This window comes from Canis lupus, chromosome 9, assembly GCF_011100685.1.
Source record: "Canis lupus familiaris isolate Mischka breed German Shepherd chromosome 9, alternate assembly UU_Cfam_GSD_1.0, whole genome shotgun sequence".
Lineage (NCBI taxonomy): Eukaryota > Metazoa > Chordata > Mammalia > Carnivora > Canidae > Canis > Canis lupus.
This window is the reverse complement of record NC_049230.1, coordinates 54437474-54507657: the sequence shown is the minus strand read 5'-3', so window position 1 is coordinate 54507657 and position 70184 is coordinate 54437474. Positions and strand designations below refer to the sequence as shown.

Below are 70184 nucleotides of genomic sequence, written 5' to 3'. Positions count from 1 at the left end.
ATTCATGAGCAGGTATTAATGTGAATAGAAGTTTCCATTCTCTGGGCTAAATGCCCAGAAGCTCGACCGCTAGGTTGTATAGTATGCGTGTGTTTAGGGTTTTTTTTTTTTTTTGAAACTACCAACTCTTTTGCAGAGTGGTTGTACTATGTTCCATTCCCACCACCCATGTAGGAATGACCCACTTTCTCTGTATCCTCACCAGTTTTTGATGTTGTCACTATGTTGGTGGGTTTTTTTTTTTTTTTTTTTTTTAGATTTAGGCTGTCCTAATAGGTGTGTAGTGATGTCTTATCGTGGCCTAAATTTGTGTTTCCCTACTGACTAATGATGTGGAACATCTTTTTTTATGTGCCTACTTGCCATCCATATATTCTTCAGTGAAAATCGGGTGTTCTGCCCATTTCAACTTGGGTTGTTTGTGGATTTTTTTTTCTGTTGAGTTTTGAGAATCCTTTGTATGCTCTAGATACAAGTTCTTGGTTAGATATCTGATTTGCAAATGTTTTCTCCACGTATGTAGCTTGTCTCTTCATTCTTTTAACTAGGTCTTTGGCAGAACAAGAGTTTTTTTTATTTTTATTAAGTCCAATTAATTAATTTTTTAATTGTGGATTATGCTTTTTCTAATAAGTCTAAGAACTCCTTGTGTAGCCCTAGAGAAAATACTGAAGATTTTCTCCTGTGGTCTCCTTTTTCTAAAAGTTTTATGATTTTACATACAAGCCTACAATCCATTCAAACTTAGTTTTTATATAACATGTGAAGTTCAATTTTTTTTTTTTTTGCCTATGAATATCCAATTGCTCCAGCACCATTTGTTGAAAGGCTATTCTTCCTCATTTGGATTAGTTTGCACCTTTGTAAAAAAAAATCATTTAGCTGTATTTGTGTGAGTCTCTAATTCTCTGTTCTGTTCCATTGATCTATGTGGTCTACTTCTCCACCAACACTACAGCCTAGATCATTGTAGCTGATGTTGTTTTAAAAGTGGAGAGAGTGATTCCTCTCACTTCTTTTTCAAAATGGTTTTAGATATCCTGATTCTTTTGATTTTCCATATAAATTTTATATGATATAGATATTATTATCTATATCTAAAAAATATCTTGCTTGACTTTATGAGACTGACGCGCTGCCCACTGCGCTAAGAAGGCGGTTCTTGCTTGACTTTAGATAGGAATTGTGTTAAATTCACACACCAGTTTGGGGAGGATTGACACTTTTTACTGTGCTGATGCTTCCAATCCATAAACATGAATTCCTCCTCCTATTATTTAGATTTTTAAGGGGTGCCTGAGTGGCTCAGATGGTTAAGTGTCTGACTCTTAACCTCAGCTCAAGTCTTGGTCTCAGGGTCATGGGTTCAAGCCCTGCTTTGGGCTCTAAGCTGGGTGTGCAAGCTACTTAAAAAAAAAAAAAAAAAAAAAAAAAAGGATGCCTGGATGGCTCAGTGGTTGAGCCTTCAGGGTGTGATCCTGGAATACTAGGATCAACTCCCACATCGCACTTCCTGCATGGAGCCTACTTCTCCCTCTGCCTGTGTCCCTGCCTTTCTCTCCGTGTCTTTCATAAATAAATAAATAAAATCTTTAAAAAACCCACCATTTTTAAAAACTTCCTTCATCAGTGTTTTATAGGTTTCAATGTAAAAGTCCTGTATGTGTTGTGTTATGTACAGCTAAGAATTTCGTTTTTTTGAATGATTATAAATGGTGCTATATTTTAAATTTCAGTTTCCATGTGTTCGATGCTAACCTTTAGATACACATTTGATTTTTGTGTCTTGATCTCATAATCTGTGACCTGGAATAACTCATTTATTAGTTCTGGGAAAATTTTTTTGGTAGCCTTTTTGAGATTTTCATCATTGACAGTTATGCCATCTGCAAACAGGGACATTTTTATTTCTTGCCTCCTGATCTATATGCCTCTTATTTTCTTTTCGTACATTATTGCTCTGGCTAGAACTTCTAGCACTAAACACAGATTGTTGGGAGTGGGCATCCTTCCCTTGTTACCAGCCATAGGGGGAAAACATTTACTCTTTCACCATTAAGTAGAATATGAGTAGTAGGATTTTTTTTTTTTCTGTTGAGTTTTGAGAATTCTTTGTATAATCTTTTTTGGGAGATGTTCTTTATCAAGTGGGGAAAGTCCTCCTCTACCCCTAGCTTTCTTTGAGTTTTCTCATGATTGGATGTTGGATTCTGTCAAGTGATTTTTCCTCATTAATCACTATGGTCATGTGATTTTTCTTCTTTAGCTTGTTATACGGTGGATTGCGGTGATTGATTTCAAATATTGAACCAGTCTTACATCTCTGGAATAAGCCCCACTGGATTGTGATACAGAATTCTTTTTATGTACTGCCAAATTCTGTTTGCTAATATTTTGTTAAGGACTTTTGCATCTCTATTCATTACAGATTTTGGTCTGTAGTCTTCTTTTTCTGCTCTGTCTTGGTCTGGCTTTGGTATCAGGATAACACTGCACTCATAAAATGAATTGGAAGTGTTCCCTTCTCTTCTTACGAATTCCATTTCTTTAATAGTTACAGTGTTATTAAATGATTTATTTCAGATTTGGGTGAGTTGTGATAGTTTGTGCTTTACGAGGAATTGGTCCATTTCATATAAGTTGTCAAATTTATATGTATGGAGCTGTCCACAATATTCCTTATTATCCTTTTGATGTCTTCAGGGTCTATAGAGTACTCCCTGGGCCATTCATGATATTGATAACCTGTGTCTTCTGTCTCTTTCTCTCTTTTTGTGGTCAATCTTCCTAGAGGTTTCTTGATTTTACTGATCTTTCCCAAAAGGTGGCTGTTTGTTTCTGTGATTTTTCTCTATTCTTTTTCTGATTTTTATTTTATTTATGTTTGCTTTTATATTTATTGTTTCTTTCCTTCTGTTTGCTTTGGGTTTATTTTGTTCTTTTTCTAGTTTCTTTTTAAAAAAAATCATAATACTATTAGATCAAACTGGATTTAAAGTTCATACTTTGCAGGTGGGATATTTCATTCACATAGAATTGTTCCTAAAGTCTAGTTTCATAAGGTATGAGGTCGGGTGAATGATCTGAGACTTTCTCTCTTTTTAACATGAGCATTTGGTACTACAAATTTCCCTCACTGCACTGCCTTAGCTGCATCCCACAGATTTTGATATGTTGTATTTTTGTTGTCATTCAGAACTGTGTATTTTTTTGGTTTCTTTTGAGACTTCTTTGATGTATAGGTAGCCTTGAGATGCATTGTCTAATATCCAACTGTTTGGAGACTTTTCTGTTCTCTTTCTATTATTGATATCTACTTTGATTCCCTTATGGTCAGAGAACACTCTCTGGTTTCAATTCGTTTAAATTTGTTGAGATTTCCCACATGCTCCCTGCCCCCACACATGCACAGCCTCATCCATTATCAACACCCTCCCCATCACAGTAGTACATGTATTACAATTGATGAACCTACATTGACTCATCATTATCACCCAAAGTCCACGGATTGCATCAGGATTCACTCTTGGTGTTGTATATTCTCTGGGTTTGGACACACGTATGATAAGATGTATCTACCATTGCATTATCATGTAGATTATTTTCACTTCCCTAAAAATCCCCTGTGCTGCACCTATTCATCCTTCCCATTCCTCACCTCTGCCAACCACTGATCTTTTCACTGTCTTCATAGTTTGCCTTTTCCAGAATGCTGTATAGTTTGAATTATACAGTGTGTAGCCTTTTCAGATTGGCTTCTTTCACTTAGTAATAAGTATTTATGTTTCATCCATGTCTTTTCACGGTTTGATGTCTAACTTTTTTTTTTTTGCCACTGAAATAATATTTCATTGTCTGAATGGACCACAGTTTATTTATCCTTTCACCTATTGAAGACATCTAGGTTGCTTCCAAGTTTTGGCAAGTATGAATAAGGCTGCTATAAACATCTATGTGCAGGTGTCTGTATGGACATACATTTTCACCTCCCCTGGATAAATACCAAGGAGCACTATTTGATGTACCACATGATAAAACTGTGTTTATTTTTGTAAGAAACTGCCAGACTGTCTTCCAAAGCGGCTGTACCATTCTGAATTCCCACCAGGGATGGATGAGGGTTCCCACTGCTCCACATCCTCGCCAGCATCTGCTCTGAATGTTCTGGATTTGGGCCGTTCCAATAGGTGTGTAGGGGTAAAAATGAAATATTTACAAATTCCATTTATAATAGCACAAAAAACATAAAATACTTAGTAATAAATTTAACAAAACAATAAAATTAAAGAAGTTCTAAGATAAGTGGAAAGGGACAGTATGCTCATGGATCAGAAAATTCAGTGTGGCGCAGAGGTCAGTTCCCTTCAGTTGACCTGTGGATTTAGCACAATCCCGATTATAATCCCAGCAGCCTTGGGAAGCACATACATTGTCGAACTGATTCTATATAGAAATTTAAAGGATGTAAATAAAGGAGCCAAAAACTTGCTGTAAGCTGGGGATCTCACACTATTCGGTTTCAAGACTAAGGGATCCAGGCAAAACAGATTAACGTAACTGTTAGTGAGTCAGGCAGTAGACCCAAGCTCACACAGCACATTGATTTTTGACAAAGGGGCCAAAGTATTTCAATGGAGATAAGTCTTTTGGACCTCTGGTGCTGGCACAACTGGAGGTCCACGTTGAGAAAATGAGACTTGAGCCTTGCTTCACAGTATACATGTCATTGAACTCAAGTTGGATCATAGACCTAACATGTAAAACCAAAACTCTAAATCTTCTAGAAGAAAACATAGGAAAAAAAGTCTTCATAACCTGTGAGCTGGCCAAAATTTCTTAGGTGGGACACAGAAAGTAATAGCCAGTAAAAATAGTGAAAAGTTGCCTTCTTCACGATTGAAAACTTCTGCTCACTGTTAAGAAAATGAGGGGGAGGGCGGGCAAGCCTGGCTGGCTCAGTGGTAGAGTGTGTATCTCTTGATCTCAGGGTTGTAAGTTCAAGACCCATGTTGGGCGCAGAGCTTACTTATAAAAAGTAATAAATAAATAAATGTTATTTAAAGAAAAGAAACTGAAGAGGGAAACCACACACTTGAATATTACAAAATATATATCTGATAAAGGGCTGGTATCTGGATTACATAGATAAGCCTAATCAAAGGGCACGTGCCCAGTTAAAAATGGTCGAAAGATTTGAACAGACACTTCACAAAAGTATGCACGCAGAAGGCCAGGGAGTGCATTTAAAAGCACTCAACATCCTTGGTTATCCGGGAAATGCAAATTAAAGTCCATGAGATACGACCATGGCATCTCATGATTAAGAGAGTTTATGGTTAAAATTTTAAAAGATTGACAACACTAAATATTAGGAAGGATGCGGAACAACCAGCTCTCATAAATTGCTGATGGGAACACAAAATGTTACAAGCACTTTGGAAGAGTTTCACTGGTTTTCTGAAGAGTAAAACATACACTTACCCCCATAATCTGGCAATTCCAGTTTAAGATATTTTCTCAAAAGAAATAAGTACATATGTTCACAAAAAAGATTTGTATGTGAATGTTTATAGCAGCTTTGTAATACCCACCTCCAACTGGAAACAGCCCAAATGTCCATTAACAGGGGAATGGACATACAAATTGTGGTGTGTCTATACTATGGGATCCTACTCATCAACAAAATGGGAATGAACTATCAGCACTTACAACACAGGGGAATCACACAGACATTATGTTGAATGAAAAAAGCCAGACACAAAAAAGCACAAACTGTATGATTCTATTTATAGGAAGTTCTGGAACAGGCAAAACTATTCAGTGGTGAAAATCAGAATATTGGTTGCCTTTGGGGCTGCAGGATTGTCTGGGAAGACACAAAGGTACTTTGGGGGATGGTGGAAAGATTCTACAGCTTGTGAGCCTGTAGGTTACATAGGTGTCTGCATTCATCAAAATGCGTAGAATTGTACACATGAGATTTATGCATTTCGCCATATGTCAATTTTACCTTAAAAAACCCTGAACTCTAAACAAACGAAGATTTAGAACACCACTAGACAGGTCAGCAGGCATGACAGTGGAATCATGGCCCCCAATCACATACCCCCCACGTCTGCAAAGAACCCACAGTTGGTTAACTCCCTCTTCCGGGCCGCCCTCAAGCACAGTTAGGGCACAGCTTTTTGCTGCGATCACTGTATTTGCTTGGGAAGGCAAAGTTTTCCTACCTGCAGAGGTTGGAGGTGGCCCGTGACCAGAGCACTGCTTTGCCTCTCAGGAGCTGGGATCCTCTGATGAACCATCCTCCACTACCAAAGCCACATGTCACTTCCCAATCACCCTGGGCCAGATTACCTTCAGGCCCCAGCAGGTGAGAAGCCACTGGCCTGCTCCCCCCAAGTCAGAACTGGGCTCCTTGGGTCTAGATCCAGCTTTGTAACGATTTCCTTGCGAAATTTGGAGCATTTCCATTCATGTAATCACGAACCGCCAGATATTCATTGAGCCCCTACCATGGGTCAGGCTCTGTTTTAGGTTCTTGGGACAGCCCAGCCCACACCCCATTTTAGGCCAGTGAGACCCCTTTCAGCTTGCCTCCCAGAATTACAAGAGAATGAATTTGTGTTGTTTTCAGGCCCTGGAGTTCTTGGGAATTTGTTACTGCAGCAACAGGAAACAAATACCTTGACTTGAACAATAAGCTCGATTTATAAGCAGATTATCCATGATGTGTTAGAAGGTGATGGGCCAGTAATTCTGGAATCTTCTTTGCCTTAGAGGAAGGTGGCTCTTGGGATGAATGTCTGTTTGCACACATAATAATTGGGCAACCAGTCAGTGTCTGACAATTCTGTGAGCTACTCTAAAGGAGAAGCCTTTGTTTATTGCGAGCACAGTGATAAAATTCTGTTGCGCTATTAAGTAAAAATAAAATCCAGAGGGCAAAGTGTAATTCCAGGTGGACCACTTTGTATTCATGTAGAGTTTCGTTGTATTAAAATGTGCAAATGATCATCTGTAGAAAACACCCATTTACAAGATGAGGAGACTGAGGCACCAGAGGGAAAGGCAACCCAACCCAGGGCTATGTGGTCAGATGGTGGCATCTTGCCTCCATTGGGCAGGCAGTTGGGTGTGGGTTTCCTCTCCATGTGAGGATCAGAGCTTCTCTCTAGTATACCAAACAAAGGCACTGCGCCTGCTCACACACCTTTCCCCAGAGAAGCCACCCAGCCTGAGTGCACTGTTGGCGTCAGGCTGTCCAAGCTGGCAAGGTGGGCGAGCGCACAGGAACCTAGTCTGGCTGCCCCCATGACTTGTGATGCATCTCCGCTTCTTGGCTTTCCCCTCCTACGAATGCTTTTTCCTTGTTTAGCTAACCCATGTGTCTTTTCAGGAAGCACCCATCCCCGTTCCTTTCCTTGGAAACCCTGTAGCTCTCAATGTCCCCAGGAAACACGATGGGCTCCCTGGGGTGGCTGTACACCTACTGTTTCTCCTCAGCTGTACTGGACACCCCTGAGAGTAGCAGCCCTGCCTCCCATTCTGAGAAGCCAAGGGGGCCAGATGTGTGGACAATGCTCGTCTTTGTCACTTGAAGGCACAACTGGAATCAAGCTTGTGTCAGCATGATGACTGCATTAAACAGGTCTAGCTGCTAAACAAAACCCCAAACAGCAGTCACTTAGACAAGGTAACTACTCCCCAGTATACATAGCCCAGGGTCGGTATGTTGGTTCTGCAGTGTCAGGGAGCCAGACCCTGCCAGCTTGCAGCTCTGCTGTCCTCAACACACAGCACCTTATGATTTTTTTAAAAAGATTTTATTTATTTATTTAGAGAGAGAGAGAGTGTGCACAAGCTGGGGGAGGGGCAGAGGAAGAAGCAGACTCTCCACCCAGCAGGGAGCCCAACATGGGGCTCAATGTGGGGCTCAATGCGGAGCTTGATCCCAGGACCCCAGGATCATGACCCAAGCCGAAGGCAGGCAACTTAACTGACTGAGCCATCCAGGTGCCCCAGCCACCTCACAATTTGGAATGGCTGCTCTGGTTCCTGCCACTGCGTCTGCATTCCAGCCAGCAAGAAGGAGAGATGAGAAAGAGAGCCCCTCTTCCTTCTAAAGGCAGGACGAGATGTCTCGGACATCACTTCCATTCATGTGCCACTGACCAGACCTGTTCACACGGGCACCTAGAGCTGTAAAGGAAGTGGGGAAATGGCCCAGCAGGAATTCTTATCACTATAGAAGAGCTGCTATTATTTCTGCTATGATGATTTCCTCAGTGGCAAGTGGAGGCTCCTGAGAATGTCCCACAGAAACCCCAAGCATCCTCGGAGGCTGGGGAGACAGGTGGGAGGCAGGTGTCACCTGGGAAAACAGAGGGAGTGCAGCTGGTACTGGGGCCCAGAGTGCCTGTCCTGCAACAGGAGGGAGAGGCTGGTGCCAGTGTCCGGCTGGAGAAGCCAGCTTGGTGGCGAAAGGTCCAGATCTGCTCGGATGTGGGCACAGTTCCCAGGTCTCATTGGTCTGCAAGCAGCTCACAGCCTCTGTCCTCTCGCAGGCCCCCTGGTGCAGGACCGGCTCAGCTTCAGGTCGCTCCTCCCCAGCACCAGCCGGGCGCAGCCTGTGCCGCACAAACATGCAGGATGTAGGAAGAGGGCTGGTACTTCTTTTTCAAAACACTTGCCACCAGCACATAATCATATCACTTCTGCTTGCTCAGAATCCCAGTCTCGTTTGACAACACTGAGGCCAGCCCCAGGGGGTCAGTCGAGGTCAGTCCAAACCACTCATGGCATCCCTGCTTCCCATTTATAGAGATGGGGACAGGGTGAGCATGCCACCCAGTTCTGGTCAATGGGGTAGAGAGGGAAGTCTGCTGGGCCCTTTGGGGAAGCTTCCCTCCCCCCACCTCACTCATAGAGAGCTGTTCTGGATGCTGGTGGGTGAGGATGCGCCACCTGGAATCGTGGCAGCTTCCTTGCAATACTGAGGTGACAACTGTGAGGTTAAAAAAACCCTCAAGGGGCAGCCTGGGTGGCGCAGCGGTTTAGCGCTGCCTTCGGCCCAGGGCATGACCCTGGAGACCCGAGATCAAGTCCCACATCAGGCTCCCTGCGTGGAGCCTGGTTCACCCTCAGCCTGTGTCTCTGCCTCTCTCTCTCTCTCTCTGTGTGTCTCTCATGAGTAAATAAATAAAATCTTAAAAAAAAAAAGAAAAAGAAAATAAAAACTTCAAGGGCAATAGAGTTTGAAAGGGCAGAAGGCACCAGTTAATATGTCACTTTAAGTGGCAAAGGGATTTTGAATATGTGATTAAGTTAAAATTTGTAATCTTGGGCAGCCCTGGTGGCTCAGAGGTTTAGCACCGCCTGGATCGAATCCCGCATGGGCTCCCTGCATGGAGCCTGCTTCTCCCTCTGCCTGTGTCTCTGCCTCTCTCTCTCTCTCTCTGTGTGTGTGTCTCTGATGAGTAAATAAAATCTTTTTTAAAAAATTTTAAACTTGACTTTTGGGGCACCTGGGTGGCTCAGTCTGCTAAGCATCAACTCTTGATTTCAGCTCAGGTCATGATCTCAGGGTTGTCAGATCGAGCCCCATGTCAGACTCTGCACTGAGCATGGAGCCTGCTTAAGATTCTCTCTCTTTCCCTCTACCTCTGCCGTTCCCCTTCTCTAAAATAAATATAGTAATCTTGACTTTTAAGCTACTGGACTGACCCGGTACGAACTACTTCTTATACCCGTATTTTTTTTTAAAAATGATTTATTTATTTGAGAAGGCAGGGCAGGGAGAGAATCCTCAAGCAGACTCCCTGCTGAGTGCAGAGCCTGACGTGGGGCTCAGGCCCAAGAGCCATGAGATCATGACCTGAGCCAAAATCAAGAGTCCGATGCTTAACAGACTGAGCCACCCAGGTGCCCTTTATCCCAGTAATTCTTGAATAAACTTTATGACTCAAACCACTCAGAGTCAGGTGTTCTGTTACAGGTAGCAACGTAAGTGTTCAAATGCACATCTGTTCCTCTACCACAACCATCAATACCTCTCCATCCCGCTTAGCTCAAGGACTGCAAGCCTTAGCCCGAGGCACAAAGCCTGTGCCTAGCTTTTCCAGCCCTGCCTCACATCCCTCTCCTTTTGCTCACTCTGTTCCCACAACACTGATCTTGGGTTTTTTCCTTCTGACTCACCGGGCTCGTCACCCCCTGGGGACCTGGTCACATGCGGTCTCCCTGCAGCTCCCAGCATCACAGCCAGCTACTATATATCCTTTGGATCTCAGTTCATGTTGCTCCAAGTGAAGCCTGCCCTGTCTTTTCTCTTATGGCCCCCATCTCCTTCGGGATTCTCTGTTTATTTATGACCTCACCTGATATGTGTCCCCGACCAGAACAGGAACTTTATCACAGCTGGCATTAGGTCTGCTTTTTTCCCCACTGTAGCCCTGGCATTGGTACTCTTCAGCGTAGCACAAGCGCACAGTTGTGTTTTTTGAATGAATGAACAGTTTGTGAATCACGATCTTACTGTCTGTCTCCTCTGCTGGACTTCCAAGTATACCACCGGGAATACCTCCTCCAGCTAGCAGGCATCCTTCCTTCCCTGGCCAGCCCTCTGCATTCTGTTAGCACTTGATTCATTTGCTTACAAGTCTCTCTCTCTCTCTCTCTCTCTCTCACACACACACACACACCACTGTATTCATCTGTTGCTACATAAAAACCCCCAAACACACAGTAGCTGAAAACAACAACAAACATTTATTATCTCACTGTTTTTTGTGGGTCAGAAATTTGGAAGCAGCTAAACTGGGTGGTTTTGGCTCACACTCTCTTTGAAGATTGCAGTCAGGTGTCAGCAGGGACAGTGGTCTCGGAAGGCTCTATGAGCCTGGAAAGGCCCATCCAACGAGGAAAGTGCAGGCCTGGCAAGCTCTTGGCCTTGCACACAGCTGCTTCAGTGGCCTCCCAGCATGGCGTCTGCCTTCCTGCTAAGTGAGCAATCCCAGGGAGCAAGGTGGAAGCCACAGTACCCTCGGTGACTTAGCCTTAGAAATTACATATTGTCACAGACAGTCAGCTCCGTTCTACTTTATTGGTCATGAAACAAAGGCATGAACATCTGGAGGGGCCATCTTGGAAGCTGGCTGCCCTGCCTTCCAGCTCCTTGAGAGCAAGGCCGGCCTTATTCATCTTGGGTTTCCCCAGGACCCTCTGGGGCAACGGGTGAGGGTCAGAGTCCAAGCTCAATAAGAATTTGTTGGAAGAATTAATGAATGGATACAGTATCTTGTAATAATGAATAGAGTGTCTTATAATAATAGCACCTACGTCTTAGAGCCGTTGTAAATGGAATAATATATGACGTCCTGAGACCATGGTAAGGAGCTCTGTGCCAGCTCCTCTTACTATTACAGAAGAAGTGGTCTAATCGAATCTGGTGCCCAGAGAGCATGTTGTGTAGGCATGTGACTCATTTCATCCTATCAGCCCAGCGCCAGTGAATGGGGGGTAGGGAAGGTCGGTGATGACTGGGGGGATCTGGGGAAAGAGAGATGACTGCTCCCAACCAAGGTGCTAATGAGAACGGACCTAATGATTAAGAGTTTTCTGGTGAATACATGGAATGAATGAATCGATGGATGAACGGATGAATTAACTGAATCGGGATTCCTCGCTTGACAATGACATTCTGTCTCCTTGGTGTCTTCTGGTCCTGGACAGGACTTGAGGAACAAGGTGCTGGGTAAAGCTGCTGCAGCCAAGCCTGGGGAGGACAGGGGCCAGAGTCCTGGGGAAAAAAAACACGTTCTCCAGGGCAGAGGGAGGTGTCAGAAAATGTGGACCGTGTCCACTGGCCCCCGTGTCACTTGCTCAGATTGTCCATGGACCCAGTCATCTTCCTGTTGATGTTGGTGGCCAGCAGTGGGGTGATCTTCCAGGTGTCTTCTCAGGGGACTGAGTGACTCCCTCTCCAGCCCGTGGTCCCCACACCCCAGGAAAGGCTAAATGTCTTTTTGCACCATCTGGGCTCCATGGAAACCGCCCAGATTCAGTTAATCCCTGCTTCCCTTGCTTTAAGCAAACCAGGTTTACCAGAATCTCTGGGATCACGACGACGACGACGACAATGACGGTAAAAATGCTTCTCTGCCTCAGCCCCGTGCATTAGGCTGGCAGGGCACTCACTGTTTTATGTGGTGAGTGGACATCGCTCAAGGCAGCCTCTTGTTTCTGCCTTAGCTTTGTGAGGTCTTGGGCAGAACATCTGCGCTAAGCCTGGTGATAGGTGACTAACAGGGCCCTGGAAATGCCTCTCGGTGGGAGGCAGGGGCTGCTGCAAAGCTCCACAGACCCAGACCCTGGACAAATGGTCCAGCCTATCTGAGCCTCAGTTTCTGCATCAGAAAACTAGGGGTGCTGACCACAGCATGGCAGAGGCTGGGAGGATGGAGGGTGGCAGCCACTCAGCCTGGCGCGGCACACAGCAGGCGCCCCAGATGACAACCATGATAGATGTCACCAAGCACCGGTTTAACAAACCAACCCCAGGGATCCCTGGGTGGCTCAGAGGTTTAGCGTCTGCCTTTGGCAGGGGGCGTGATCCTGGAGTCCTGGGATCGAGTCCCGCGTCGGGCTCCCTGCATGGAGCCTGCTTCTCCCCCTCCGCCTGTGTCTCTGCCTCTCTCTCTCTCTCTCTATGTCTATCATGAATAAATAAAAAAAAACAAAACAAAAAAAAACCAAACCAACCCCAGATTTGCAAAGCCCTGGTGGGAGGCAGAGACACTCCCAGCCCTTGCTGTGGGCAGGGCCCCTATCCCCCAGGAGCAGCAGGAATATGACACAGGCTCCCCATGTATGTCTGGAGGGGACCTGCGGATGAGGGACAGATCAATTACACCACGGTGTGAGGCCTCCATGCTTCCTAAGCTTTCCATTCGAGTGTTTATTGCTTTGATAATGGGGGGCTGGAGCCCCAAAGATCAAACAAACGTCGTGATGCAAAAGAAGGGGTGCAGAGCTGTGGCACGTGCTCTAATGGAAGTCAGACAGAGTCCTCTTGATGGGGTGTTTTTAGAAGGTGCCAGGGGTGGGAAGGCCTCCTGGAGGAGGCTTGTTTGGAGGTCTGTAGACAAAGGAGAGTGGGGCTGGACTTGCTGTGGGAACTCGGGTAAGAAGTTAACCTCCCCGTGTCTCAGTTTCCTCCCCTGTAAAATGGGTGTGATGGAGATATCGGCTCCTCCACCTCTCAGGGACTTCCTGAGGATAAAAGGAACAAGCACGGGGGCTTGGAGCAGAGGCTGGAGTGGTGGGCTCGATACTCATGTTTCATCAACAAATGAATGTCCTGCCCACCCTTGGGTGTGCCTCGAATGCCTGCAGGCTCGGCTGCTTGTCTGAGCAGGCCTGTGGTTCAAGTCAGGGGCGTCTCCCCTTCTGTACCTGTCCCTGCACCCCCTGCCTTGTCTGAGGGAGGATACGCCAAACAGAGCATTAACCCAGGGGACCACCTGAGCCGCCAGACAAGTGATCTGGGCCCTGTTCCTCATTTGTCCTGGGGCCAGTGCTTCCTCCCTGCCCTCCAGGCTTGGAAAGTCCGAGAAATCAGGTTCTATAGCCCAGAGCTCAGTGATATGTCCGCTACACAAGGGGACAGGGGACAGGGGGACGGGGCGACAGGTCAGCACCGGAACTCTGAGCCACCTTCCTGAACACTGACTCCCAGGGGCTGTGTGGCCCCTACAGGGAGCATTGTCCTTGCTCCCCAGCTACTTTAGAGACATGACCCCATTGTGCTTGTCTGCAGGGGTGTAAGTACCCTCCGTTCCATCTAGAGATTGGCCTGGGAACCTCCCCTCCCACCCCCACACCCTGTCCTTGCCCTCTGCCTTGGCTTCAGCTGGAGAAATAGAACCAGCAGATCTGTGTGAAGAGACTGATTGCAAGGCACTCACTGGCTATGTAGCCATGGGGGTGGCCGGACACGTGGGGGGACCCAAATAGCAAGGGTGCAGGGGGCGCTGGGGGCACCAGCAGAATTCCTTCCCCAACAGCAAAGCCTCAGCTTGGCACTTAGGTCTTTCAAGTGATGGAGTCTGGCCCACTCAGAAAATCTGGAACAACCTTCCTGACTTCACGGCAATCAATTATGGGCTGTAATCACATCTACATGGGACCTTCCCAGCCACACAGAGATGGGTGTTTGATTGGAACTGGAGCCTCACTGTGTTGATGCTGACATCACACCGTCCCTCTTCTGTCTATAGTTTCTAGCTCCTTCTGCCAGGGTGGAGTGAGGTTGGCAGCTTTCCTGGCTCTCCTGCAGTGAATTCTCACCTGGACCCTCACCCTGGGCCCCGGGTCCTCCTCCAGCCTCACGTCCCATGCTTGTGACATTTCCCTTCACTAAACCCCATGTGAGCCCAGCCTGGTATGGAGCAACCAGCCTCCTCCTGGGGAGCGAGCAGAGTCCGGAACACCAGTCTTCTGGGTGCTTCTGTTTTGCTGGCCTCGCAGCCCTGCTCTGGGCTGGATTCTCTGCTTAGGTCAAGGCTCTGGACTGCAGGAAACCAGCCCCGTGGTTGTTTTGTTTCGATTGCACAATCCTGGCTCAGGAGGCTGGAGCGGACATCTGTTGTTCTGGCCAGCCCAGCACCCACGCCCCTCTTTCTGGCAAAAGCCCCCCAGTCGCCTGATGGGGAATTCCCCTCATGTGCATGGCCTGGGGAGTGGGCTCTTGTCCCAGATGCGCCTGTCTGGTCTTGCCAAGGAGCGGGCCTGTAGCCCTGGTGAGGTCATTAGCCCTCCTTCCCTGAGGACAGGGGGCTCCTTCCTCATCCTGATGGCCAGTCTCTGAGGGTGGTCACTGAGTCTCCCCAAGATGCCCAGTACTGTGTGTCCTCCCTGGGTCCTGCTTGCCTCTCCTGTGTCTCTTTCTGTTCTGACCTTCTCCTGGGTCTGGCAATGGAGCCTTTCTCTGCTCAAAATAAACAGCCCATTTCTGTTGCTTACAATCACAGAAACCTGACTGCAGTGGAATGGCTCTGCACCAGAGCACTGTGTGACCCTGAGCCCAATGGCCCCTCCCTGAGCCTCAGCCCCTCCACCTGCCTATCCAAGCTGACCTCCGGTGCTGACATCCCATGACCCCATGGCTGCTCTCACCACTATGCTGTCTGGGACCACCATGTCCACCGTCATGGATCAGCTGGGGCCTTCTCCAGCATGACCCGGGGGTCTCCGGGGCATGCCTCAGCGAGGAGAGATGCTGGCTGGAGAATCTTTGTTCTACCTCCTGTGATGTGGAGTGGGGCCAGAAGGATCAACATACCTGGTACCAAGGCCCGGCTAAGTCCCAAACAAAGTCAGCTTTGCACAGCTAAGCTGCTGCTTTAATACCAGAGTGGTCTGTCTCTCTTTAAACCACTATGCCTCACATTTTTGAGCACCTAGTGAAAGCTCTGGATGCTCCCCTAGATCAGAAAAAAATCTCTCCATCCATGGCTCTTCTCTCTCAATCTCTCTCTCTCTCTTTTTCCCTCTGTGTCCATTTCTGTCTCTGTCTTTCTGACACACACACACACACACACACACACACACACACACACACACTTTAATGTACCGTTTCCGGAGGAACAGCCTTCAAATGCCTATCCTGACCCTCAGAAGAGCAACCTCTGGATTTATAGGACAAATAAATTTATAGGACAAAAAAACAGCTTTAGCATACAGGTAAGTGGCTGGGACCTACAACTAGGTGCTTTGTGAGCACCCGTTCATCCACCTAAACAGGATAGCATTTGGTAGAGACTGCTATGTTTTCACCAAACCGCGGTTCATTCTTTTCCTCTTGGGCATGCAGCCGGACTACATTTCCCAGCCTCCTTTGCAGGTAGTTGTGGTCACATGACCAAGCTCTGGCCAATAGCTCATCAGCTGAAGTGATGTGCCCCACCACCCTGGTCCATAAAATTCCTCCCATGCCATCCCCACCACTCTCTCCTTCCCTGCCCTTGAGATTATGGCAGAGGAAGCTAAGGCCCTAGAAAGTGATGAGACACGAGATGAAAGAGCCTGGGCCTCTGAGTAAGCAGAACCTCCACTAGCTCACAGCCCATGTATGTAAGGAAGAAAACATTTTTATTATTTGGGGGCTGTTTGTTACAGCTGTTAGCCCATCCTGACTGATACAACATTTTTATCATCCTCATCCAGAGGATCTTCTCTTCATTTTAAAGGCATCCATTAAGTTTCCTTGAAATTAGCAAGCTTCTCCACTACTTTCAGCATAGAATCCCCGGGGTTGGAGAGTATGTACCTGGTCCTGTGCCTGGTGCCCCCCTAAACCCAGGGTCCCACCCCTATGGGCTTCACCCCTTGCCCTCGGGCCCTCCACCCTACCCTGGCTCATTTCATCATGTCTGTAGTCTGTGGTCTTGTCCCACCTGTGGCCTCCCATTACTTTGGCCATTGGTCTGGGGTCCAAAGACCAGGGTTCAGAGTCCGCTGAACTCTATCTGCTTTTGTCCTTAACAAATTACTCGTTATAGGCAAGTCCCCAATGCTTCACTGCTGAATTTCCTCATGCCCGCAGCAGAAGACAGCATGCAGGGGGTGCTTCTGAAATGCTGTGCTCTTTGCAATTCCACAGCGTGGAGAGCCTGAGCCGCTGTTCCCGGAATCCCATTTTCCTGGAGCACCTGGATTCCAGAGGGGTTGGCTGGACTCCAGTTAGGGCTCATTTCTTAAATGGACCACAAGTGAGGATCCAGGGAGGTGGAGGCTGGGAACCTGGGCCCATTTCCCAAGCATGAAGTGCATCCCAGCCCCCACCCTTAGCTCCCACCTGCTGGGAGACTGAGAGACAGATCAAGGTCTACCACATCCCCACTGTGGGCAACCCTTTCCACCCCATTCCTCAGAGGGATGACCCGCCCCACCTTTCCAATACCTCGATGGGCCTCCCAACAACCTAAGCCCTTGGTTATCGTTCCAATAATAACAGCAGCATTAACTCCACTTGCTGTGTGCGTGCCAGGTCCCAGGCTAAGCCGCCGACATTCTAGGCTGCCCTTACTCCTCACTCTCAGGGGCAGGACAAATGCCACACTGCCCCCATTGTACAGATGGGGAAGTTGAAATTCAGCAGTCCAGGACGAGCAGTGAAAGCAGCGTTAGGAGGCTGGCCAGGCAGGTGTGTTGTGGTAGCCAGGGCTGCCCAGCGAGGGGAGAGGAAGCTGCTGGGAAGAGCTGAAGAAGGTGACCCCCCTCCCAAGAGGACCCCCACCCCCCACCCCAGGCAGCTCCCATGCTAGCTCAGTGCTCTGGTACCCTGGTGACCGTCCCCTCCTTTGCTCCTCTCCTTGGGTCCTTGTCCTCTGGCCACGCCACCAACCAGGTGGACTCCACCCTGGAGCTCATCTCCTCTCCCTCTCTGGCTCCCACCTTCAAATGCATCTGCTGTGGGCTTGGCTGTTCGGTTTCTTGTGAGCAGACCCAGCGAGCGATGCTTCTCCGAGGTTGTGTGCTCACTTTGCAAAACAGCAGAAATTTATAGCCCAAGTAATTGATCACGGTGCTGCTGCCTCCCCTCCATCTCTCCCGGGCTCCTAATTCCCTTCTCCCGCTCTCCTTTCTCTTTTTTCTCAGCGCGCCATCTGTGGTGTCAGAGGAAGGGAAGCCAAAAGGGGGGGGGGGATTCTAGTCCCAGTTCTGCCAATTATGAGTCACATGAACCTCAGTTTCCCCATTCGCATAACAGAGATGCTAATAATCCCCATTCATAAGGGCACCGGACCGGTGCTAGGGCTGTGAGTACCAGCACGGTGTGACTTCACTCCCCAGAGCAGTCCTATAAAGTGGGGGGGGGGGGGGGTGGCACTGGGGGCCCCCTTTCCCGATGGGGATGCTGGGACCTGGAGAGCTTGGAGGTATTCACTCGGACTCAGGGAGCTGGTACACTGGAGCCCTGGGGCTTAAACTTGTGATTGTGCCCCAAAGCCCAAACCATTAGGCAACTCGGCCTCCCCTCCCCACAGGCCAATCAGAGCAGAGGTGATCCTGGCCAGGCCCCCTGACCCCTGCATCCCTGCAGCCAGAGGCCAGATATGGGGAAGTAAAGGAGACCCCTGGGGCATGGGAAGTGCTCTGCAAAGTGTAGGACAAGGAAGAAACATCACAGTCCCTCTGCAGCACTGGCCCCTCTCCTGGATCAAGGCCCTTGACCCTCTGGGAGACTCTGGGACCTAAGAGCTTGCCTGGCCCTCAGATTCCTTCTCTCCTTCCAGAGACCCCATGTGAACAGGGGCCTCCTGCTGGCTGGCCTACACCTGCCAGCTTCCTGGTGCCTCCAGGGAGATCCACAGAACCTTCTAGAATGACCCACAAATAGACTCTGCAGAGCACTTCTTCACTTGCCCTTCAAGTGGCAGATGAGGCACCCAGGCCTGGGAGAGCATACTCTCCACCCCCTGCCTGAGCCCTGCAGGCCTGGCTGGAAAGCCCCCTCCTGACTCCCATTCCAGTGCTCACGGGCTGGCAGCCATTCCTGCCCCCTTCTGTTCAGTTGGGGGCGCGGGGGGCTTGTCTTTTCCCTTCCTCTTTTTCCTCTTCTCTGCCTAGCTTTGTCTCTGCCTCTGTGCTAGGCCCCCGCCTGCAGGTACGGACTCGCCTTCCTCCCATGCAAGGCCACAGGCCAAGTGCAGCGCCTCTGCCGCTCCCGAGGCCTCCGAGGGCGCCTCTGCGCGCAGCGCCTGGCCTCTCCCTTCCCATCGCAGCCCGGGGTCCACAGCTGGGGGGCAGCCGGTCTGTTTGGTTCCCCCATTTCTTGGAAGGGCAGGAGGCTCCAGCCCCTGCGGCTTTCTGCTCCCGCCCGGCTGGCGGAGATGAGAGCCGGCTGCAAAGCTAAGAGCCAGGCAGCAGCACACAGAACAAACAGAATTTTTTTTTGCAACTAGAGGGGGAAGCACAGAGCTAAAAATAAAACGAAAAGATCAGTATCTGTCAGTCTGACAGCTGATTGGCTGCTCGGAGATGCATATAATTACCAGCAACTGGCGCTGGGTAGGCAAAGCCGGGAGAAACTGCTCAGATGAGGTTAGGATTTAACCTTTATATTCTGGAGCCACCGGAAGCCGAGGGGAGGACGACGGGCGTCGGTGCTAATGAGGCTGGGGGTGGGGGTGGGGGTGGGGGTGGGTGGACTGGGGGCGCGCCAAGTCCGGGGAGGTCCCGGGAGCCCTCCGCCGGGGCTGCCTCCTCCATCAGACTGGAAGTGCATCTGATTGGGCGGCCTGGAGGCCGCGGTCCTTCTCCCCGCCCATCTGGGGGTGGTGTCTTTCGGGAAGCCGGGGTCTCACTCGGGACTGAGCGAGGGGGCTGCCAAGAGTCCCGGGCCCTTCCCAGACTGGCCCCCTGCAGAGGCCCACCCCATCCCCACCCACATTCCTCGGCCTTTCCTGGCTTGATGCTGGCTTCTGCAACCCATCGGGGCTCCCTCCGTCCTCACTCCGGGGGTCACCTGCTCCTGGCTGTTTCCTGCCCCACCTGGGGAGGGCATCTGGGCACCTTGGGCTTGTCCTAGATCCCAGGAGATAGACGAACTCCGCGGGACTGGTGTCCTTCGGCCTCGGTTTCTCCATCAGTAGAATGGGGGTGACGATAGCAGGCCCAATGACGGCAAAGCAGATTCAGGGGTGCGTGGGGCCCAGGCTAGCATCTTGATTCTCACCTGCGTGGGGAGTCAGGAGGCTCAGGCTCTAGTCCCAGCCGGGGTTGGTTCCCTGTCTCTCTTAGAACTGGTCTCCCCATCTGTGATTGAGAGTTACAGAGCTCTGGTCCTCTGACCTCCGAAGGGGGCATGTCCCCTGCAGGTGGGATGGTGGAGGTGATGGTAGGAGAGATCTTCTTTCTGTTGCTGGAACCTACCACTTTCTCCCTCCCAGGCCTCTGCCTGCAACTCCCTTCCTTCTTCCCCGGCCCTTCCCTTTTGTGCCTTTCCTCTGGGAAGCTCTCCCTGACATCCCAGCGGGTCCTCTTGTGCCACGCCTGGGGCTCTCACCTTCTGCTCAGGCCCTGATGGCGGGTAAACCCTGTGAGGGCCTGGCCCAAGGCCCCTCAGAAATGGAAACATGCAGGTCCCTGATGTGGGTCCACCTTGGGCCACGCTGCCAGGCTTAGGGCAGTCAGTGGCCTCGGTCAGAGGTGTGGAGCCATCTCCCCTACATATCAGCAGACCCCAGGGGAACACCTGGCCCTGCCCTGTGCACACTGACATTTTGTGGTGACACCTGGGGGACACTGCCTCTGTACAGGAAAGAGTGGAGGGAGAATCCTGTCTTCATAGCATGGCCCTGCCCCTTGCTACCCCCTCCTTAAAAAGTTCCAGAGTTTGCTGTCCAGCACTGGTCCTTTTCCTGTGCTCCGTGGGGCAGGACGTGGAGCTGCCTGGGTGCTAGGATTTGGCAAGCCCAGACTAACTAACAGAAAACCTGTCCAGAGCTCCTAACTGGGGTGGGATGCAAAGGGCGGGTAGAAGGCAGAAGAAGGAAATCCTCCCGGTTTGCACTCATACTTCCCAGCCTGGCTGTGTCTGCCCATGTGAAATGCTCCAAGCCATTATCTCACGGAGCCCCCACGACGACTCCTTGCAGGCAGGACTACTGTTTACATTTTGCAGATGAGAAAACTGAGGTTATTGAAGCAGTTGAGGCATGCGGCCAGTGAGGGCAGAGCCGGCATCCCGGCCAGGCCCAGCAGCCCCTGCCTCTCTAAGAATGAGAGGGAAAGAGGGGCGGCCAAATGGGATGATGTTGCTAGAGCAACTGCTGTCAGAGCTCCCAGGCAGACACATTGGCAGAGAGTCTTGATGCTCTTGTGGGTGGTGTGCCTAGGAATTCCCCTTTGGTGTCTCTGTGAGAGATCGGGAGGATTTAAACTGCTTTCCAGGGCTTTGGGGATGTCAGAGGGGTGTTTCTTTTGAACGGCCCCATGGTGATGATCCTGGTCCCCTGGGCTGCCCAGTTTTATTCAGTTTACAGTGATAATAATAACAACACCCCCAGAGACCAGAGGAGCTTTTGCCGACTGAGCACTCGGCGCATGATCGGCAGACATGGGGTTAAGCCTCACCTCCAAAGCACACTCTGAGCCCTCACCACCAGCCGCAGATAAACATTATTCTCAGCCCTGGGTTATTTCCATACTGATCTCCGAATCTGTTGGTCTCTACATTCACCATTTCTCCCATCAGGAAAGGTGGGGGGGTCCCATGTATTACCGGGACCTCAGCATCCAGCTCCACAAGATGCAGTGGGACAGCAAAGCTTTGCTGGACTCATTTCAGTGAAGAGACCGAAGGTCAGGGAGGTCCCACAGCTTGCCAGGAGGGACCCCTGTTTCTGAGGCTTGAGAGCCCAGATTCTCATCCCACCTCACATAGCTGCTTGAGAGACCCTGTCTGAGACTCCCTTCAGGAAAGCTACAGAGCTCCGGTCCTCCCACCCCCGCCCCCATCCCCACCCCCACCCTCACCCTCACCCTCACCCTCCACCAACTCTTCTCAGGTCTTACTGAAACCCGGGAGTCTTCTAAACTGAACCTGCCCCTTCCCCACCTCTTCCACGCTTACAAGGGAATGAGATGAAAGTTGGCCAGAGTTAGCTCAGTCTCAGGGAATTTGCACTCTTCCAGAGGTGCTGTTTGTGTGTGTGTGACCTGATTCAAATTTCCCTTCTTTGTTGTATTAGTTTCCACTCAGAGAAATCTTTGAAGGGGATGTGACCTTACTATAGGATTACTGGCCAGGTTAATTCATATGTGCCGGTGGTCACTGTTGCTTTTCTCTGTGATGGGGCTCCTGGTTCTGGGGGGTTTAAGCAAGCATCTCAGACAGGCCAGGGTTAGGAACCCAAGATGCTAATATTTAAGAGTTTGACTCTACCTCTGAGTGACCTTGGGAGCCTATCTGACCTCTCTGAGCCTTGGCTTCCTCATCCATAAAATGGGGACGTGCATGTATCTATCTTTTTTTTTTTTTTTTTTGCCTGTATCTATCTTAATACCTGGCTGTAGATGGGGAGAAAGAGGTCAAGCTCTCTTTTTTAAAAGAATACATTTTTAGGGTTCCTGTGTGGCTCAATCGGGTAAGCGTCTGACTCTTAATTTCGGCTCAGGTCATGATCTTGGGGTTGTAGGATTGAGCCCTGTGTCAGGCTCCTTACTGGGCATGGAGCCTGCTTAGGAGTCTCTCTTTCCCTCACCCTCTGTGCCCCCCCCCCAATTTCCACAAATAACATAAGATTTTTATCCCTATACTTTAAGAAATGTGGGTTTAAAGAAATCTGCCTGAACACATCTGAGCACCTGCTGTGTGCCCAGCAACACACGGGACCCTTGGAAGACTGGACGGTGATATCCTACCCCAGGGTATGTCCTACACACTAGGTGTGAGTGAAACTCTTTACCTGCTCGGGCTGCCCTAATGCAATCCCACAAGACTCGAGTGACTGGGATCACCTTTTCCTGAGTGAAGAGAAGTAGGCGCAGAGAGGGGAAGTGACTGGCTTAAGATCCCACTGGGAGAAACTGAGAGGCCAGGCTTCGGAGGTGGACACTTTGTTCTCAGCGAACAGAATGGAGCCCTGCTGCCAAAGGGAGCTCAGCTTGGTGGCCGAGACACACCACTGGGACTTTGAGTGCTGACTATAGGGCACCAGGTGGGCTTTTAGGGCACAAAGATGAACCAGAGGTGGTCCCTGCCCTGGAGGAGCCACATCTCCTATGACAGGCCAATGAAAACACCTGGTGGACCAGCAGCCACCCAAGGCTGTGAAACTGACCCGTCATGTAAGTAAAGAACCACCGAGAGACTCCCTCCCGCAGGACCTTGCTATGAAAAGTGCCCTTATTAGTGCATTGACGTCAGAGTTCTAAGACGTTTGCTGTGGCTGAGATGGATGGTGCATTTTTCATATCTCAAATCGGACTCCTCTTGAGTTGGACTTGAAGCCTAGTGTGCTTGGCCCTTCACTGTGGTGTTCTAGTCCCTGCTCTTGAACTTAGGTCTCCAGGTCCCGTTACTCAGATATGTGAGAATTGTTTTTAAGAAATCACCATGCCCCTCCCCCACTCCAGTCCTGTGCCCAAGGTCCCAGCTGGAAGGACATATTTCAGTGGCCCCGGGTCCTTCTGGTGGGGACCCACCACCAATGAAACATCTTGAGATGGGGGAAGCATGTCTTGCAAACGGGCTGCAAGGTGAGCCTGTCAGTTGATTTCAAGTCCTCTGCATCCATCAGACCTCAGAGGCCTGGTCTGCAACCTCTGAGGGCTCCTGGCCAGTACCTCCAAGGCTGCAAACCTCCTGTGGGTTTGGGGTGGCGGTGGGAGGGGTAGAGGAGTGGAGGCCAGGGTCTGCCTAGAAGGAGCAGGAGAAGCACCAGCCCAGACCCACCTGCGCCCTCAGACATGCCCATGACGGGAAGGAAGGTGCTGCACGGAGAGGCCCAAGCCACATCTTGCAGGTTTCTGCAAGAAATTCAAGTTCCACTGTGGCTGATTTCCACCATGCTCCTCTGAAAACCTGCAAACAAGAGCCCGCACGTCATCCTCGAGGACAGCTTTCGTTGAGAATGTGGCCTGAAGGGCATCCAGCGAGGAGCTGGGCTGTGTGCACGGTCGGCCCCGCCCATCCCTTGCTTCCCAGGGCAGCCTGTGGAGGCCCAGCGCTGCTGCTGCCGCCGGCGGGGCTGTCTCTGCACCCCAGCACCTCAGCACCCGCAAGGCTGGGAGGGGACAGGGAAGCACTTGCTTCATTTTAAAGAAGATCTGGGAAAGCAGGTGCCGCTGCTGAAAAAAAAAAAAAAAAAAATGGAGACAAATGCCCTCCCTTCAGTAACTGAGAGTTCTAGACCATTCCTCTCTACGCTCCCACCAGAAAAGCCCTTCCTGCTGGTACTTGCCCCAAGGCCCATGTTTGTCCAACAAGAAACCTGCATTTGTTAAGTAATATAAGCTTTCACATTTTAGGTTAATCATGGGCAACCAGGATGCCTGTTCAAATCCCATCATCCCCAGAGAGTCTGAATGAGCTCGGTGGGTTGATAGAATCTCACCCGAAGCCGAGCAACATGACAGTGTGTGTAGCTCGAGGTGGCCTGGCCATCAGTAAAGATACAATAACCACGGGAAATTGCAGGAGGCTGTAAACAGCATGGAGTCCCCTTAGACGGCTTTTGAGGCACCCCCCCACTGTCCCAGGGAACCCAGCTTGGGAACCGTGGGGTGAGCCAGCTGGGATGGAGGTGTAAGTCTTCCACAACTCCACAGCCACTCCCACTTCCCCCATCCAGGGAGTCCTCACACGTGAGCAAGGGGTTCTGGAGAGCTCAGTGGCTGATGAGACATAGGCTTCTGCCTTTCTTTGGCTGTGTGACCTTGGGTAGATGGCCTCCCCTCTCTGAGTTTCTGGCTCTCACCATGTCCCTGCTGGGTTGTGAGCACTCTGTAAGGCCCGGGTGTCTTTACTGCTGGCATTACCTCTTGTTTGGGTCTCTTGACTTCCCACCCCTCTTGTCCTGACCATGTCACTGGATGTCTGTGATGAAAGGGGGTGCAGAGGTATAGAAGGCACCTGGCGCCCCTATGAGAAGCCATCTGTGATGGGGTAGAGAGCCCGGAAGGGGAGTGAGGAGGCCAGGCATGGCAGCCCGGAGGCGAGCAGGCTGGGGGCACCTGGGGATGATAGTTTGGGGGGCATCTGAGCACTCCCCAACTTCAGTGTGGCCCAGATCACCTGGGGATCTTGTCCAAATGTGTATTTGGGTGCAGCAGGCCTGAGCAGGGGCTCTGGGGTGAGGCAACTGCTGGGATCACACTCCGGCCCCAGGAGGAAGGCAGGCCACTGGAAGGCTCCAGAAAGGCCTGAGAGCCCCTGAATGTCCATGCCGGGGAAAAATGAAGTGACATGAGGGTAAAATTATGTTTTCAACAAAAGAAAAGCCCTCTGCCTCCTAGCATGTAGAAAGCTCTCTGTTCCCACCCCCACGCAGCCCCAGGGGCCTGAAAGAATGCGGGTTTTCTCAGCACAGCTTCTCTCGCTGAAGGGGGTGGATTCGCTCTTAGAAAAGTTGCCTGTAAAATGAATTTTTCTATATCAAATGCTATTTTCCAGTGGTTCGTGTTTTAAGACCATGGTAGCACGCCCACTGAGAAATATTCAACTCAGAGGCATTGGCACTGAGGATTCGGCCCTCGCCAACGAGAGGGGTGGGGAGTTCACGGGCGCAGCATGGCCCACGTGCTGGGGCTACAGAGCTCAGGAAAGCTGGAGCTGCAGAGGTAGAAACCAAAATCTGAGTCCTCAGGGGTCCCTTAATGGTCTGAGGTCCACAGCCAGACACTGGTCTGGGACCCTGACCAATACCGCCGAGTGTGAGACTGGTGGGACTGGCAGGATACAGGGCAAATCAGCCCCTTCCCTGGAAAAGGAGCCCAGACAGGCTGTCTGCCCTGGCAGGCCAGCCACTGTGGCTTTGTATCTAATGCCAGAGGCCGGGACGCCTGGTGGCTCAGTGGCTGAACATCTGCCTCTGGCTCAGGTCATGATCCCAGGGTCCTGGGATAGAGTCCCGCATCGGGCTCCCCACAGGGAGCCTGCTTCTCCTTCTGCCATATATCTCTGTCTCTGTCTCTCTCTCTGTGTGTCTCTCATGAATAAAAAAATAAAATCTTAAAACAAAACAAAACAAAAAAAAAAAGAATACCGGAGGCCACACTCCTCTGAATATCAGGCTGGAGGTGTTTTTGTTTTTGTACCGGGCACAATAATTCAATGTGCTCAAGGAGCTTGCTGCCATGACAGTTGGGCTGTGTTTCCCAAAGAGTGCTCTGAAGCTCTGGTGTCAGAGCTCCACAAAGACTCCTGAGAAATGCAGGGTTAGGAGAAAGTTAGGTGTCCTTGCCCAGAGGGGTGTGCTTGGATGGCATGCCAAGGAGCACTGGGAATCTGGCATGAGAGACTCAAGTCACGGTCTGCCCACACAAGACAGACTGTGCTTTTCCATAGCCTCTTCTGGAATCAGTACTCCACAGAGCACAGTTCAGGAACCAAGTTAGTGAAAGACCCTCATAATAAAAAGTCTCTCTGTTCCCGTGTTAGTTACCTATAGCTGTGTAACAAATCACCCCAAACTTAGTGGCTTAAAATCATCGGCATTTATTCTCCAAGTTTCTGTGGGTAAGGAATTGAGAAGTGGGTTAGCTGGATGGTTCCAGCTTGTGGTCTCTTTTGGGATTGCCGCTAAGGTGTTGTGGGGGCTGCGTCATCTGACAGCTTGACTGGGGTTGGACCATGGGCTCCTTAGATGGTGCACTTGCAAGGCTGGCAAGGCAGAGACCTCGGTTCCTCACCACAGGGTCTTCTCTGTAGGATTGCTTGAGTGTCCTTACAACATGGAGGCTGGCTTCCCCCAGGGGAGTGACTCCAGGGAGCAAGACTGAAGCCATGGTGCCTTTTATGACCTAACCTTGGGTCATTCCTACAGCATCCTGTTGGTCACACAGGGAGCCCTATTCACCGTGGGAGGGGCCTACAGAGATGTGAACAGGAGGAAGGAACCATCTGGAGACCATCTCGAAGGCTGACTGGCCAGTCGCCATCACTTCAGCACAAGAAGGCCAGGAAGCGGGTCTCATTCATGCAGTTGGGTCTTAACATCTGGTGCCAGTTAGCAACTCTGACAAGTGAACCTGCTGCCCTGTGATCTAAGGGAGGAGAAAGAACACAGCCAACCACAGCAACCGTATTCATCCTGCCCCGTTTGCCAAGAGCTCTCCCTGCCCCCACCTCCCCACCCCACCCCACCCCCATGTGCCGGGTGCCTCTCGGGCATCAGGGCACTGTGCAATCCTTGTCCCTGACGTTCCACGAGTACCTCCACGTTAGGCCACTCCTTTCTGAAAAGTGCACAAAATGAGATTATTTCGGGATGAGGGCTATGACAACCCAAGCATCTCTGCCTTCTGGAAGTTCAGAGACAAAATCAGTGACCCAGGTGAACCCGTGTGTGGGGAAGATTAGAGAGTAAGCTTTGGAGAAATGCCAAAGATAAACTGATAATAAATAGATGAGTTTAAAATATTGATTTCCGGGATCCCCGGGTGGCTCAGTGGTTGAGCGCCTGCCTTCGGCCCAGGGTGTGATCCTGGAGTTCTGGGATCGAGTCTCATATCGGGCTCCCTGCATGGAGCCTGCTTCTCCATCTGCCTGTGTCTCTGCCTCTCTCTCCCTGTGTGTCTCTCATGGATAAATAAATAAAATTTAAAAAAATAAAAAATAAAATATTGATTTCCTAGGCCTGCCCATCCGCTATGAGCCGTGCAACCCCAGGCAAGTGACCTCATAGTCCTCAGTTTCCCATCTACAAAATGGGGTGATGCTGGCGAGTCCCTCAGGTTGTGTTGATTCAGAGACACGATCCCTGGCCCAGCAAAAGGGCTCTGGGATGCTTTACTGTGACAAAGCTGGTGGCAGGGTTCAAAGAACTGCCTTTGGCTCAGGTCATGATCCTGGGGTCCTGGGATGGATCTCCAAGTCGGGCTCCCTGCTCAGTGGGGAGCCTGCTTCTCCCTCTCTCTCTCTGCAGCTCCCCCTGCTTATGCTTTCTCTCTGTCAAATAAATAAATAACATCTTAAAAAAACAAAACAAAAACCCTTATAGAACCATCACTGCCTGGAAGGAGCCTTGCTCTGTGACCAAGAGTGGACCCGGAGCCACAACACAGACATTAGCTGTTGTTTGGGCCTCCTGCAGGGGTGACCCCAGAGGGCTGGAACTCAGCCGCTCCTTCTGTTTGAGGCAAGTGTAGGCATGGAGTGTGCCCAGCCCCTTCCTGTCCTGTTGGGGCATGATTTTAATAGAGGGAGCATCCTGGGTGTGTTCTCCTTCCAGAAGTCTCAACCTGCTGAGCAGCACTTGGGGAGCTCTGGCTAACTGTGCTATCCCAACAAACAGACCAGTCCTGGACTCTCAGAAAATGGAATGTGGGCACTGGTTCCTGATCTCTCAGCCTAGGCCTGGGCTGATGGAGGGAGTTTGAGTGGTAGGGAGTAATGGCAGGTCTTTGGGACAGGCTGACCTGGGGGCACACTGGCTCCGTTCCTTGAGGCTGTGTGACTCTGGGCAAGAGTTGCCTCTCTGGGCCTCAGTTTCCCCATCCCTAAAATCTGGGGAGGGACTCACCTGCTGATCCTCAGTCCATTCTGAAGAGACTGGGGCTCGTCAGGAAGACACAGCCTGTGTGGGTGTGCATGGGGTAAGTCCAAGGATACCCCCTTCCTCTCCAATCAGAGCAGCTCCATTTTTATCTTCTTGGTATGTCGATGTTGTAATACTTCATTAAAAAAAGAAGAAGAAGAAGAAAAGAAAACATGTCCACAGTGAAATCAATACGGCCTAGAAGTTTCCTACCAGCTTACTTTGTCTTCTGGCTCATTCCCTCGAGCTCTAAGGGAACAGAGGAGTAGACTCCTCCATGAGCCAGGTTTAGTTACTGCCCATTTCCAAATGGTTCTTGGTTTTCTGGGTTGGAGGGTCGCTTCTGTGGATGCCAAGGTCACAGGCAGGCTGGTCTCCTCCCTGGACGCGTGCTGTGGCCATGCATGCCCCTCCGCCCCTGTGCCGGGGGCATACCCACAACGGCCAGCCCAGCTCTGCCACTCCTGCCTCTAGGTCTGTTCCTTCACCTGTGAAGTGAGGAGGCTGAGGACCTGGATGATCCCTCAGCCTGTTAACTTCAGCTCTCTAGCTGCTGCATTTATTGAGCTCCAGCTGTCTGCAGAGTGGTTGTCAGGAGTGTGGAAGGGCCCATGTACCATCCTGGTAGGAGGAACCAACCCGAGCCTGCTGCCTCTAGCTGGGCTGGGGACAGCAAGCCTCGGAGTGGCCACCCAGGCCCCAAGAGAAGCCAGTGCCAGGCCCGGCTGCCAGGCTGCCATTTGAAATGTCTCCTGTTGGTGGCACTTTGGCGTGGTTCAGGTGTTCTGGCCTTAGAGTGTATTTGGTCTGTACTTGAAAACATGCTAGCTCCCCCTTTCTGTTAAGGTTCCGTTTTTCACAGGAATCACGGTGCCTAGAGTTGGATTTGACTGTCATTCCCCACGTAGAACCCACCTGTGGCTCCTCACCACCCACAGAAGACAGTCTACACCTGGGAGTGGCCCCAAGGCCTTCTGGAGCCTGGCACAGGCCAAAGCCTCCCATCTGAGGGCTCTCCACCCCCTGCCCGCTCTCCTTCAGACATACGGACTGGAACACACTGACCTCTCCCTCCTTCTCTCTAGAGCTTCCTGCTTGCTGCATTCTCTGCCTAGAACCCTCCCTCTCTTCTTCTCATGGTTCATGAAATGTCACTTCCTCCAGGAAGCCCTCCCTGCCTAGTTGAGCCACTTTAGTTCACACGCAGGCTCACCCTGTACTTCTCTTTTGTAGCACTCATCATTGTGATGATCTAAAAAAACTCCTCTTTATCTGACAACCTCTCTCCACCACCACCCCCCACCCCGCACACACTAGACCATGAGGACCTCCATGTCTGATCCCCCAGGTCTGGCACCCAAGGAGAGCTCTGGAAATGGCTGCTGAGTGAATCCAGGGCTGGAGAGAGCCTGTTGATTAAGGTTAGTAACCCGGGGCAAGCCAGGGTGGCCGGCCATTCACCTGACCAGGTCACTCAGAGCCTGGACACCCCAGCAGCCACCCAGATCCACCCACCTGCCCCCCGCCAGCCTCTCCCTGGAAGGACAGAAGGGGTTAAGCGTTTCTGGCGGCCTCATGCTGTGTCTGCGGCAGTTCCCTCTTCCGGGGCTGCAGCGACCGAGGTTGGCGAGGAATGTTTGCAATGCAGAGCTGGGAGGGAGGGCGGGCTGGTGGAAGTGGAGGCCTGTGGAGGCCGGCAGGGCCAGGCTCCCCAGTTGAGCAATCGCCTGGGCCCAGCCGGTTCCTGTAACTCCTGCCCCTCCCGCCTTTACCCGCCTGCCCGGCAGTAGGTGGTGGTGGTGGTGGGGGGGTTGTACTTGAGAGCAGGCGGAGGGAGGTGGAGGGATGGAGAGATGGAGGCCCAGAGAGCTTTGGAGCCTGGGGGCGGGCGGGCGGGGGGGGGGGGGGGGGGGCAAGAGGGAGGGGTTTCCCAGGGGAGACAGAGAAGGAATACAGATGGCTCAGCCACCTTGGCCCAGAGAGAGCAGGGCCTTTGCCCAGGGTCACACAGGGAGGCACCCCTGAACTGGACCACACCCTGGATTCAGTCTTTTCTGTTCCCATGGCACCAGGCTACAGCTCCACATGCGTGGAGGTCACCAGGGGCTTAGATGGGAAGTGCTCTCCACTGGAGGCAAACACCCGTGCCCCCCCCCCCCCAACCCAAGCCCTGGCCTGGCTCTTCACTCCAGTCCTCAGGGCTCAGACAGGAAGGTGGCTTTCCCTAGCCTGGGCACACTCCCCCACCCCCATCAGCTCCCTAGCATTGCCCACTGCTTAGCCTGTCCTGGGGATGCTGGTCACCTCCATTCCTCACCTCCAGGCGTGAGAACCAAGGGAAGGCAAACCTTTCCTTCTTCACTCCCACTTCGTCAAGGAAGGACCGTTAGGGGTACCGCCCAGGCACAAGACAGATTTCTTTCTTCACCAGCACACACCTTTTTGGCAGGCGCAGCATCCCTAGGACCCCAGAATGAGCTCAGTCCACCGACAGCATTTACCAGTGACGTCTGGGGAGGCAGCCTATAGTCAGTCAGGCCACCACAGCCCGGCCTTGGCACCTCTTGCTGAGCCTCAGTTTCCTTACCTGTAAAGTGGAATGAAGTTGAGAGGGCAGGTGGCACAGGCAGCAGCAGCCTGTTTGTGCTAAGGTTCTGGGCCATTTGCCTTTCTTGGTCCCACAGATGTTCAATCCATTCGGGGCTTGCACAGGGTATCCCCCAGCACTCAGGCCCTGGGCTTTGCTAAGCTGCCAGAGGATGATGGGCTCAGCAGCCCTCTGAGGGGCTTCCTTGGCTGCATCTGGTGGAAACAGCAGTGGAGGTACTGGGACCCAGGGTGGAGTAGGTGATCCATGTTAGTGAGACATTCGTATGAGACTCAAACACCGTGTTTATAGGTAAGAAGACTGGAGGGAGGAATGACTCACCAGGCCATGCAGACACAGAGAGGGATTTTAACCTGGAAAAACCATACCAGTAACACCAAGAACCCTCCTCCACTCTGCTCTACCATCATTTATGGATTTCCTTACTTCATGCCAGGCAATGGCTGACCTACTTTAATCCAACAACACACCTAAGAGGGAGGTGGATTGAGCCTCATCCCCCCCCCCCCCCCCCCAGGAAACAGAGAGGTTAGCACACTTGCCCAGGGTCAAACAGCTTGGAAAGAGTGGAGCCTGACTTTGAATTCAGGCCACCTGCCTCCAGAGCCTCTGCTCTTGGCCAGTCTCCTTCACACCTGGCTTGGGATCCTGGCTCTGCAGAGAGGGGCTGGGCCACCTCCGCTGAATCCTTTAAGTCCCAGAGTCACAAAGTGAGGGAAGAATCTTCACCATCCCCTGGGGGTGGGGAGCGCAGCCAGAGAAAGGATCACTGCCACCGGGCGAGGGGAGCTCAGAGGGGCCAAGCCTCTTGCTCTAGGGCACACGGCCAGCCCAGCCAGGCCCCAGGGCCCACACCCAGGGTGGACGGACGGTGGCTCGGCGTCCCTCCCTGCTCCCTGTCCGAGGGCCACCGAGGCCGCGGCCGGCAAGGACCCCCACGGCCGGCTGGGCTGCGGCGGACAGATGGACAGATGACGGCCGCCCCCTCCCAGGGCCTGCAGGCTGCGCCGCTTCACCACCTCCTCCCGAGCAGGTTTCCTTTAAGAAACCAGAAGATTGATTTCCTGGCAGGCTCTGCGCCGAGGAGCCCGTCCAAATGGTTTGCATGTCTGCATTTTTTACTGCTCCGTTTAATATGTATGCAAATGCCGGCCGGCTGCGCCCGCCGCGGCCGCACAGTCACACGCGGCGCCCCATTAAAGCGGCCGTCCGGGCGCGCGCCTCCTCGCAGGCGACGGGCTCGGGCCCTGATAGATGGGGTGCGGGGACGGAGACAAATGATGGGCTTTGTAATTCCTCTCTCTCTTTTTCGGGGGCTGGTGGGGGGGTTGCGGCTCAGACTGGCAACAGCAGAGGAGATTTAAATATATGCAAAATTGTTTGGGGGGCTGGGGGCCGGTGGGTAGAGGCCTGAACGCGGGAGGAAATTCAGCGTTTCCTCCGTGGGAGTCGGGCTGGAGGCTGGAGGGGGAGCCGGAGCCCCCACAGTCACCTTCTGGCAGAGAGAGCGGCTTTGCTTCTGATAAGCACAGTCCTACGGGAAGCGCTGCTTCAGCCGCAGTGAAAAGGAAAAAGCTGGTTATTTTCAGGCTGGTTTCCACCGGAGGCGGGAGAAAGGAGGGGGTGTCACTGGCACGAGGTTTGCCCATCCCACCCTCACTTTCTTTTCTGGGGCTTCCAGGGCTTATCACTTCACAGGTGTGATGTCATTTAAGCCTCACACTGGCCCCATGGGGTAGGTCGCACCCACTGTGCAGATAGGGAAACTGAGTCTCTCCAGAGAGACGCCCCTTGGGAAGGATTGCAGCATGAATGGGGTGAGAAGGGGAGATTGGGACTCCCAGACCCGTGGCCTTGACCCCACAGCCCTCAGCCGTCTCTCGCCCAGCAGAGTTTGGTGGGGCTCCCCCACCCATGGGCGCTGCCCCTCCCCCACTCTGTAGCCCGGGGTGCTCAACCGGGGCTCCAGCCTCCAACCAGCCCCCACCTGCCTGGGAACACAAGATCACCTCTGATTGAGCCTGAGAGCTGAGCCCCAAGTTTTCAAAATATTGTTTAAGCCTAAAATCCGAGGTGTGAGTTTTAAAAGAATCTTTCCTGATTTCTCAGGATTTGGGGCGATGTGGCAGCTGGGGGGGCAACCTAGAGGATCATGGGAACGGTGAGCAGAGGAGGCTGTAGCCTCAGGAGAGGGCTGTTCTGAAGCAGACGGCAGACAGAGTTTTACATTTGTGTGTGTGTGTGTGTGTGTGTGTGTGTGAGCACTGGAGCATTGTGTTGGCATGTCATTATGAGTGTGTCAGTGTGTATCTGCAGGGCAGCGTGTGCTAGTGGGAGGGTAGGACTGTATGCGTCCGTGCCCATGTGTGTCAGTGTGCATGTGTGTGTGTGTCCATGTGACAGCAGCTGAGAACTCTTGTCTTCGGGCTGTAAGCAGCTGGGGTGCGAATTTCCCTGAGGGTCTCCATCTCCCTGCGGTTCAGGCCTCCCTTCTCAGGAAATGCAGCTTCTTGCCTCTCCATCCCCACCCCAATTGGCTCCCCTTTCCAGAAGAAGCCTCCGTGGCCCCAGCTGCAGAATGGCAGCCAGGCAGCTGTAAGAAGCCAGAAGGCAGAGGGTCCAGAAAGGCTGGGGCACCCCAGCTTAGCTGAGGACGTTGACCACTGGGGGATGAGTGGAGTCTGCTGCCTGATGGGTAAGCCTGGCAATTCTGGGCAGGAAATGGGGTGCAGGCTCTCCAGAGAAGCCCTCTACGGGTATGTGCATGTGCATACGCATGTGGGAGTGTGCATGTGCGTGTGAATGGGACAGTCCCATTCACACAGGACAATCCACACCCCCAGGCCACACCATGGAGCCCAACCGGGCAGTGACCCCAGATCCCAAGTCGTCCTTCAATTCACCTGTGTCTTGGGACAGTCCACCCTTCTTCCGGGCCTCCTCAGGGTGGAGTGTCACTTCCCCAAGTTGGCTCCAACCTCTATCAGCCCTTAGTGCCCACAGTGGGTGTTACCTATAACTAGTTCGCATCTCAGAGTCAAGAAAGTTTTTTATTGAGGATGTTTTGTTTTATTTTATTTTATTTTATTTTATTTTATTTTATTTTATTTTATTTTATTTTATTTATTAAAGATTTTATTTATTCATGATAGACGCACAGAGAGAGGCAGAGACTTAGGAGAGGGAGAAGCAGTCTCCCTGTGGGAGACTGATGTGGAACTCAACCTCAGGGCCCCAGAATCACCACCCCCTGAGCCAAAGGCAGACGCTCAACCACGGAGCCACACAAGTGCCCCCATTGAGGACATTTCAGAGGGATATCCACACTCTCCCCATCTGGATACCGCCTCCCCCCGGGGGCCTCCTGGAGCATCCTGTAAAGGATCCCCACCACCCATAGGCCCTAAGCCCAGAGAAGCAGGGGTAGCAAGCTTGGAGAAAGGGGTGGAGCCCTGGACGCCCTTAGAAATAATTCCTGTGTTTGTGTAATCACTTTTCGAGGTCCTTGAGGTCCTTCTCCTGCTAGAGGAGGGCAGGACCGGCTCTGCACTGAGTTCCTCCCACAAAGCGCCCAGCACAGGATAGTAGCTGCACCACAGCTATTGAAATAGATGAGCGTGAGGATGGACCAGTTGGTAAACACATGGATTTTGGCAACATGAAGCCTCCTGCCCCGTGGCCCCCTTGGGGTCCACATCCTTACTCCCCAGCTGGTTGGGGGGCTACCATGTGGGCATCAGCTGAGTCAGGCCCTAACCCCAGGCAAGGGGCCACCATGGCTCTTGCTGATCTTGCTGATGGGGCCAAAAATGCATCTGCATCTCCCTCTGCAAACCCCCCATTACTCATAGTTGGCGTTTATCCCCAAGCAAGGGGTGACCCGCGTGGAGCAACCTGGAGCCTCCTGTGCGTTCTGAGCAAGGGGGACAGGAGGCTGGATGGTGAGGAGGCACAGCAGGAATTGTGAACAGCTGCTCTGAGTTCAGTGACCATATTTTTCTGAGCAGAGAAATTAGGACACAGGATCTAGCTGAGGGTTTTCTCAGATTTGTCTCATCAAAGGTATGAAAGTTAAAGCTCATTTAGCTATGTGGGTAATGGATTGTCTTTGTTGAAACAAATCCGAGTTTCCAAAATCAGGGAGATTCTGGAAGTTGATAATTCAATTTGATGGATATTTTGGGGGTACCTGGATCAACCTGTCCTCAGCGCTTGCACTATAGCGAGGAGCAAAACAGGCATGATCCTGGCCTTGTGGAGCTCATGTGGGGTGGCTGACATTCCTCAAGTAATCGCACAATTCAGTACTGTGAGTGCATATGGGAAGTGCTATGGGGGGAGGGGCAAGGTTCCCAAGTGGATGGGTGTGGGAGTGTCCAGGAAGACTTCTCTGAAGAAGTAATATCTGAGGTGAGACAGGGCCTTTTAGCATTAATTGTTGGAGGGATGGGAGTAGAGTGGTGGGGAAAGCATATTTCAGGCAGGAAGAAGAGCATATGCAAAGGGCCTGTGGTAGAAAGGAGTGCTGGGTGTCTGAGCGAAAGGAGGGTGGTCCTGGTGACTTGAATGTGTTGAGTGACAGGAAGAGGATGTTGGAGATGTTGGCAGGGGCCAGTCAGGCAGCATCCACCAGTCTATGAGCGTGGTAGACTTTCTTCTGCCAGCAGTAGGGAGCCATGGACTGTCTGACACAGACGTGAGCTGACTAGTCGTGTGGATATTGTGATAATGAGGCTGATGCTGGTAATTCTAGAAAGTCTTGAGGGAGTGCTTGAATGTGCCAAGCACCATCTCAGCCATTCTCCAGGTGAAAAAATGAGGGCAGGAGGGGAAGAGGGAAGTGATTTATCCAAGGTCACACAGCCGGGGAATGGTAGAGATGGAACTCAGCCTGAGTCCATCTGGCTCCAGAGGCCCTGCTCTTTCCCCACACCTATAGGTGCCCCCATCTGGAAATGAGAGACCCAGAGACCTGCCGATGACACCCGCCCCGCCCCCTCCCTGCCCCATGCCTCGCCGTGTGGTGTTGACTCTGCTCTGCTCCGTGTCCCAGGCCAGGGCAGACACTCTAGGTAACAGAGTCAGCCAGCACTGGAAAGGCCCAGCTCAGTTCCTGTCAGGCCTAGTGGGGCAGGGGCAGGGTGGAGGTTGGACAAGGAGGGGGGGTAGAGATTGCAACATTAGAGACAGTGGTTCTGGAGAAGTCAGGACCCAAGGAGGGCAGGGCCTCCACTCTAGGCCGTTCACGGGGGTGCAGGTCACGCAGAGCCTCGCTCACCTGGTGGGGAGCTAAGGACTTGGAGATGTGGGTGAAGCATCCCCAGGAAGGGGGCAGCACCCCAGACCCTGGCTCCCTCCCATGGAAGCAGGACCTGATGATTACACCATTATAGACTCACCAGCGGCATTTTAAAAACTCTTTTTTTTTTTTTTTTTTTTTGCATTTTAAAGATTCTTATTCCCCGAGTGATCATCAGAGAAATGAAAATGAAAAGCACATGAGTTAATACTTCACAGAAGATCACCAGTGTTGGTGAGGATGTGGAGAAATTGAACCTCGTGCCCCAATGGTGGGAATGGGAAATGGGGCGGCCACGGTGGAAAACAGTATGGCGTTTCTTCAAAAAAATTAAAAATAGAATTACCATATGATCCAGCAATTCCACTTCTGGGCATATACCCAAAAGAACTGAAAGCAGGGGGCTCAAGCAGATATATGTACACCCGTGTTCGCCGCGGCATCATTCACCATAGCCAAAAGGTAGGAACGACGGAAGTGTCTGTCCACAGGCCTGTGGATCAACAGAATGTGGTCTGGACCTGCGATGGAATACCATTCAGCCTTAAAAAGGAAGGCAGTTCCGGCACGTGCTTCAGTGTGGATGGACCTTGGGGACGTTGCGCTAAGTGAAATAAGCCAGACACAGGACAAATACAGCATGATTCCACCTGTATTAGGTCCCTAGAAGGGGCAAGGTCACAGGGTCAGAAATAGAATGGTGGGGGCCAGGGCTGGGGGGGGATGGGGAGCAAGTGTTTCATAGGGAAGATTTGAGCAAGATAACGAGAGTTCTGGAGATTGATGGGGTGACGGCTGCACAAGCTTGGGAGCGTACTTACTGCTACTGAACTGCACGCTTAAAAGATGGGGGCACCTGGGTGGCTCAGTGGTTGAGCATCTGTCTTTGGCTCAGGTCGTGATCCCGGGGACCGGGGATCGAGTCCCACATCGGGCTCCCCACATGGAGCCTGCTTCTCCCTCTGCCTATGTCTCTGTCTCTGTGTGTGTGTGTGTGTATCTAATGAATAAATAAATAAAATATTTTTTTAAGTGGTTACGATGATAAATTTTTTAAAATTTCCAGGGGCAGCTTGGGTGGCTCAGTTGGTTAAGCATCTGGTTTTGGCTCAGGTCATGATCTCAGAGTCATGGGATCCAGCCCCGCATTTGGCTCTGAACTTAGCATGGAGTCTGCTCAAGATTCTCTCCCTTCCTCTCCCCCTGCCCCTCCCACTGGTGTGCTCTCTCTCTCTCTCAAATAAATAGAATCTTAAAAAAAAAATCCTTATTCTAAGTTCTTTCAAATTGCCACTGGTGGACTTTCTTTTCAGTTGCATTTATAAGAAATAAATTAAAATACCAGATAGGAGTTATCATTAGAGCAGTTAAGAGTCACAGATGTTGGTGTGCCTGGGCAAGTGACTTCACTTCTCTGAGCTTCCTTTTTCCTCATGGGGCCTTGGGGATCATGACGTTGTCTCCTTCCTGGGGCCCCAGAGGATCCCATGGTATGGCATGATGTCCCCGAGATGGTCCACTCAGTGGCCGGTGTTCCTTGAGCGCTCAGCATCCAGCAGCCCTCAGTGTGGGCGTATACTTCTCAGGCCTTTGTAGTTTGGGAGTGTGAGCAGCACAGGCCCCGATCAGTGGAGATAACAACCCCTTGCCCCACTCTGCACAGGGAAAAACTGAGGCCTGGAGGAGTCAAGGGACTCGCCTAAGGTCTGTTGGCATCCCTTGAACCAGAACATGGCTTTCCCAATCTGTAAGGGTTAGCCAGGCTAGGTTATGCTGCAGTAACAAACGAGCGCCACAACAAAGTGTCTCAACACAACAGCAGTTTGTTTTGCACACAGCAAGTTCTGCTCCGAGTCCAAGTCGTTCTCCAGGGCAATTGCCCTCCAGGCGAAAGCGCCCAGGGATCAAGGCTGCCTCTGTTTTGTGGTACCTCCATCTACCGGTCACTGAGGCAGGGAAAACCACATCCTATCACTTCCTCCCTCAATTTACTGATCAGCATGGGTCTCGTGGCCTCACCCGACGCAAGGGTGGGAGGTCCCAAGAAAGAGAGAACTGGCTGTGGGTGAGTATCAGAAGTTGCTACTCAGCATCCTCGAGGGATGAAGGCCAGTGGAGAGCACACTCACAGTAAACAGTCAAAGAGCAAAGGGTTTAAAGCTGGGATGATTTCTTCTCCCATCCGACCCCCCCCCCCCTTCCTGGGTCAGAGCCACCCTTTCCCTGTGGATTCTGTGAGCTTGCAAGCAGGGTGTGTGTGCAGGTGACCCTTTTGAAATACAAATGAAGGCTTATTGTTCTTTTTCACTCCTTGAGGAATCAGGTGAGTATTTGTCATGGCCTCTTGCTCTTCCATCAGGCAGCGCCTTCACATTTATATAATCAGGCTCCCGGGATGGGTGTCTAGATGGTTTCTGAAGTTCTGCTATTATCAACAGTGATGCAATGGATTTCCTGTGCATTTTCCCTTGTCACCCGTGTGAGTGTTTCTGTGGTATAAATTCTAAAAATAGAATCGCTAGGTCAAAGGGCAGGTGCATTGAACAATCTGACAGCTCTCTGGCAGCAGGTGCTGCTTCCAGGGTCAGGAAGAGCTTTTAAGAATAGTTGCTAACGGAGCCTGGTGAGTTCCAGGGACAGGGTGAGTTCTCTGTCCTGGGGTGGGGTTGTGGGGCCAGTTTCCAGATGGGCCACAGAGGAAAGGGAGCAGGAAGAGGGGATGCCCTTCCCATCTTGACTCTCCGATCCCAGTTCTAACACTAGTGTTCTGCTGTGCCCATTTTACAGATAGTGAACACTGAGTTCTAGAGAGGTTGAGCACTTGCCTGCAGCTGCCCAGAAAGTAGCATTTGAGCCGAGGTTCCAGTCTGGGCTGAGTTCTCTTGGATCCAAGATCTCACCTCCAAGCTGGAGACCTCCCGGATCCTTTCTTTATCGGCTCCTCTCAAAGACACTCATGTCTCCCAAGAGCTCTCTTTCGGGAAGTTTCTGAAATTCATCTTCACTTCCTCAGGGACTGGCAGGGTCCAGTTCTTTGGCTCCTCCTGGGTGGCCTGCCATGTCAGGGTCTCTCTGGCAAGGTAGAGGGAGGTCACCCCCAGGCTGTTTCGGCCACGCCTCCCTCTTGGGAGGACCTTCACTCTAGGGAAGAAGGGTCCACAGCTCAGGATCAGGGCCTGGCCTTATTTCTCTGGGAGGAGCCATGACTTGGGCAGCACAGTGGTGGTGTTCCTAGAACCCAGTACAATGCAGATGTGACAGGGAGAGAGATTAAGGAAAAGAGGTGCATGGGGACCTAAGTAGCCAGCCATGCATTGGGGCCTCTTAGAGGCACGAGGGCTCTGGAATTTGGGGAACAATGTCTATCCGGGAGTGGCAGATGTGGCTGTCATCCCCAGTGGAGATGGCAGGCGCCCCTGGGCTGAGGGCTGGGTATGTGGGGGACACAGCAGTGCCTACTCAGGGGTACTCTGCCCGGGGCCATGGTTGCCTCATTAGCACCTGTGAGTCCTTCCTGGGGACCAAAGAAACCCTAGGGCACAGCTTGACAATGACCATGAGCAGGACAAGGGCAAGAGCCAATGGCACACAGGGGTGACTCTGCTACCTCTTTAGGGGAGGGTGGTCAGCGTCAGGAGCACGGGTCTTGGAGTCAGACAGAGGAACCCGTACTGGCTGCGCAACTTTGAGCTCCAGTTTCTCATCCACTTAGGTGGGCCCATAGTCGGGACTGAACACAAGGACTTTGACAACTTTCTGGGCCCTGCAAATCCTCAGACAGGCCTCCCGACATTGAAGCTGTAGTTCGGGTTTTGTCTGCTTTTTCCTGGGGTGGTGGATGGGGGAGCACTGAGTTACACAAGTGGGGGGACTTCAGGAAGCCCCAACTCCCTGTCCCAATTATTTTAATTTAATTAGGAGTTCCTGGCTCCTAATTATTTTAAAACAGTGGGTTTCAAACTGGTTTTTTATACCCACTTTCCAGTCTCAATCTTGTTCTTTATTCCTTCTCAAAATAAATCTCACCCAGGTGATCACTCCTAAATGAATCAGGGAGGCCCTCATCACCCCCATTCCCAGTAACACCCTAGAGCTTGAAAATCGCTGCTTTAGGCCAACAGAGGTGTGACTGGCCACAGAAGTAGAGTGGCAGACAGGTACCCAGCAGAGGGTCTTTTTCCCCCCGAAGCATTTCTCACTGTGCTTCTGCAAAAAGACCACAGAAGGCAGGGAAGTCTTCGGATGAGAGATGGATGTTTCAGAGGATCCTAGAGGGCCTGAGGTCACTGGGCTGGGGCATTGGGGCAGGCTGGGCACACCTTCCCTCCAGGCAGCACCAACATGGTGACAGAATGTTCCTGTGGGAAGCACAGGCAGCTGGGTGAGGACAACCCTCTGCTCTGCCAAAGCCAGACCCAAATGAGGGCTGAAAGGAATCTGGAACCCTCACCCCAGAGGACTGGGCTGGGCTGAGGTCAGATAGCAGGGGCAGAACTCAGGCCCCAATGCCCAGGCCTATGTGCCCAGAAGGGAAGGCCAGTTGAGGGGAGGCTGCCTTCAACCTACAGCATCTCAGGGGAGAAAGGATGCAGATCCTTGGCAAAGGCTTGCCTGAGGCTTCTGGGCTGGTCACAGGGGCAGGGGAGCTCTTTGGTGCTGACCACTCCCTGACCCGGGAGAAGTTCCTGCCTCCTCTCTCTGCTGCACTTTATTCTGGGCAACCTGGAGGCTGCCTGGGGTGGAGGCAGGGGTAGTGGGGATGGGAGATGTGGAGCGGGGGGAACAGAGCTGCCCAGACACTGACCTATGCACAGCATGCAGCAGTTAGTACCCCTGTGGAGCCCAGGCTCCTCTCCTCCTTGGTTGAGGGGAGGGGGCATCACTGGCCCAGTTCACAGACCAGGAGCTGGGTGCAGCACACTAGGACTTGGGCCCTGACCCTCCCTCCCTCCCCTGCCCTTTTGCCTGATTTTTAGGAACTGGCCTTATACCTTTACTCATCCTGTGTGCCTCATAAGCTGTGGAGATTCTCAGAAGGGCCTTGAAAGCTTTCAGACTCCCCAACAGACTTGAGAGTGGTTTTGGCTCTTGAGAATAGGAAGTCAGTCCCCAGGCCCATATTACAGAGGAGTAAAGCGAGGCCGGCCAGCCGAGGTTCTCGAGGTTCTCGGGGCAGCGTGTGGCCTCTGGCTCCAGCCTGGGGCCCTCCTGGGACTGCGGACCCTCTCAGCCCAGCTCCCACATCCCCCCACCCCAACTCCAGTGTCCCCAGTCCTCTGGAGGAAGATTTCCGAGATCCCGGTTGGGGGTGCCAGACTGCCAGTGACGAGTGTTTTTTTAATCCCAGCCCCGCTGACTTAGACGATTATTCTTATTTAAGGCAGGGACGAAACGCCAGAGCGTGGCAGCCAGTCACCTCCGGGCGGCGGCCCCTCCTCGCCAGCCTCCGGGGCCCAGCTCCAGCCGGAGCAGGAAAGGGAGGGGGGAGACGGGAAGCAGGGGGGAGAAGAGGGGGGAGGAGAGGGACCGAGGAGGAGGAGAGCGCAGAAGGGGCAGGACACGGAGAGGGGAGGAGGGGGGAGGAGACGGAGGTGGGGAGAGGGGATATAGGACGAGGAGTGGGACGAAGAGGGAGTAGGAGGGCAGAAAGGGGCAGGAAGGAGAGGACGGGGAGGGGGAGGAGAACGAGCAGGGAGGGAGGGGGCGGCGGAGGGAGAGCATAGGAAGGAACACCCCCCTTGGCAGCTCCCCAAGCAGATAGGAGGAGGGAGGGAGATACACAGATGAATAATTTACTACAGAAATGCAAAAAGAATTTAGAAACTCTCAATTTATAAATATTTATTTTCACAAGTTCGCCCCCTCCCGACGCTCTCCCCCTTGCTGGCCCTGGTCTCTGCTTTGCGGGGGGCGGCCTCCACCTCCCCCCTGCCTGCGCTGTCTCGGTCTCTCCCACGATCTCTCCAGCTGTCTCTGTCCCTGGCTGGGACTGTCTCTCCCGGGCTCGCCCTCTCGGCCTCGGAGACTGGGGTGGGGGCGGGGGCGCGCCTTCGCGGCCGCGTCTCTATTTTCTCCACCTGGGTCCGCGACCCAAGTCTCCCCCGGCTTGCGCGCGTCTCCAGCCCTGCCAGTCTCTGTGTCTCTCTCCGGGTCTCCGCCCGTGGGGGGTCTCTCCCGCCGAGGGAGCCCAGCCCCCGCCCGCCCCTCCCGGGGTCGGAGGCCGCGGGCTCGCGTGGAGCCCTCGCGGAGGGAGGGGGAACACTTTGAAGGCTCCGATGGGAGAGGTCGTTGCCCCGGCAACCGGCGGCTGATTGGCTGAGCCGCGGCGGATTAACGCGCCGACCCCGGGGGCGGGGCACAGAGGGAGCCACGCCCCCGGACACGCCCCGGACACGCCCCCTGCCCGCTGCTAAGCGCACCTGAGAGGGGGTTTCGGAGACTGGTGGCGGCGGGGCTACGAGGGCAGAAGGGGGCTTCCTGGGAGGCCCACCTGGAGGCGGTTCCGCGGCGGGGACTCGGTCAATCCGCTAACCAATCGATTAATCAATTGGTGGAGCAGTCAGGTCCACAGAGCAGGAGTTAGGAGCTGGGGGTGTGGAATGAGATGGAGTTCTCCTCCCCCCTCCCCTCCTAACCCAGTGTCCCTAAGGGAGTAGGTCCCTGCACACCTCCCAGGCTGGGGTCTCCCGGGTGCAGGCAGCCCCTGCCTGCATCACTCGCCCTCCACCCCTTTAATTCACAGATGGAAAATGGAGGCCCTGAGACTGGAAGCCCCTGGAGGTCACCGACGGACCTGGGAGGGTCACTGGCCATTTAACAAGCTCAACAGAATTTCCTTGCTCGGGCATGCTTTCTGTGAGCCGGAACCTGGACTAGAGATGACCCCGCCCTTGACAGCACCTGACCCCCAGAAACAGTCCTGGGTTTGTGTTGTATCACCTGCTCCCTTTGTGTCTCCTCTCCTCCAGGTGTGGGGAAACTGAGTCCCAGAGAAGCCAGCTGGATGGCACAGTTGCCTAGACCCAAAGTTGGATGCCAGGCCCTCCCCTTAAGCTATTTCTGAGCCTGACATGTAAGCTCCAGAGAGCTGGGGAGAGGGAAGCATGTTCGTTAATAATGGAGGAATCCTCAGGCAGCGTCCTCAGGGTCACCAGCTGGAAGGGTCTCTTGACACACACTCCCACTCCCTGCAACTTAAAACCAAGTGTGTTATTTAATATGCGAACTCTGGTTGGTTTGTTGGAGCACAGCCCTCTTACAGGCATCAGCTCCTCCTTGCCCAGTGCCTCCCTCCTGAAGCTGGCTGGTGGTTGTACTGGAAGATGGTGAAAGGGCTGGTGGAACATTCCCCCAGGAAGGTCAGGTAAGTCACCACGAAGGTGGTTCTTTATCATTGCAGCCGCCCCTTTAAGCCCCATGGCTGGGGCTGCAGCTCTGTTTGAAGCTGGCAGCTCTAATCCTTCCAAATCAGGGTCCTGGGGTTGCTCCAGTGGCAAGGACAGGCCTGGCCTGCAGAGCTCTCACGGTGCTGAGTACAGCTGCAGGGCCACCCCTCCCCGTACCCAGCCCCCCATCCTGGGCAAGTGCACTCCCCCCCACACACACACCATTCTGTGCAACAAACACAGAAATTCATCCTGTCTCCCCCAACATTCCCACATGGACCAGATTGTGCATCTGAGGCCTGCAAACCCCTAGTCCAAGGCCTGGCCTACCCACACCAGCTATTCTGCAGGAAGAATTTTTCCAGAACCCCACAGCCTCAGAACCCCACAGGACCCCCCAAGTGTATTTAGAACCCGGGCCCACCTAGGAACTGACCAAAAGGACGGGTGGAAGTATGCTGGTGAGTGGTTGTCAGGTGTTGAAGGAGGGGAGTGGGTCTACGTGCACATTGTGGTCCAGGGTTCTCCATGCTTGAGCTTGTCCCTGGTGGAAGTGTTCTCACTCCTATTTTGCAGATGAAGACAGTGGGGCTGGGAGACGTAAACCACCCAAGATTCTCTAGCTACCAGGAGGAACGGCTGGGCTTTGAGCAGTCTCTGGGGCCCAGGCCCCATGCACCTCACCAACCTCAGGTCTCCCATCTGTACAATGGGTGAGCTCAGCAGCACCTGCCAGTGGTGCTGACCCTCCATGCTGGTCACTTGCAGCCTGAGCCATTCAAATACATCCCACCGCCTTTTCTCTAATGTTGGTTTGGGGTTTCCTCTGGGCCTTCTGGGGTTGCAGACAAGGCACAGGGTAGGGAGCTGAAGCCTGGGATCTAGTTCCACAGTGAGTTGTGTGACCTCGGGCAAGGCCCTCTAGCTCTCTGGCCTTTGGTCAAAATAAGGGGGCTGTGTTCCCTATTTTCTGAGGATCCTTCCAAGTAGAATTAGTCGAGGATTCTGAGTCTTTCATCCTCCACCAAACCTCTCTTGGGCAGCAGTAACTTCACAAGGCTGTGCTTGGGTGCAGCAGGCAGTGAGCTGCAGGGCAAAGGGGGACCCACTCTGCTGGAGGCATGGGGCAGATAATAATGACAGCCAGTTTATTCAGCATGCACTGTCTGCTCTACCCCGTTCCTGTTTGTCTGTGCAACAGCCTCATGCACTTGTTAGCAATACTGTCCCCATTTCGCATGTGAGAAGCTGGGGCCCATAGAGGCAGGTATCCATCCAAGTTCATCCAGCTGGCAAGTGTGAGCCCAGGCAGATCCCAGGCTTGGACAATGCAGCCACCTTGGGGGCTATTAGAAAAGTCCTCGTAGTGGAGGCCTCTTAGAAGCTGAGTCTAGAAGGATCTTCCTGAGTGGAAAAGGTGGTTGAGGACACTCCAGTTGGAGGGCATGCCCTGTATGGGGGGAGGGTGAAGCAGGGGAGTGCCACAATGCTGTTGGGCCTGAAGGGCTAGCGTGGGGTGGTGGGCAGTGAGGATGGGGTGGGCACCTCCTGTCCCCCCGGGGGGTCCTGCAGGACACTGTTCCAGTTTGCTGCTGCTGTGTGACAATCCGCCTCCAACGCAGAGGCTTGTGTCACAATAGTTAGTCTCTCGTGTAATGCTGGGGTTGACAGGGCTCAGCTGGGAGGTCCTGACTTGGGGTCTGTCCTGTGGCTGCAGTCAGATGGGGTCATCTGAAGGCTCCACTGGGCCGGGTGCCCAAGGCAGCCTCATCTTGGGGTTTCCTCTGCCCTTTCCAGCAGCCAAGGCTGATTCCTTATATCAAAGCTCAAGGTTCCGAGAAGCCAGAGGTGAAGCTGCCAGACCAGTTAAGGAACTGCTCCTGCATCACTTCCTCCAGGCCCTACTGGCCACGTGGCCCAGCCAGAGAGAAGGGAGTCCCCTCCCCTACCCCCCACCCCATGATGGCAGTGCAAAGACTCTGTGGCCCTGTTCAATCTGCCCTAGATGCTAATATATACTTCATAGAAAAAGTAGAGTCTGTAGCTAAATATGCTTTAGGAAAGGCTGGATTAAGCAAAATCGAAAAGGATTCTGTCCTGCAGGACTTCTCAGAGCCCTCACATGCTGATGTGGTTGCCTGGCTCTAATATAAGGAAGGAGCTTGTAGAAGTTCTCAGCTAATTTTGGTTTGATGGCCAAGGGAGTCACATCTTGGGTGGAAGATACTCGACCTAGGAGGCTCGGGGGCCTGAGGCTCCTGGTGAGCACCGGATCTCTGCACCTGAACTTCCAGATCTGGCCTCCAGAGTACCAGGCACAGATATGATGAGATGAAGCTGGGTCTGTCTGTGGCTGCTGCCACCCTCCAGGGACACCTGCCAGCCAGGGTTATCTTCCTTAGCAGGCTGGGCCTGGTCGCACCAGCTCAGGTGACCACAACCTCGGATCACTGCCCTCCCCCTTCTCTTCTGCCTTCCTGACCCTGAGGAAGGGGCTTCCTCCCTTGGGCCTCCTGGCACTCCCATCTCTGGGGGCCTAGTTGGGGGCAGCTGAAGGGTCCTCGCTGCCTGACTGTGTGACCTTGCCGCAGTCTCCACCCAGGCTGAGCCTCTGTTTCCAGTTCACTAGTGTGGGGTGATGAAGGCTCCTCTCACCAGTAGTGCATGAGGACACTTCTCAAGGAGCCAGTCTTTACAGTGGGGGTGGGGGGGGGGTGGGAGGCAGACCCTGTACCCAGCAAGTTTCAGGCTCTAGCTCATGTCATTCTCTCTGGGCCTCAGCGTCTATAAAATGGGGATGACAATGGTACCCACTGCATGAGGTTCAGTGAGGAGTGGCTGGGTAAGAGGCATGGAATTAAGAGATGGAGATCCAGTCCAAAGGTCTCGACCACAAAAGCCTACATGTACCCTGGTCCTGGCTGCTGGCAGAGTGGGCCCAGTGGGTGGGGCTACAGTTTGGGCCGCTCTGCTGGGTGCAGTGCCTGCATGACTGGCACCTGGTGGGCTGCGCACAGTGCATCCCCAGGGAGCAGGGGAGCCCTGCCAGTGAGCTCCAAAGTTTGGTTCATCCCCCTCCCCTACTCCACTGGCTGTTTCCCCTTCCTCCCCTGGTCCTGGGCCAGGCCCAGCTGCCACCGCTGCTCCAGGAGGCCTGGCAGAGGCAGAAGGGGGAGGGCTGGCTCCTGAGGAGCAGAAGTCACCAAGTGCAGCCCCTCTTCAGCCCTCCCTCCCTGGCCCGGGCCTACAAAACCACCCTAGGGACAGTCTCTGAGCCTCTCGGATGGACCCCTTCACCCTCCAGCTTGGGCCTGGGATACCAGCCCTCAGTTTCTCCCTCTGTATGACCCCAGAGATTTTGCTGCCTTGAGTGGCTGGGGGGAAGGATTGTATGAGATGCTGCCCTGGCCTCAGCTGAAGGCAGCTCCAGCACAGTGCAAGTGGGTGCCTGCTCCCCCATCAGGGATTCCAGCCGGAGCCCGAGGGGTGGGGCCTGGGGGCAGGAGCTGCAGGAATAGCTGGGGTATGGGACACCAGGGCATCATGGAGAGAGAGGAGTGCCCAGGTGGGTCTTCTATACCAGCCTCTTGGTGCTGCTCACAGATGGTGAGTCCCCATACTTCACAGTCCATCCTGGAAGCCATCCCCCACCGCATGCTCCCAGCCTCCTTGCCTCCTCTCCTTCTCTCACCTCCCCCAGCCCGCAGCCACTCTTACTCCCTGGGCACCGCACATCGGCCCGCACCCCTGTACCCTGGTCTGCTCCTCCTTCACTTCCCACCTACGGTGCTGGCTCCAGCCTCGGACCACCCATCCTACCTGGCCCTGCAGGTCCCCAAGTCCCAATCAGGGACTGAGGCTGCTAGCGAAGTATGGCTCAGTCCATCCCTTCCTGCCCACTCCCCACTCCTCCCCTGGGGCTCATCCTCCTTTCCTGCTCTCTGTTCTCTCTGCAGTGGAGCACTGTATTTAAAATATCCAATTTGAAGTCACGCCGAACCAGTGCCCACCCCAGCTGTGCTGTCTCATGGTGCTGAGCCTCAGTTCTCCCATCTGCGAAATAGGGAGAAGGGCAGCAGGGCCATCCTAGGACCTTATATAGATTAAGTGAGGAGTGATTTCAGGTCCTTGGATGGGATGGGAGTTCACGGAGTGTCCACTATTGACATTGCCGCAGCTGCTGTGTGTCACCCAGCCTGGCCTGTTGTGATCACCTCGAACCTGCAGCTGGGTGTCCTCACTGCAACCAGCTGCTCACAGCCTGAATCACTTCGTCTTCGCGCAGAACATTCACTGGCTCCCCATCGCCACTCCCGGGACATAAAAACTCCAGCTAATTTTCAAAGCTCTTCACCTGTCTGTCTGGATTTTCTGGAGAGGCTGCCTTGACTAGTGGCCCAAAAAGGCCTTCAAGGAGGACTAGGTTTCCTTCCAGCTGGCCCCTCACTCACTGCTCCCCATATGTCTCCCCACAGGGAGCTGGGTGACAAGGTGGGTCACTCACCTCCAAGAGCCACTAGTTCCCTTGGCTGCAAAGTGGCACTCATTATACCAGCCCCCATGGTGGTGGTCCTGTTCCCGGGAGCTGTGGGGGGCAGGGGGACACTGGGTGTGTCAGGCATGTGCTAGGCACTTGAGGAGGGGCCACCCGAGCCCCGTGGCCCACTCGGTCTAGCCCACAGCCCTGCACGACGACTCTGGAGTGAGGCCAGAATCCTTGTCTTCTCAGGATTCCCGTCGTTCCAGGCTGAATATTACCCTGATTGTGTTGTAGGGAAGGGAAGAGAACATTTGTTCTTTTTTAAAAAAATAACATTTTTCTCCATTTACAAAAGTAATACATGTTAATTGTGGATAATTTTGAAATTAAGATAAACCAAAGAGAAAATTTTAAATTATCTATAATTCATCACCCATCTAGAAGCACTTTGAGCACTTGAGCTCCTAGCCTCCAGACTCGGTAATGAATGTGGAGCGTGGGCTCTGCTTTGAGCCCAGCATGGGGATCACAGAACACACTCTGTTTTGCAACCCAGTTTTTCCATCCACCAGCAGGACCCAGACATCTACACCACCCAGAGCCTCTGCCCCACCAGTACTGAGGGTCCTCAGAGACCAGCAGCTGTCAGCAGTGCAGAATCTCAGCCCCAATCCCTAGAACATGCATTTCCCCAGCATTCCCAGGGGGCTTCTCAGCACAGTACCATTTGGGGGAGCAGTCCCAAAGCCCCCCTTTCCACGAGCAGCCCCATGCCCCATTGTGGAGCTACACTCACCCTCACTAAGCCAGTCCTCTATTACTGAACAAGGAGGTGGTTTCCAACTTATGATGTCGTAAATAACACCACAATGAATAGCATCGTGAATAGCTAAAACCCTGAGCACATCACAGATATTTTCCTGGAGTGAATATTAAGGAGCTTCTCTGAACTTAGCTTCCCCCACATTCACTCCCTTTCTCACCCAGAACATTCTAGGGGAGGGGGGTGTAAGGACCATCAACATCCTTGTTCTGCAGATGAGTAAGTGGAGATGTGGGGCAAGGTCGATAACACTATCCCCTGGTGTCACAGAGGCCAAGCCAGGACCCAACCTTTCCCCCATGCCCATCCTACTGGCCTTTGTAGAGGTGGGCTTTTTCATCCAGAATGTGGGCTCCTGCGTGCACGGTGTGGGTCTCACGCCCATGACAAGCTGGGCATGCAGCAGCTTCTAGCCTGCCCTGTCCCTGCCCAATGGGACCAGTTTGCCCTGGTGACAGATGAGGCGTGACAATGCCCCGCTTGGCTGGGCTGGATGGGGCAGTCTCGCTTCACTGTGGGAACCTCCAGGGGATGATGGGTGGGGCTTCAGGGAGGAAATAGGAAATGGTAGCAAGAGGGGCTTCCAGACTGGGGGGGGAGGGGGCGCGGGCAGGGGGCTCGGGTCCCAGAAGAGAGGAGGAGCTGGGAAGGACAACAGCAAGGGACCTTCCGCTTCCCAATGGTGCCCATGGCAGGAAACTCAGCCTTGTGAGCGTGAATCCTTTTGGGGGAAACCCTTGGCAGGGAACAGAATGCAGTGATGGCAGCAGATTCTATTAAAAGCAATTCTCATTACTGTACCATTAATTATTAATAGGATCAGGCAAATAAAGGATGGGAAAACCCAGCTGGGCCTGACTCAAATCTTCCCTCTGAACCAAATGGCTTTTGGTTCACGTCCAGGAGACCCAGCCATGAACGTGCCTGTTGGAAACGTAATGACAACCCTGAGGCTTCCATGGTGGGATGGGCAGCACTTATATCTGCTTTAAAAAGATAAAGAGGAAGCAAGCCAAAGAAAGGGAACCCAGAGGAGGCAAATACCGACCTCAACCTCAGTCCCACCCCCCCCCCCCAGCTCCCCCAGTACCACCGAGACCCCAGGGCTCTTCAGCCTCTCAGAAGATCCAGAGAGGCATCTTCTCCATGTAGCAGCAGAAACCACAGCAAGAACAAGGTCAAGAGGAAGTGCCAGCTTTGGACCAAGAGATTTCATCCCTCCTTCCTGCCCCCACCCCACTTTATCTTCACCGAATTCCTGTCTACCCTTCAAAGCCTAGCTCCAATGGCCACTCCTCCAGGCAGCCCTGGCCCTGTCCTAGCTGTGCTAACCACCCAAGGATACAGATGCTGTCCCAGCCCTCGTAGGGTGCCGGTCTGGCAGGAGTCTCGTGAGGCCATCAATCAAATAACCATCACAAACCATCAGAAGAGGTGGACACCATGCTCTAAAGCAAGAAGTGCCTGAGAGAGCCTCAGGATACAGAAAAACCAGGGACAAATGTAAGCAGGTGCTCAGAGGGCAGGGACCCGATGATTCTCTCTCGATGATTCTCTCCCTTAGAGCCACTTGGTGCCTAGAGCAAATTAGGTGCTCCAGAAGTGTGTTTGATTTCACAGCCTGCTGATTTGAGGGCATAGGAATGAGGTCTCCGAGTTGGAAGGGCTGCTGGGGAGGTCAGCTTTGCCAAGCAGAGGGAGGAAGGGATAGGGGCCTGGGGCCTTTCCCCCACTCCTGCATCTTTGCAAAACTCTCTTCTGGGTTATTGGTTGATTTATCCTGACATCCACTATGAAGCCAAGCAGGGAAGGCACTTTTTTTGGAATAAATAAATGTAAATGAATGAGTGAGTCTGGGCTTGAAAACACACACACACACACACACACACACACACACAATCTGTGGACTTCCATATAAAATGGCATCTAACTAGAAACCCCCTGATACAGCTGTTCTTGTTTTTCCATTAAATACTCATGAAGGCAGAGAGAAAGACAGAGCCTCACTCAACATGGGGAATAACTGCCAACTTTGTGCCAGAATCTGGGAGGAGCTATCGCACTGATGATAATGGCGGGGACAGTGCTGGGGAGAAGCTTCAGGACATAGAAACCGGGTACAAATGTAAGAAGGTGCTCAGACCTCCTCCATCACTTGCCCCCACCCAGTACCCTGGAATCTGTGCCAGTCTGAGTTGTCCTCCCAGAGATGATCTTGGAGTAATGTGCCCTGGTCTTTCAGAGTAGGTGGGCAGGGCAAAATTGCCCTCATGGTGTGCGGATCCTGGGAAGCAAACATGAATGTAGGGGGCCAGGGGATAGCAGGAAACCCCCCAGGAGCAGTGCATGCTGGGACTTCTGCATGTTTCATCCGTTCAGAACGTCCAAGAACCAGATAGCCAGACAGGAGCATATACCACCTTCACTTGGCAGAGCTGCGGTTGGCAGGAACCTGCAGGGAATGGGGAAATGGATTGAGCAAAGCCCACTGGATTTGTTCCCCAAGCCAAACACTGAGGAGGGGAATTGGCGGTGACAAGAGCAGTAAGGAGCAAAGGCCATGTACAGATCCTATCCTGTCTACCTGTGATCTTGGAGTGAGGATTAATGTTAACTGTATGTGAGGGACAATCCAGAAGAAGGATATCAACAATTAAGGATGGTGGGCAAAACATGTACAGAACCTGGAGAAGGAATCAGCACTCTGAAACGCTGAAGACTGGGAAGAGGTTTCCTGAAGCAACCAGAAGGAAACGTTGGGAAACGAACGTTGTGGCAACTTTAATAGAAAGACATGGCTCTCCAGACCAGGAGCAGGAACCATAGGGCAGCCCTGACAAATCTGAAAAGGCAGAGCAGGATATGAGCAGGGACGGGGATGGCCTACTGCACTGAACTTGTGGTCCAGGAAAGATACGTCCAAGTCCTAACCCTTGGTAACTCTGAATATGACCTTATCTGGGAAAGGGTCTTTGCATATTTAATTAACAATCTCAAGATGAGGTCACCGTGGGTGAACTGGATGGGCCCTGAATCCAATGATAAGTGTTCGTCTAAGAAGAGAAGTCACAGAGAGAGAAAGCAAGAAGCACATTCATTTGTGTTGTTGTAAGCCACCCTCAGTTGTATTGGTACAGCAACCCCAGGAATTGGCTGATGGGGTAAGGAAGGACTCCAGGAAGGGACAAAGCACAGAAACAGAATTCAAATCCACGCTGGAGGCAGTAAAAAGCAGAGACTGTAGTGCAGAAAATGCAATCAGGGATGGAAAGGCCAACCTGGAGACAATTCTAAAAAGTGTGACAGCAGACAAGAGCTGAAAACAAAGCATGAGAAGTTCATGGGGATGAGGAGGTAGCCCCCACACAGCTGGGGTTCTTGAAGAAAAGGCCAGAATAAGAGGTGACTTAGAGATATAATGAATGGAAACTCACCTGTGCTTTAAAATGAAACAAAAAAAATAAAAATAAAAAAATAAAATAAAAATAAAATGAAACAAAAAGATCTGACTGTGCAGATCAGAAAGGTTCACTGCATTCTGGGGAAAATAAATAGAGACTTCTATGGAGACATGTTCTGGAAAACAGTGTGTGACTTATGCAAATAAGGACAACATCCTACATGCCTCCAGGAAGGCAAGAATAAACCCAGGCCGGTTTAGATTGTGTTATACTGGATGCTAAGTGATAAGGGAGCCATGTTTATGAGGTTTGGGGGAAATGCTGAAGTATTTATTACGGAAAGATATGCTCCCATCAGCTGGGAGTCTAAGAATGATAACCCCGTGGCTTAAAAAGTCTGGGCATTAGCACCGAAACTAGTTAAAAAGCAGCGAGTCGGAAGAATTATTGTAAATATCGTTTCCAGACTGAATACAAATGTCAAAAATTATTGTTAAATGACAAATCATAGACTAGAAAAATAATAATCGAACCATCTGGATCTGAAGCTTTAAGTCACATCAACATGGATCTGAGGCGGGCGGGGCCCTTCAAGAATGCTCTGCAGAAGAGGGGTTCACCAGGCGAGTTCAGAGGGCCCAGCAGCTACAAATGAGGCTTTTCAAGGTACCTGGTAACTTTCTAGTGCAATGAGAAACAAAATATCTACTTAGTACAATAAAAAACAAAATATCTACTGACCAAAGTCTGGAGAAGACCAAAGCAACATTCAGAATGGTCAAACAACTTGCAGGAAACAAAAGGAAGAACTGCTGGGGGTGAAGGGATCAAAGTGAGAACAGCGTCCCCTCCCCGGAGCAAGCCCCACCCCCACCCCCACCCCCCGCAGGTCCATGTGAATTAGGAATATAAATGCGTGAGGTTTTCCTAGTAAAACACCAAAGACTCTCAGATTGGATAAAACAAAAACTAAGATGGAAAGCCAACTAGACAGTGCTTACCAGAAAGAAGCTTAAAACCCCAGGGACATGGAAAGGTGAAAAATAGAAGATCAGAGGGAAGTTATATGAGGCAAGTTCAAGTCAAATGAGACGAACGGTAGTATTTATATCAGATAAAGGATCTTAGGCAAAAATCAGGACATGAGCCAGAAGGTCATTTGTATTGATGAAGAGTACAAGTCAGAATCAAGATCTGCTTGTCATGATCTTTTATGTCCTCTACAGCATTAGACCCAACCCAGGGAGCAATAACTTAGACACACATAGAATGACAAACAAAAAACCTCCAGACGAGCCTTAACACACTTCTGTCTTTGGTATCTTTAAATCCTATCCCCCCCAACACACTTGTGTGGAATTGGAAGAATAGAATTAATAAGGTTGATTTAATAACTGAACTTTGTACCTTACAAATAAAAGATGCTCATTTATGTGCCAGGGCCCATCAAACATTTATGAAAATTGATCATATATTAGGCCATAAAGAAAAACTCAGTATAATCCCCCAAGCAGATATAGCAAAAGCCTCATTGTTTGACCACCATGCAATTAAGCTAGAAATTATTAACAAAAGTTTAAATTAAAAAGCCAACCATTTGAAAATTAAAAACCACTTTTGTAAATAACTCTAAATAGAACCTACATGGCAAACTATTTTTTAAAAAAAGAAGAAACACTGCAAATACCACATATGTAAATGTATGGGAAGGTGGTTAAAATGTTATAAGGAGGAAAATTCATAGCTCAGTGTTGTGAATTTCTTGAATAAGAAAGGGTGGAAGTCAATAAAAATAAGAAGCAGAGTTTCATAAATTACAGAAGAGAAAAACACCAGAAATAAAAGATAAATCCATGACTTGTTCTTTTTGAAAGTCTAATAAGTTAGGTAAACTTTTGGCAGATCCAAAGATAATAAGCAGAGAGAAATGAATGCACAATAGGAGCAAAAATATTTTAAAAATCAAATTATATTAAGTAAAGCCTTATGATAATAAATTTGAAAAAATGAATAAGCAGATATTTTTATCAGAAAATATGTATAACCCAAAACAACAAGTAGAGGAGAACCAAAAAATGTATTACTACAGAGTAAATTGAAAAGGTAGAGAAAGAGCTACTTCCTAGAGAAGTGTGGGGTCCCGACACTTCTAATGGCAACTCTTCACATATTTCAGACATTCTGTTTCAGGACACAGGAAAGATGGAAAGCTTCCCCAGTTATCTTAAGAATGTGGAATAACCCTAGAATGAAGAGTTGGCGGAAAACGACAGGTCTTGCTTAGGAAGAGGATAGAAATTCCAAACAAAACAGCAGCAAATAATCCCGGGTGACATTGTGCAAGTCATAAGAAAGAGAAATCTGCTCAAATGAACTCAGGAAAAAGAGGAGATTGGGTATGAGGATTGAGAGACTTCGCAGAATTGGAGGGTAACACGTGCAGCCAGGCTTGAATGGAGACACAAGTCATCATAGCCTGTGAATGCAGGACTTCACCTTCCTCTTTACACCAGCATCTTGAGCTACTCATCACACAGCCAGGGCCTAATGACTTTTCAGGTCGACTTTTGGGGTCCCAATGATAAAATCAGCAATGAAAGGTGCTTCCTGGGGTGCCTGGGTGGCTCAGTGATTGAGGGTCTGCCTTTGGCTCAGGGCATGATCCCTGGGTCCTGGGATGGAGTCCCACATCGGGCTCCCCTGCAGGAAGCCTGCTTCTCCCTCGACCTATGTCTCTGCTTCTCTCTGTGTCTCTCGTGAATAAATAAATAAAATCTGAAAGCAAGCAAGCAAGAAAGAAAGGATGCATCCTTAATGTGTTTATGGTGACATCTACGATGCTTGTCAATCTTTCCAGTCCTCCTTCCAGGCTGTGATTGCACTTTTCAGTGGGCTTAGGCAGGGCCCTGTGCTGAGGTAATGTGTGTCATTTCCAGGTAGAAGAACTTAATTGCTGGCACAAGACTCTCCAATTCTCTCTCTTGAGACACCAAGCATGTGAACATTTGATGATGTGGAGGTACAATCCTGAGCCAATCACAGCTGTAGCTGAGAGACAGTTGCCTGAATCCACAGCTGACTTAATATGAACAGGAAATAAACCCTTCTCAAGCCATGAGATTGTGACATGATTTGTTACTGCAGCCAAATCTAACTTATCCTGACTGATTCCATGACAAAGAATATCTGTCTCAAACCAACAGCCAACATCACATTGAGTGGTAAAGTACTGGGAGCATTCTCAGTAATGTCCAGAATAAGGCGAGGATGCTTAATAATGCCTCTATAACTTTACATAGCTCTGAAGCTTTTAGACAATGCAATAAGACAAGAAACATCAATTAAAGAACAGCAACTACAAAGGAGACAAAATTATCCTTATTTGTGGATCATATAATTGTCTGCATAACAACTCAAGGGGAGCAGAAAAAACTATGAAATAATAACATGTAATCCTACAAAAACACAAAAATCAATAGCATTCTTCCCTGCCTCTTCTTTTTTGCTTTCTATTAAACCCATCGTGTTTTCTTTATTTCCCTTTTACCTGTGTTGGTTTGAAAGTTTTATGTTCCATTTCTGCCTGTTAGAGGTTATCTTTAAATTTCTAGCATGCATAATTGACTTACCATGATCTAAATCAATACTCCCCACCCTCTTCCTAGACAGTGAAGGTCTCAGCATGATTTAACTCTAGTCATACCTTCCAATCACCATGTATGATTGCCTATATTTTGGGTTGATCTTGTTTCGAGTCCACATTTGTCATTATTATTGATTTTAATAGCCAATTCTTACTTAGATTTTACCTACATTTTAATATCTTTGCTTATGGCTCATTACATACCTGATATAGGGCTTGGTTTCCTTCTTCTTTAGGCAATCTTTCATTGGTTCTTTCAGCAAAGCTCTGTGAGTGGTAGTTTCTCAGTCTTTGAACTGTCTTGATTTTAGGCTTGAAAAATAGTTTAGCTGAAAGACTGCTTAAGTTGGCAAATGTTTTCTTTCATCACTAATACCCAAAAGGGAATTGGACAATGGACCTGAATCAGTAAGAAAATAAGAAATACAAGTGACCAACCAAAGCATCTGAAAACAGATTCCTCTTCCTTGCTAGCAAAAGAAGTCAGTTGAAAATAAGATGTTTTGTTTTTTGTTTTACCTATTAAATTGGCCAAACATCTTTTAAAATAGAAATGTCCTGTGTGGTGAGGGGAAAAATAATTCTACATGACCCTTGTTCCTCTGTAGGAGTGTGTAGTTGGTTGAATGGTAGCCCCCCAAAAGATATGACTATGTCCTAATCTCTAGAACTGGGAATGTTTTTTGTTTTTGTTTTTTTGTGTTTTTTTGGAAAAAGGGTCTTGCCAATGTAATTAAAGTAAAGATCTTGAGATGAGGAGATCATGCTGGATTACAGGAGAGTGTCCTTGTAAGAGACACACAGGGGAGAAACAGACAGAGGAGGAGACCAGAAGCAGAGGCTGGAGTGAAGAGGTCAAGGGGCACAGGCGGCTGTCACTAGCTGGAAGGGGCAGGAAGGACCCTCCCCTGGAGTCCTCAGCGGGAGCGTAGCCCTGCCTATGACACCTGACTTTGAACTTCTAGCCTCCAGAACTGTGACACAATACACTTCTGTTATTTTAAGGTACTAAGGTTATGGTAATTTGTTACCTTGAGAAACTCATACAAGAGTGTCACCAGAAGGTTTCCGGAGGGCAGTTGGGCACATGTAGGACACACCAGTCCTAAAACGTGTACAACTTTCCTCCTTAAAATTACTCAGAATTAATAATTGTGGATTTGTCAAAGATTTCTTGGCAAGGATATTCATCGAGGCCTCTTCTTTAAGGGACATCAACAACCCAAATGTTCTATAACAGAGGATTGGCTAAACAATGATGGGTTGGGTGTGTAACGGTAAATGTAAAAAACACCACTTTACCCACAGTTGATGAAACACTCTTGATGTGCTCCGAGGGAATGAGTCTATTCTGACTCTTGTCTCATGTGACTCTTGGCAGGCATCAGCAGCCCGGCCACACAGAGGAGGACCAAGTTGAGGTCAGAGGGTCAGGCCACCTACCTGAGGTCACAGAGCCAATGGACCAAGATTCTGACCCCAGGCCCCGTGCAGGGCCTCGACCATCGGACGAGATGACCCCTGGCGCAGCCATCAGATACGGTGAAACTGCGCCCCATCACGGCACAGGAGCACACTGGTGAAGAAAAGCAGTTGAGCACATTCTAGTTTTGCAAAAATAAAAAGTGTGCTCGATGTGCAGAGAAAAAAGGCTGGAAGGATTTACTATGTGCGTTAACAGGGAGGTTACCTCTGGGGAGGGATTGGGTGATTTTTATTTCCTACGCTGAATATAGGCAGCTTTTGTAATCAGAACAAAATACTACCAAACAAAACCACAGGGCTTGTGCCTGCGCTGACCACACCCGACTCTGAGTCTGTTCTGGGAGATGGGGAGCAGCGCCCCAGCTGGTGGAACCCCCAGAGGCGCCTAATATCCCCCCTGCCCTTGGTCTTCTCCCCAGCGTGGTGTCTGTACCTGCCCTGCACCCGCTCTTCTGTGGGCATCGATTTTTCCATCCTTCAGAGAAGCGCCTGAGGGAAAGGAAAGAGCATCTTTGGATCAATGAGCAGAGCCCTGCAGCCGGGGTCGGGGGTGGGAGGGGGGGTCCGCGGGCGGCCCGCACACTTGTCACTGCCCAGGACCTAAGGGGGAGGTCAGTGGGTGGAGACGGTGTGACTGGCCGGGCTGCCCAAGGTGGCCAAGTGTGTGTGTGTGGGGGGGGGGGTTGGGAGGTGGCCCATGGCGTGGTGGTGTAGGGGGTGTGGGGGGCTGTGTGTGTGTGGTATGACATGGGGCACAAGAGGGTGCAGGGTAGGGTGTGGGGGTGTTGCTGGCACACACGAGGCACAGGCTGATCCCTGCCTAGAGGAAGGGCAGTGGCCCAAGCCCCCTCTATGAAGCAATCTCCCATTGATTTTCCTCACAGCTCTGTGAGGAAGATGCTGGCACCCGCCCATTGCCCAGATAGGGAAACTGAGGGCTGTGTGTGTGACAAAGAGGGAGGGAAGGAGTGAGAGGCTTAGGGAAGAGGGGGAGAAGCAAGGGGTAGGGGAGAGAGACAGGGCATTGCTTGTGGCCACTCCCCTTAGCTCCCTCCTTCCCCTAGCTGCTGACCCCATATTGAAGGGACAGGGACATTCCGCAGCCCCACCCTTGGGAGCTCCCAGGTGGGAAGGGAGTCAGCGTGGGTGCCCCCTGGACCCAAGGCTGGCCTATCTGGTTCAGCAGGCCCACATCCCCAGCCTGTCCGGGCCTCTCCCACCCACACACTAGCCTCTTCCTTCCCAGCCAAACTCCTTTCTGACTTGTCCTGTCACCGAACCCCAGTCCCCTCCCGCAGGGAACCGGTGCCCCGGACCTGTGTGGACCCCAGCTCCCTGTACTTCTCCAGGGCACCAGTGACAAATGTCCTGAAAGATTTGAGTTCACTGCTTACCGACTATCTTCTCCTGGCTGAGACTGCAAGCTCTGGGACAGCTGGGGTGGGACCCTGGGTCCCCTTGGCTGGGTCTGCAGCACCCAACCCCCTGGCCAGGTACCCAAAGTGGCTCAACATGGTTTGTCGCATGAATGGATGAACCACGATAATTGCTAAGGAGAGAAATGTGCAGATGGTCTGTTGTGAGGTTCTGTGAGCGTGTGCTGTGTTCGTGCCCATGTGGATGTGTACCGAGGTATGCTTACATGTGCACACCTCACGTGGGTGTGGTGCATCCGTAAGCACATATGCACGGTTGTATGCATGTGTGCACGGTGTGTGCGTGTGCGCACAGTGTGTGCCATGCGTGCCTGTGCATGGACCAAGGTGCTGTGTGTGTGCATACTTCCTTACGTGCTGGCATGTGCCCGAGTGTGCTCACCACGTGTCCATGTGTGTGCTCACCCGTGCCAATTGTGCATGCCGCTTCTTGCTCAAGGTTGGAGGAGTCCACATACCTTTCTCTCATGTCTACTCTCTCCTGGACCTGCAGCCTGCCTTCCAGATTTTTGCTTTCTGGATCCTCCAATCCCCGTCCACACCCCTCCAGCCCCTACAAGGCCCCCCCCCCAAAGACTCTGACTCCAGCGAGGCTTCAGTCCTGACATTCCAGCCAGCTGCACTTGGAGCCCACACACCGTGCAGCATGAAGCCGACCCCAGAGCACATCAAGCATGCCATCTTGGCCGGATGTCTTTGCCTCTCTCTGTCTTCTCATCTGTAAAGTGGGCACCGAGTTCACACACCCACATACAGGGCTGGCACGTGGTGAGTGTGCCACGGTGATGCTCCCTGATGCAATATGGTGATGACTGTCCCCTGGGGGCAGCAAACGGGGGCGGGACCCAGGGGACACAGCGTTCTGAGTCACCAGGAAGGCAAGCCAAAGCAGCGCTCTGCCCCTGGTGGGTGACTGCAACCCTCCCTTCTGGTCACGGGGCTCCCAAAAAACGCTGCAGCAGAAGGAGTCAGGGCTGTGAAGAGCAGATGTTCAGCCCAAGTGCTTATCCTGGAGCTGTTTCTCTGGCCCGCCGTGGTCAGGGCGTTCATTCTTTCACTGCAGCTGTCTCTGACCTCTCCATGCTGGTTGAGTGTGAGGTATGCATTTGAAATCAAACCCAAACTCCTCCCTGTGGCCTGCTTGTACCTCCCACCCTCTGCTGCAGCCACACCCACTCTGTTCTTACACTCGGGGCCTATTCTTGCCCCCAGGCCTTTGCATTTGCCATTCCCTGTGCCTGGCAGTATTCTGTCCCCAAACCATCTTATGGCTGGCTCCGTCTTGTCCTTCAGCTCAGAGGCACCCGCATCTGAGAGGCCCTTGCTGATTCCGCTCTCTCAAGAACTCCCCGTCACTCACTATCACACCACTTAGCAATAGCTAAAATTATCTTAATGCTTTTGTTTACAGGGCTCTGAGTCTTAATCACCAGGTGGAAGGTACACAGGAAAGTTCTGTAGGAAGGCAGGGAGGGAGGGGCAGTGCACATTGGTCTGGCTGCCTGGATTCCAAGCCTCACAGTTCCATTTATTTGGTGCTTACTGTGTGCAAGGGTCCAGCCCAAATTCTGGCTAGCTGGGCCACCTTGGGCAGCTGGCTCTGTCTCTCCGGACCCCAGTTTCTCCATCTTTAGCGTGAAAGGCAGCCCAAGTCTCTGAGGGATTCTCACCTTTATTTTGTTGGGATGATAGCCCAAGCTTTGGGCACCTTGGCAGTCTGGGGTCTGCAGCCTCCTGGGACCGCCCTGCATCCCTGCCAGAGCAGTACTGATGACGCCTCCTCTGAGATGCCTCCCTGGCTCAGGCCTCTTCTGGAGCTCAAGAGCTCTCACCATCCCGTGTTTTGATTGTTTACCTGTCTCCCATTAGGCTAAGAGATCTGAGAGAGCCGGGGCCAGACATTTTCTCTGGGCATCCTAGCTTGGTGGGGGACACCCTGCAGGTCAGAGTCTGGGGCCTCACCCAGCTGAGACAAGGTCAAGGTCGGGAATGGGTCTTCCAACTCTCCCACCCATCAGCTCACCAGGGGGAAGAAGCCCCGCCTTTCCCTGTGTCTTGAGAACCTCTGGTGCTGCTCACTGCCCAGCAAGGGCATCAAACTCCAGCAACCATTGCCATGAGCTTCACGGCCTCCACTTGAGCTTTGTCCAAAAGGCACTGCTTGATGAGTCCTGGTATCTGCGCTTTTTTTTTTTTTTTTTTTTTTTGGTTAAGAAGGGGCTGGTTTCTGTCTTTCAGCCGGGAGGGGCCCTGGGGCGCCCCTGGAGGAGGGGGTGAGGGAGAGAATGGCAAAACACTCCGTGGGCAACCCACTTCTCCGTCTTCACTCTTCCCACCCAGGCCCCAGGGGCAGAAAACAATCCCCACCGCCCGGAACCCTGACGGAGCTGCCGGAGCTGCCGAGCTGGAAAAGCCGGTTCTACGCACGAAAGGATGGGGGAGGGCGCCCTTCCGAGGCCCCAGGGCCGCCGCCCGGAGCTCTTCCCCTGGGCAGGCGGCCCGGCCCTGCCCTCGGAGCTTCCTTCCCTGGGAGCCCGCCCCCGGCCAAGGCCACCTGAGCAACGACCACTGCAGGGGCTCGGCGCTCCCGGATCCGCCGGGAGGGACAGTGGTGCAGGCGGGTGGGGAGAGGACAGGCCGGGGACCCTAACCCGAAGGGCCCTTAGGGCGCACTGTGACCGCCCAGGCCCGGGGCCGGGGCGGGCGGAACCCAGGGCAGCGGGAGCCTGGTCGCCCGCAGGGCCTCGGGGACGCCCCGGAGCCCAGGGAAGCCCGCGGGGCCCGCCCAGCACGCGCCCGGCTGCCGGGAGCGCGCCGCGTGTGCCCGCCCGCGTGTGCCCGCCCGCGTGTGCCCGCCCGGGCGTGCCCAGCTCGCCGCCCCGCCGCACTTCCCGGCTGTCTGTGCATGTCTGTTTCTTTCACTAGAGGTTGCTCACTTTCACTTCTTGGTTCCTTTCGGCTTCTCCGCCGGCCCCGGGAGCGCGCGTGCGCGTGAGTGTGTGCCCGTGTGTGTGCGTGTGGCGTTCGCGTGTGTCCGCCCCGCTCCCAGCCATCGCGCCGGGGCCGCGGGAAGGGCGCTCGGGTCCTGAACCCTGACGCGGGGCGCGACGCTGCCCAGCCCGGCCTCCCACCCCGGGAAGCTCTGGCCCCCCGGCCCGCCCCGCCTGCGCCTTCGCTCAGGACACCCCGGCTGGCACCCCAGGCCTCCCGGCTCCCGGCTCCCGGCTCCCGGAGGTGTGGGTCCTGGGCCGAGCAGACCGGAGACAAGGCCCGGGAGCAGGCATTGCCCCGCAGGCCCCGCCTACCTCCTTGCTTTTTTGGGTCATTAAAAAAACAACACTTCGCCCCTGAAGCCGCTGCTGCTCCTCCTGACTCCAGAGGCCTCTCTTCGGCACCCCCTCAGCTCACTTCCCAAATAGGAAGCTGAGGCGGGGATGGATGGACCCTTGCTCCACTGAGCTGGAAGCCACAAGCTGTAGAGGCCCCAGCCTTTCGCTTGGGAAAGTAAGACTTGGCTGGGGCCGACAAGGACCTCTTCCACTTCCCCTCTGGCCTCCTTACGGTGCACCCTGTTCCTAGGCCCCAGCTCAGGGCCTTTGCACAGGCTCTGGACTCCTCCAGTGGGCCAGAGACTGCCATTCCTCAATAAGTTAGTGACCTCGGGCAAATTACTTACCTTTTCTGAACCTCCATTTTCTTGCCTGTACAATGGGCTCATAATAGGATATTTGAGGGTTCAAGGTGATGATGAATGTAGTGCATGAAACTGGGCATATGTGGTGGGCCTGGGGCCCATGTGAAGATTGGACAGAAGGTTCTCCTGCCTAGGGTCTCTCCCCTCCCTCCTTCAAGGGGCCTCTTCACTCTCATCTCCTCAGTCCCTCCCAAGGTCTCTTCACGGCCTCACTGGCTATCCCTCATCCCAAACAATTCCCTGTCCCACCCCTGCTGTGAGAACCTGCAGGAAGCAATGGAAAGGGGACTAGGTCTGGAGCCAGGAGGACTGGTTCAAATTCCAGCAGATTCTGCCTCCCTGTGTTGATTGTAAACAAGTGGCTTGGCCTCCCTGTGCCTAAGCTTCTTTCTCTGTGAAACTGAGGCAGAAGGCCGCCTGGCTTACATCTCAGGGCTCTTGGAGGACAAAGCAGATTGGGGGAGAGATGTCATTCGGAGCAGTGAAAGCCACAGATGAAAGCATGTTGCTGCGGTGATTTATACCCATCCTCAGAGCCTTGACTCAGGCTTGAGGAATCAACTTGTCAGCTGGATCCGAGCGGTCCCTGCCACCTGCGCTAATAGGAGGTGGCTGGAAGGCCACTTCCAACAAATGTACAGCTTGATGGCTCCTGCCACTCACAGCTGGCCTTACTCATCACTTCCAACAGTGGGGGGACTAGAACACTGTGACAGCCCCCAAAGGGGGAATTTTGGGGGGAAAAGCATCATCATCTCCGCTGATGGGTAAGGCCTTGGCCATGGGCTGTGTGTGTGACCTTCCTCAGCCCGGTCACCTGGCCCCCACCTTGACTTTCCTTCATCCTGGTTTCTCCCTCCTGTGCACCAGCCCCTGAAAGTCCTAACATGGGGGCTCCACGGGGCCTCCCATGCCCCATGTCAAAACCACCATCTCTCCGCCCCCCCATCTCACTCCCTTGTTACTGACACTGTCTCCCACCCGATTCTTCAAGCCACAAGCTCAGAGCCCACTCGTTTGCTCAAGCTGGAAATACTAGCATTGATTTTGCTGCAAGCTTATTGTGAAACAGCAGACAATATAAAACATGGACAGTGGAGAATAAAAATTCCCTTACTATTTGCACCACCCCCACCCCCACACCCCCCCGCAACCAGCTCCTATCCGCATTTGGTGAATTCCTGTATCTGTTACAACAGATAGAAAATCCGATCAAAATAGGAATTAGGCGCTCATGTAATAGAACAGCGCAGGGGTCGTTGTGGGTTTCAGGCATGATTTGATCCAGAGGTTCATGATGGCGAGGTTGTGGGTTGGCTTCTCTGCAATTCTTTTTCCTCGGCCCTTCTTGCTGTGTCAGCTGGTTGAGTTAGTCAGCAGCAAGGGCTGGTGAGGTCCCAGATGCAATCCTCATACTGCACCCCATCAAAGGAGGGGAGACCAGCTTGTTCTTGGTTCTCAAGGAAGAGTGGGGAATCTTATTTCTCAGAGTCCTTCTGACCCAGCCTGGAGGAGATCAAAGAAGACTTCCTGGAGGAGGTGGGGCCTGAACTGATCTTAACCACCTGTAGGGAGAGTTGAGAAAGCAAAGTGCCCTCTTACCTCTACTGAATCCTGAGGCTCAGAACAGGTCAGTCATGGGATGGAAGATGCTGAAATAGCCCATGGGGTGAAAAATGGGCCAAGGAGTCCAGTCCCACTTTGCAGACACCTGGCTAGAGCCGCAGACTCCGTGGCCCCAGGCAAGCTGGCTTCCCCTCCCTGAGCCTGAGCTTACTCCCTGGAAGATAAAGGCAGTAACCAGCCTATGGGGTGATTAGGAGCATCAGAGCCCAGCCCTCCAATGCACTTAGTAAACATGACTTGTTACTCATATTCTTGCTATGGTGACTTTGTTATTATGGCCACTTTGCCAGAGCCCTTAGCACCTTGCCAGGCACCCAGCAGGTGCTCAGAAATAATAGTTGGGATCCCAATCAATCATCCCCAGCTCCCTGGGGGCAGAGCAGGCATGGAGTCCACTTGCGCAAAGGAGTGATACCTCCACTGTCGATGAGCAGGGAAGGCAGGCCATGGGACAGGCCCTGCTGGGACCCCCGGCTCGGGTAATGCTGGCCCCTCCAGCAAGCTCCTTCTTCCTGCACCTGCTCACAACCCACCCACATGTCTGAGGGAGGGGGGTTTCCAGGCTGGGGCCAGTCCCCCACCCCCTCCATCCATCTGAACCCGGCTATGTGTCTGGCTAACTGGCCATCCTTCTTTCCCCCTGGCAGGCGAGCCATTAAGCGCCAGGCCCGAAAGCAGCAGCCTGCAGGCTCAGCACTAAATGCGTTCGCAACCATTAGCAAGAGGCCCCAGCCTGGCTAGTCAGGGCTAATGCACAGCCCACCCCTTACTCCCACTCCCTGGGGGCTGCTTGTCAAAGCTCTGTCCTTAGGGGGAGAACAGAAGCTGAGACAGAAACATGGAGGTGCTGGGCCCACATGGACATTTGTATAGGTTGTTCACTGTACAATGGTGCTGCTCAGGGGACAAGCGGAGCTGCAATTCAGCCAGGCCCCAGCTTGCAAAACTGAGGGCTTGGCTTGGGCTGCATTCCACACAGGATGGTGCCTCTTCTAACCCATCCAAAGGAGCTATAAAGAAGGGCTGTGGCCTATGTGGGTTACAGAAAAAGCTTTCTGAGAACTTGAGGACATCCATAGTCTTTTTCTTTTCTTTTTTTTTTTTTTTTTTAAGTAGGCTCCATATCCACCATGGAGGCCAATGCGTGGCTTGAACTCATTTTCCCTGAGGTCCAGACCTGAGCTGAGATCAAGAGTCAGATGCTTAACCAACTGAGCCCCCCAGATGCCCCCCATAGCCTTTAAAAAAAAAAGATTTTATTTATTTATTTGAGAAAAAGAGACTACACCATAGGGAAGGGGGGAAGGGCAGAGGCAGAGGGAGAAGCAGACTCCCTGCTGAGCAGGGAGCCTGACATGGGGCTCGATCCTAGAACCCTAAGACCACAAACTGAACCAAAGGCAGAAGCCTAACCAGCTGAGCCACCCAGGCATCTTCATAGTCTTTTTTTTAACTGCATTTTTATTGACTTCCTTTTGGGGTCCAATTTAGGGGTTCTATCATACACATTAATTTGTGTAAGTCCCACCACAGGCAGGATACAAAACAGTTCTGTCACCCAAAAAAACTCCCATGTGCCATGCTTTTGTAGTCACGTCCTCCTCTTGCTCCAAACCCCTAACAACCACTGGTCTGTTCTCCATCATTCTAGTTTTGTCTTTTAACAGAATCATGTAGTAGATGCTCTTTTAAGATTGGCCTTTTCCATTGCCCACTGTGGCCTTGAAATCCATCCAGGCCATTGTGTGTATCAATAGTCTGTTCCTTTGTATCACTGAGTAACGCTCCATGGTGTAGATACACTAAGTTTGTTTATCCACTCACCCACCCAAGGACATTGGGGCTTTCTTGTTTGGAGCTGTCACAAATAAAGCTGCTGTGAACGTGCGTGCCTCTGTGTCTGTGAACACACATGACTTTGCGTGGACCTAAGCACTTATTTCTCTGGGCTACTTGCCCAGGAGTCCAACAGCTGCACCATATGGCAAGGATAGATTAACTTTTAAAGAATCTGCCACACTGTTTTCCCGAGTGGCTATACTAATCTGCATTCTCTCCCACAGCATTGCAGTTGCTCTGTGTGCTCCTCGGCACTTGGTACTGTCGCTATTTTTTATTTAGCCATCCAAGGGAGTGTGGACTGGTATCTCATTGAGGTCTTGACTTTCACATCTCTGATGGCAAATGGCATTGAGTGTCTTTTCGTGTGTTTACTTGTCACCTGTGTATCCTCTCTGACCAAGTGCCTGTTCAAGTCTTTTGCCCATTTTTAAGTTGGATTGCTTTTTCACTGTTGAGTTTCCATACTTCTTTAGGTATTCCGGATACAAGTCCTTTGTCGGAGGTGTGATTTGCAAATATTTCCTTGCACCCTACAGCTGGTCTTTCCATTTTTTTTTTAAAGATTTTATTTATTTATTCACACACACACAGAGGCAGGGACACAGGCAAAGGGAGAAGCAGGCTCCATGCAAGGACCCCGATGCAGGACTCGATCCCAGGACTCCAGGATCATGCCCTGGGCTGGAGGCAGGCGCTAAACCGCTGAGCCACGCAGAGACCCTGGTCTTCCCGTTTTTTAAGAGTGTCCTTTGCCGAGCAAAAGTTTTCCAATTTTTGGTGAAGTTAAATTTATCCATCTTTCTTTGACAGATTGTGCTTTATTATTATAAAGAACTCCTTGCCTAATCCGGAGTTCTGGAAGTTTTCTCCCCTGTTTTCTAAAAGTTACAGAGTTATAGATCTTATATCTGGAGCTATGATCCTCTGTGAGTTAATTTTTTTTAATGTAGTATGAGGTAAGTATCAATCTTCTCCTTTTCCTTCTCCTTCCTCTTCCTCTTCTCTTCCCCCTTCCCATTCCCCTCCTCCTCCCCTCCTTCTTCTTTTATATGGATGTCAATTGTCCCTCAGTATTTATTAAATGAAAGCATGAAAGATACAAAAGAGCAGGTAGTATGGCTAGCAAAGTAGAGGAGGCCAAGATTGTATATAATTCAAAGGAGGAAAGATACTCTTTTCAACAAATGATGTTAGAACAGTTGGACATTTGTTTGATAAAAAATGAACTCATCCTCCTACTTATACAAAAATTAACTCACAATGGATCATAAATTTAAATCGAATTGGAAAAGCCACCAGCAACCGCATCTATGTCATATGATCTGACCCCACTGTTGGATAACACGTAAGTGGTGAGATATGCAAGCATGAACGGTAAGTCAAGTGGGAACCTTCTGTGGCCACACCTGGCCTGTCTGGGGTTTGAGGATTGGGAGCGAGGGAACCAGCCCTCATCACATGTGAACTCTGCACTGAGTATTCCACTAAATGCTTTCTTTGCACCAACTCATTTATTCCTAGAGCCAATCAACAGACTTTTAGAAATTGATTTTTTAAAAAAGATTTTATTTACTTATTCATGAGAGACACACAGAGAGGCAGAGACATAGGAAGAGGGAGGAGGAGCAGGCTCCATGCAGAGAGCCTGATGCGGGACTCAATCCTGGGACTCCGGGATCACGCCCTGAGCCAAAGGCAGATGCTCAACTGTTGAGCCACCCAAGTGTCCCTAGAAATTGATGTTTTTATGCCCACCCTATGGGTAAGGAAATTGAGTTCAGAGTGGTTAAGAAACTTGCCAAAATTCACACAGTAAATGAGGGAGCGACATTTGAACTCATGTTGTCCACCTCTGCTAGAGACAGGCAGGGGACAGTTGGCCCAAAGTAATGGCTGGCTCTACACTGTTGCTCTGCCACCTGCTTATGAGACCTTGGTTAGGGTGGAGGTGGGGCATATGAGCTTTTGTCTCGGATTCTGGAGAGCTCAGAGGCCTCCATTCTCCCCAGAGCCTCCACTCAGTCCCCCTTATAATGATGCCTCCTCCTGGATAGCTCTTGTTCTTGGGAACTCACCAAATGTATCCCCAACAGTGGGGAGTCATCTGGGCCTGACGACGATGGACGCTCCATGTCGCATTATCACACCCTCCTGATGGAACACACGCATGAGGGTACATGCCCAGCCTGTGCTGATATGTGTCCATCTTTGGCTCTGCACTTGGAGTCTCTGCCTCTTGTGACTGGTCATGGCAGCCCGTTGACCTTTTCCGTGTTCCTAGTGCATTTCCACCCCACACTTTTGCCCAGGAGACCATCTCTGCTTCTTCTCACTTGTTCAAATGTGACTACTGTGCCAGCATCCAACTCAAGTCAGGCCTTCCCCAGCAGCTCCTACAAGCTCTTCCTCTTCCTGCTGCTGATAAATACAGCCTAGTCCCATATGGTCTGAAAAGCTGGCGTTTGGCAGCCTTCAAGAGATCCATGGACTTTCTAGAACCTTCTAGATGCACCCAGGGTTGCATCTAAAGCAATCTCCACCCCAAATAGGTTGTGAGTACTCTGAGGGCAGGGGCTGAATTTAAACTCCCCCTCTGCCTGGCATGGTGAAGACTGGCTCGCAGCCCGTGGCTCAGGGGCCAACAGACCCCCCTCTGCCACTTCCTTGCTGTGGGACTCAGTGCCTGGCATGCCATAAATGCTCGAGCAGTGGGCAGAATTGCTACTGTTGTTTTCATGGCTATTATTTTTATTCCCAAGATGCTTTCTGGAGCAGCGTAACTGGGTACGGGAGGTGACAGGGTCTGCTGTTCTCCGCAGAGAAGCCAGTCCTCCCCCCGGCAGTAAGCCTCCCATCCTTTCCATCCCCCCTCTGAACCCCCTCCTGGAACACGTGCTCCATGCCCTGCTGGTGGCCCGAGGCTGAGGCTGCACAGCTCACTCCAGCCTCCCCACAGGGCCACAGGCTTTGGGGAAGGGGGGTGGCTTTTAATTCTGATCCCCCATCATAGCCTTAAGTTGATCCTCAGTGTGACACTGAAGGGCCCCAGAGAGGCTGGGGTCAGGCAGAGGGGAGCAGCCTCTCGCCTAATGAAGTCTGCCCAGACCTCCTGCAGCCTGATTAGATTTTATGATCCCAAAGGAGCCACCCTGGATCTTTGCTCACCCCTAAACCTTATGAGCAATGGGCCCTGAATCTCAAACAACCTCTTCTGGCAACCTGTCACTGTCCCTGCCCTGGCCCTAGCTCTGACCTCTCTCACCTGGATGATGGTCTCACAGCCTCGTTCCTGCTCCTCTTGCCTCTCCTCTAATGCCCGACAGCTGGGCTATCTTTCTAGAGCATAAATCTGATCATGTAATCCGCCCCCTCCTAGAGACTCCTACTACCTTCAACTGGGGCTTCTCCAGTCCTTTTTTTTTTTTTTTTTTTTAAGATTTTTAAATTTATTTATTCATGAGAGTCACAGAGAGAGAGAGAGAGAGAGAGGCAGAGACACAGGCAGAGGGAGAAGCAGGCTCCATGCAGGGAGCCCCATGTAGGATTTGATCCCAGGATGCCAGGATTATGACCTGAGCCAAAGGTAGATGCTCAACCTCTGAGCCACCCGGTGTCCCTCCAGCTTTTTATATATAATTATCACCCTGGAATCTGTTAAAATGTCACCATATTGGGACCCATTCCTCAAGAGTATGGTTTCCGGGGATCCCTGGGTAGCTCAGCAGTTGGGTGCCTGCCTTTGGCCCAGGGCTTGGTTCTGGAGTCCTGGGATCGAATCCCACGTTGGGCTCCCTGCATGGAGCCTGCTTCTCCCTCTGCCTGTGTCTCTGCCTCTCTCTCTCTCTCTCTCTCTCTCTGTGTGTGTGTGTGTCTCATGAATAAATAAATAAAATCTTAAAAAAAAAAAAGAGTATGGTTTCCTAGGTCTGGAGTAGGGCCCAGGAACCTGCATTTCCCAGGACACGAGGCCTTCCAGAGCAGCGCTAAGGTGTGTTGTCAAGGAGGGTAGCCAGGACAGGTTTCCAGTTAGCACTTTTCTTAGCCAGATCACTAAATCTGTCAAATTCTAGACATTTGGTATGTGCACCTCCACTTGTAGTCTTTTATTTTTTTTTAAGATTTTATTTATTTATTTGAGATAGAGAGACAGAGAGAGCACAGCAGAGGGAGGGGCAGAAAGAGAGGGAGAAGCAG

The 70184-nt window shown here is 51.8% G+C and overlaps 3 long non-coding RNA genes across 17 annotated transcripts; 1 reads left to right on the top strand and 2 right to left on the bottom strand.

Annotated features, from left to right (window-relative positions):
• Positions 1-26203: 26203 nt before the first annotated feature.
• Positions 26204-32012, bottom strand: LOC102151894. 5 transcript variants are annotated; one of them, XR_005364936.1, is made up of 5 exons: positions 31512-32012; positions 30856-31070; positions 30586-30728; positions 28254-28404; positions 26204-26775 (listed from the first exon to the last, which is right to left on the bottom strand). It is a non-coding gene; the product is annotated as an uncharacterized LOC102151894 (long non-coding RNA). The 5 variants fall into 5 exon arrangements; XR_005364935.1 differs by lacking the exon at positions 30856-31070 and having other exon boundaries at positions 30586-30855; positions 31512-32010; XR_005364933.1 differs by lacking the exon at positions 31512-32012 and having other exon boundaries at positions 30856-31289.
• Positions 32013-42010: 9998 nt separating this feature from the next.
• Positions 42011-57883, bottom strand: LOC111097490. 2 transcript variants are annotated; one of them, XR_005364937.1, is made up of 6 exons: positions 57826-57883; positions 57351-57483; positions 56112-56307; positions 48065-48319; positions 43997-45010; positions 42011-43368 (listed from the first exon to the last, which is right to left on the bottom strand). It is a non-coding gene; the product is annotated as an uncharacterized LOC111097490 (long non-coding RNA). The 2 variants fall into 2 exon arrangements; XR_005364938.1 differs by lacking the exon at positions 43997-45010.
• LOC102151832 lies at positions 42545-57584 on the top strand. Of its 10 annotated transcripts, none has more exons than XR_005364923.1 (7): positions 42545-42738; positions 42918-43098; positions 43437-43538; positions 44137-44273; positions 47738-49082; positions 49681-50366; positions 57289-57584. It is a non-coding gene; the product is annotated as an uncharacterized LOC102151832 (long non-coding RNA). The 10 variants fall into 10 exon arrangements; XR_005364927.1 differs by lacking the exon at positions 57289-57584 and adding an exon at positions 45855-45990 and having other exon boundaries at positions 42546-42738; positions 49681-50691; XR_005364924.1 differs by lacking the exon at positions 57289-57584 and having other exon boundaries at positions 42551-42753; positions 49681-50689.
• Positions 57884-70184: the final 12301 nt, after the last annotated feature.